Source organism: Barbus barbus, assembly GCF_936440315.1.
Source record: "Barbus barbus genome assembly, chromosome: 1".
Classification (NCBI taxonomy): Eukaryota; Metazoa; Chordata; class Actinopteri; order Cypriniformes; family Cyprinidae; genus Barbus; species Barbus barbus.
The window spans coordinates 46747026-46819114 of NC_136729.1; the positions used below are offsets into that span (position 1 = coordinate 46747026).

Genomic DNA, 72089 nt, shown 5'->3' on the forward strand with positions numbered 1-72089 from the left:
AATCTGGAACAATCTCTGTGCGTAAGGGTCAAGGCCGGAAAACCATACTGGATGCTCGTGATCTTCGGGCCCTTAGACGGCACTGCATCACATACAGGAATGCTACTGTAATGGAAATCACAACATGGGCTCAGGAATACTTCCAGAAAACATTGTCGGTGAACACAATCCACCGTGCCATTCGCCGTTGCCGGCTAAAACTCTATAGGTCAAAAAAGAAGCCATATCTAAACATGATCCAGAAGCGCAGGCGTTTTCTCTGGGCCAAGGCTTATTTAAAATGGACTGTGGCAAAGTGGAAAACTGTTCTGTGGTCAGACGTATCAAAATTTGAAGTTCTTTTTGGAAAATTGGGACGCCATGTCATCCAGACTAAAGAGGACAAGGACAACCCAAGTTGTTATCAGCGCTCAGTTCAGAAGCCTGCATCTCTGATGGTATGGGGTTACATGAGTGCGTGTGGCATGGGCAGCTTACACATCTGGAAAGGCACCATCAATGCTGAAAGGTATATCCAAGTTCTAGAACAACATATGCTCCCATCCAGACGTTGTCTCTTTCAGGGAAGACCTTGCATTTTCCAACATGACAATGCCAGACCACATAATGCATCAATTACAACATCCAGATACTGCATCCAGATCTTTCATCCATAGAAAACATTTGGCGCATCATAAAGAGGAAGATGCGACAAAGAAGACCTAGTTGAGCAACTAGAAGCCTGTATTGGACAAGAATGGGACAACATTCCTATTCCTAAACTTGAGCAACTTGTCTGCTCAGTCCCCAGACGTTTGCAGACTGTTATAAAAAGAAGAGGGGATGCCACACAGTGGTAAACATGGCCTTGTCCCAACTTTTTTGAGATGTGTTGATGCCATGAAATTTAAAATAAACGTATTTTTCCCTTAAAATGATACATTTTCTCAGTTTAAACATTTGATATGTCATCTATGTTGTATTCTGAATAAAATATTGAAATTTGAAACTTCCACATCATTGCATTCTGTTTTTATTCACAATTTGTACAGTGTTCCAACTTTTTTGGACGCTGAAATGGTGTGTGTGTGCATGTGAGGCACCTGCGTGATCACCAATCAGTTAAATAAGAAAAAATAATAGTCATAGAAAACAAATAAAATGCATTAAGAGTGTCAAAAACGAAAGTGGCCTATACTTGTCGCACTGTTTTTTTCTTTTGTTAATCTGTTAATTAAGATACATATATTTTGTGTAGCCATATTTATTTTATTCATTTTATAATTCATGTTTTTCTCCATTCACAGAAGCGCTGCAGGTGTGTGATACGACGATGTGTGATTCCTCACGGTCTGTTGTTTATGCTGCTATTTGTGCATAAAGCTAAAGCCCTGAAAGAAAAGACAAAAAAAAAAAAAAAGCTTTGTCGATTTGGGAAAATAATCTAAATGAACAAAATGATGTCATTATACAATTCTCCGAAATTCTTTATGCTGCACGCAAGTTCAGGCTAACTCAAAAGCTTGCGTACACGAGCTCAGACCTGACGTGAGATTTGATCGTAGCCACCGCTCACGTCCATATTGATAAATTCCAAGTTTTGCGTAGAAACGACCGTATGCCCAATTTTCGGTCATACGTTCATTTCGTAAATGAGGCCCAATAACTTTATACACGGTGCACTTTCAGTTTTAAAACTGATGTTTTCATTCACTTAGAGCTGTGTTGCACACTGCATGAAAGGTCATTTTCAACAATCCATAATAGGGGGACGTTAAAATACTTGAAGCTATTGGAACTTTCTACGAACAAATTTCGTAACTCTGATTGCATTAAGTCTCTCCTGTCAAACATGGAACAGTTCTTAAGACTGGGAAACTTAGAAAGACACATCATTGGATCCTTGATACAGAGTAGAGTAAAGACAAGTTAATCTTGTTATTGCTTCTCTAGCCATTCTCCAAACCGCTTCTCCTATGTAGGGTAACATGGCCAGTCAAACACAGGGATTGAGAGGGGGAAATGGAGCAAACTAAACACATAAATGCCTCTTGGCTTGTGGTCTTCGAATCAGGGACCCACTTGTTCTGAGGCTTTGACTTTGCGACCCATTGGCCCACTCTTTTCCCAGTTTCACACTTTTTGCTTTAAACTGTCAACTTCCTAGTAAGGTGTAAAAACAGCACTATCTAAAGGTGAAACACCTTTTGCTGACTCTAAAAAAATAACAAAAATATGACTTTTGAAGACCTTGTGTAAAGTGCCAACTATGGGTAATTAAGGTGGCTGTAAAAAATATGTAGGCCAGAGAATAATACATTTATTACCCATGGCACTCACACGTTGGAACGCTGACCTCATTAATCCATGTTATGACGTCCTTGCGCTAAAATGTTCCCCTCCGTCATCTCCCATCTGTGCATTTTTTTTCCTACTGATCCGAGGACAGAGTTTTGTTCCCTATATCAGTTACCTGTGTGATCCAAACAGGGGAAGTTGGTCCAAGATCAGTGTTGAAGGAAAACATCCTCCCAGTTTGTGTAGTTATCCCCAGAGGAGGTTTGTTTCCGTCTCTCTGTCCCCTGAGTCAGTCTGTTTGGCTTCACGGCTGATGAGTATAGACTTCAGCTTCATTAGCTGCTGTCTCTAGAGTGCAGGAGCCCATCAGCAGCCGCCTCGGGTCTCTGTGTAATCTCCCAAAAGTAGCACGTGGGAAGAAATAGAACACTACTGGGTAACAGTATGGAAACTGATGCGCAACACCTAGGAAGCTGGAGATAAACAGAGCAGTTACACTTCCCTGGACGCTGATAACTCTAAACAAAAGAAACTGGTGATTCTCCAGAATTAAATACACAATTCATTCAAAAACTAGGTTTAAACTCTTTGAAAACAGTCTTAAGTAGATATTGGTGGAGTGCAGCTTCAAAATGGAGTAGTCCACAAAAGGGAAAAACATTGATGAAAATGATGATGCAATAAAATGAGCCATGAGACCCCTCCAGATTTCCATTAAGGCTATCACACGGAAATGAACCATGCCGTAACACTGTATAACACTCTGCTCAGAAACATCCCCAGAGATCTCGTACATCGTGCACCAGTGGTGTGAAGAGACAGCACAGCGTCAACAGACTGAGACAAGCTGTTTGAAAGGTAAAATATGGTAAGTTTAGCACATCAATCTGTGGTGGAGAACTGCCCAGTGATCAGTGACAGTGAGAAAAATGGAAACAGACGTGAAAATTACCTCAATTTGGAATCAAGCTTTCATTATAAGGCCTGAAAACAGCTATCGGTTGGTATTTCCATTCATCTCTGGGTTTCCATCCATTGTTTCAAATTTAGCTTGTTCACAAAACATTTGCGAATAAGCACTGATTCCATCCAACGTTTCATTGCATTTCAGAATGACCATAACGTCATTCCAGATGATGCGCAAACAAAATCAGTCTGGTTAGTCAGGTTATGCCGTACCATTGCGCAAATCACACAACGTTTTTGTTGCTCATGGAGGAATTTATTTGGCAGATGGTTTACCATCTCCAGTTATTCACATTAAATGTTTTTTTTCACACAAGTCAAAAAACACCTCAAGTGAGCATATTAATTTTTTTTGCAAATTAAGGGATTTTCTTTCAAATAAACTTCTGTTTGCAAATTAAGGGATTTTTTTTTTTTAAATTTCTATCACTTGTTTCTTATGCGATACTTCAAAATGAGCATAACAACAGTGTGATGGAAACTTAGCTAATTGTAGTTGCTCAGCTTGTGGGTAACGTCTAGACAGATTTGGGTAGATTATTACAAAGTGTAGTCCATTTAGCTATTACAGACTACATGATGAAAACTGGACTAAATTACTTTTAGATGACTTTCTATCTCATTATTAACTTTTAATTATCTATAATTTTTTAAACATACCATATTGATATAAAAAAAGCAAAGAGAAAGAAAATATATTCAACATTATGAAGTGCATTAAACATTACATTAAACCAGGTTTTCCAAACTGGGCTTAATGTAAGAACTGCAGTGGGTTTTTGAGCTGATAAAAAGCTAATAATTAATTAAATCATGAATTTATTTGCGTGACATTTACATGACCATTCTATATTGTGAATGTAGACAAATCTAAATGGTATGACACGCAGTAGGATTTTAAGAAAGGAAAAAGAAGAATTAGGGAGAATAAATTAGGAATTATTTACTGCCATAGTGTAAATAATATGTAATCATGCAATCCATAAAAAAGTAACTGTAATCTGATTTATGAGCATTATAAAATGTAATATACTCTAATTACGAGTACTTGATTTTTGGAATCTGATCGCATGCAATCAGTTATTGCCCAGCTCTACCTGTGGATGTATGCGACCTGCTTTATGATTCTTGCACGATTTTGTTCATCATGATAATCTTCACAAATTAACACAATGTTGAAAGCCTCATATGTAAAAGGCTAAATGTAGTTCACTAGTAGAGTACATTTTCCCTTAAAAATGTATATATACGACATATTGTAAATCGGTTATGTTTTCTTGAGTCCTCATGAGGTTGGGCTGTCACTAAAGAAAGATGCTTTTTGTCCCCATAATGGTGTAGCCTAGTTAGGGCTAACTCGACCATGCTAACCAGCCAAACCTTGACCCAGAGTAACTGCAACGTGATGGCCAAGCATTTGTGCTTGCATAAGGTACGCAGCCCAGAACCTACACGTACTGTTACGGAGCGACTGAGAAAGGCGTGCAGATCCATATGCAAAGCTTTTATTAAACAGAGGTTAAACAAGGTTTAACAGGGATAGACAAAAGAGTATTCTTAACACAGGCATGGGTCAAAACATCGGCGAACGTTATACAAAGGGCTGAGCAAAGGAGTAATCCAAAAGAGTCTAGAGTCCAGTCGAGAAGCATACAGTATCCAAACAGGACGCGATGACGGGTAATCCAGAGCAAGCAAAATCCAGGGCAGGCAGAGAACACACAGAAACGAGATGCACAGGCTAGGATCTAAACATGGGAAATCAGCCAAAGAACAAGACTAGATTAGATTAGGAATTTAGACCGGGAGCTAAAACTGGGGAATCATGACTAGCTGTCATTAGTGGAGCGATAATCGCTAAACAGTACTCGGCCATCTGAGAAGGATCTGAGTGGGTGTTATATAGTGTGTGTGATTGGCTACAGGTGAGAGTGTAATCAGTGAAATGGAACATGGGAAATGTAGTCCGGGGTGACAGTCTGTGTAATGGGAGAGCCAAAGTAATGGAAGGGCGACCTCTGGTGGCAATCGGACAGAAGGCCACGGACAGGATTTGTGGCATTCACTTGATCTGGAAAGCATCTGCTTTGTACAAACATCTGACAGACGTCTTTATGATGTTAGTTTTACATACATTCTAAATCATACACATCTTAAAGATATAACGTCTATTTGAGATAGGAAATGTCCTATAGACGTATTGCAGATGAGCAAACACACAAAAAAATGTCTTGCAGATGTAAATGCAGACGTCAAATAGTCTAGCATATAGTCTATATGTGCTATCAGGGAGGCGAACTGATGGCCGATTCATGTGAATGCGTACAAATCATTACTGACTGTAATGTTTAGGGTTGTACTTTCATGTTTGTGTTTTTCTAAAAATCGCACTTTACGGATTCACATGAAATCACCACCTCGTGAAACAATTAGGTTTTCTCATAAGATTGGGCTGAAAAGAACCTGACTGAGCCTCGAGGTTTCGTAATAAATCAGAAGATAGATTTTTTTATTTTCCGTATTATGTTAGGAATCCCTCTTTCACCTGCAGGATTTCTGTACAGTTTGAAGCATGTTCTTTTCTGGGCTCATAGTGGGTGGGAGTGAAAAAAGAGAGAGGGGGGAGGAGAAATGAGGTGACATAATGGGTTGTGTGTAAGTGTACACCTAAAGAATACATCGACACAGGATCTGAGGGTAAGAAAATGTATGCGTGTGCATGATTGCAGCAGCGGCGTAAAGTGCTGTTACGCGGGGGTGGAGAGACAGAGGGAGAAAATAAGAGAGAGAACAGCTTCTAATAATAAACCTGAGAGGGAACACAATGATTGAGGCACTGAACACATGGACAGAAGAGAAAAAGACTGAGAGAAATGGAAAATGAAACATAGGCTGGAGTGGAACAGTGAGAAAGCCTTTAAGGTAAATGGAAATTGGAATAAAACATGGCTGAGGATCAGATGTGGAATTATGTTTATGAAACATCTGTCAGACATGTATTTCAGAGCTCTTCTGTTCATGTTCACCTCTTCACAGTATCATTCATGCCTAGCTGGGCTGTATTTGTCCATCAACACCGGTGAACACGTCTCAAAACTAACTCGGATGACTCCAGATGAGGATGTGTTTGAGCACTGGTCAGGTGTATGTGTGTAATGTCAGGGCACTAAAACATTTACAGGATTGCGGCAATGCTGTGACAGGAACAGAGAGATAGCAGAGTGCTGCCCTCCTCTGGTGTGATGAAGGTAAAAATCCTCCTCACCCTCAAGACTGTCTGGAACATCTGGGGAAAAACTACAGCAACAACTGGGGTTGTATCTGATATAGACTCAAAAATATATAAATAATAAGATACTTTCATCTCAGTAAATTTGTGTACAGTAAATGTATATGTGCAATGCTGTTCAGACGTTTGGGGTCAAGAAATAAGCACGTTTATTTTGTGACAGTAAAGACATTTATAATGTTACAAAAGATTTATATTTCAAATAAATTCATGCATCTGAGAATCCTGAAAATTTAATTGTATCACCGTTTCAACAAAAATATTGTGCAGCACAACTGTTTTCAACATTGATAATAATCAGAAATGTTTCTTGAGCAGAAAATCAGCATACTATAATTATTTCTGAAGATCATGTGACACTGAAGAGCTCACGTAAAAAAGAAAAGAAAAGTAAAATACACTTCTTTACACCAGTAAAATGCTGTAAAGTTTCCATAATATAATATACTATAAGTGCACTATTTTTTACTATTTGTACTTAATATACTAAGATTATGCTTTAGTACTTCTTATGTGTACTCAATTGTGCTATTTTGGGACACCATGAATATGAACAAAAAATTTGCTTTTGAAGCACAACTGAAACCATATTTCATACACTTTAAAATATATTCCTTAAAACATAGAACATACACTTATTAATTATTTAAAATATAAGATTAATATATAATAAATATATACAAAATATGTTTATGGTGTCTTTAAACAGTACATTCAAGTACACTATTACTATGTCATTAGTAGCATTTATTTTCCACATAAAAAAGCACTTCAAGAACTTTCTGCTAAATGTATACTTACTGTTAAAATGTGAATTTTGGCACACATCTAAACACATACGGATAATCCAAGCATGTGCTATTAGTGCATTTATAGTAGCCAAAGCACAGTAACCTACATGGTTTTACATCAGTAATATATTCTTTACTGTATTCTACATGAAAATCCAAATGAAACTTCATGATAGTATGCATAAAAATCCTCAAAAATTGTATGTAAAGCGATCATAGCATACTTTTAAGAAATGCAATTATAAAACACTTCTGGTATTTTATCTGACTACACTTTAAATCAAATTAAGTGTTAGTGCTAATTAGAGGATTTAGTGTATTAGTAATAAGTGTTCTTAAGTAGCACAGTTGGGAAAATCTACTTATAACTATTAATATATTTAAATAACATCAATTTAATTTAAACTTAGGATGACTATATAAAAGTGGATCCCATTTTATATTGTGTCCTTAATATCTGTGTACTTACATAGTAACTATATGTGTACGTAGTATGTAACCACAGTGCAAGTACACACTGGTACATAGTATTTACGGCTCTAATGTTTGTGTAACTACACACATGTAACAACCCACTGAATGGTATGTGTAAGTACAAATGTGTAACAACACGTTTTATTAATGATAGTACAAATGTGTAACAGGACTAACAGCACTTTTTGGTAAAGAAAGTGTTACACTTTATATTAAGTAGACAATTCCTATGGATTTACCATGTAATTACTTTGATGTTACACAGCAGCGGCCAACTCCTCCTTCTTTACATATCCCTAAACCTACCCGTCTCCACCCCCTGGATTAAACTGTTCCAATTACTCTTATACATACTGTTGTTACAAAATGTATTTATATAATTCCTGTTACACGAGTACTTAGTGAAGTGAAAAAAGTGTTGTTACCAATGTCCTGTTACACATATGCACTTACACAGACCATTTTGAGGGTTGTTACATGGGTGTAGTTACAGAAATATTACAGCTGTAGATATGTACCAATGTGTACCTACACTGTGGTTACATAATACGTACACATCTAGTTACTATGTAAGTGCACAGGTATTAGGGACACAATATAAAGTGGGACCAAAGTGTACTAACATTGAACACATTTTTAAATCATTCAAAGCACACTTTTTCAAGAAATGCACTATTAAAATCTGTATTTTTTGTCTTTTTTCAGTGCACTAAAAATCTATTTTAATATCAGTGGTATTTATTATACTTTTGCGATTGTACTGAAATACTACTGAAGTAGAAATATCATTTTAATTAGTATATTGTGCATAACTTACAATTTTATTTAGCACAAAAAATGAGAATGTACCACAAATGTACTTGGTTGTATTTTAGTATTTTTTAGTCCATTCAATTAACCTTTATTTTATAATGATGCTGAAAATTCAGCTTTGATCACAGCAATAAATTACATTTTACAATAGGTCCCACTTTATATTAGGTGGCCTTAACTACTATGTACTAACATTTAAATTAATAATTTGATACAATGCACTTATTGTGTACATACATGTTTTTACATTGTACTTATATTTGTTTTAAATACCTATATGTAGTTACATCTGTAGTTAATTTCTGTAATTACATTTATAATTATACTGTTGACCCATCCCTTACACCTTAACCCTCCCTTAAACCTACCCATACCACCAAACCTGTCCCTATCCTTACCCGTATCCCACCTCAATAGCAGCAAAAGTGTTTTGCAATGCAATATGAACATAATAAGTACATTGCACTTACTTTTTGATGCAAGTAGTTAAGGCCACCTAATATAAAGTGTGACCAATTACAATATATTCACATATAACAAACAGCTATTTTAAAGGGTACTAATATTTCACATTATTACTGTGATTTTACACAGTAAAATCAGCCTTGGTGTGCAGAAGAGACTTCTTTCTAAAACATTAAAAACAGATATCCATTACAATGTTTTATAGATACGACTGACCATATTAAACAGTGTTTATGGGGAGTGGCTCAAACAGTAAATGGGAATTTGTGAACACTGCTGTTATTGGTATTTCATACTGCATTGTGCTACAGCATTAACAAAGCCACATTTGCACTTGTACTCTGGAAGTAAGCCAAGCTGGTCAGCGGGGGACAGTTGTTACACTGTAAATCACAGTATGTATTCTGTAGGATTTCTAATTAGACATTGAAATATCTTTCAGCCAGCAGAGCAGCGTTTGGGGCCAAGTGGGATTCTGTGGAGTTCCACACACAGTAAGGCACGATTTAGGAGGAACATGTTGCTTGTGGTACTGATTTACGTCACTATGAGCAAATGTGCAAACCACTTATACTCTGCATGAACTTCAGCCTATAATAATAAAATAATATTGCATCATTAAACAACACATAATTTAATCACTATAACCATACAGTGGCAAGCAATAATCATATAGTGACTTTGACTAGAACAGTAACAAACTGTTCTGTGATTACAGAGTTCATCAAAGCTGACTTTTTAAAAAACAAAAGTATTTGAGTCACTGAAGCTCCGGTCACAGGAGAAAGAGCAGTTTTATTCTCACACACCCTTCACAGGCCAGGAAGACTTTCAAGGAAACTACGAGAAGACCCTTCATCATGCAGTGTAAGTCATCTGTTTATTCAACCTGCACAAAGTCTCTTCTCGGTTTATCATTCTATATATGACCAACTGAACCGGGGTGGTTTCTGACAAATATAAAGCAAATCAAAGCAGGTAGTTACTCTATGATTCTGCTGTTAGTGTTTGATACTTACTTGGATGAAGCCAAATGTACTGCCCTTTTGAAAAATGTATTGAATGTGCACTTGCAGTGTACTTATATATAAAAAAACATATTGGCAGATAATATTAATGAAATAAAAGGCCACTTAAGTCTGTTAGAGACATTTAGCTGAGAATGTATTTCAACAAACTTAAGTACACTTTAAAAAAATAATAATAATCTTCCCTTTGTCTTGTTTTAAAGAAGTACACTTATTTTAATGCATTGACTAAATCACAAGTACTTTATTATAACTGTAACTGTAGTGTTATGCAATATTAAGTTAATATTTTAAATGTACTCATTTGCAATATCATTGCACAACTTGCAATTACAAATATTTAAAAAAAAAATACATGACAAGATTCAATAGAAATTAATTTACATTTTAGTTTAAGTCCTGCTTAAGTATGTCAAAAGATCGAGTTTTTGTATTTATTTGGACGCAAGTAAAAGAGCAGTCAGGAACAGACGGTTGGTTAGATTTGAATGCTGTTGAAGTCAAATAAAAACCTGTTGTACAGCATTCCTGTGATGACTTGATGATGTCTGCGCTGTGCTGTTTGCACGTCCTTCACACGTCTGATAAGAAACTGTGACTCTGAGTTTATATAAGCTGTAAATCTGGTGTCTCACTTACTGCTGTTAGTGACCATGGCTGCTGAATCAGGACGCATCCATTGGGCTTGTCAACCTGTTGCAGTTTTGTTCATTGTCTTTAATTCTTTTTTGAAAACTTTAATATTTTTCACTAATTATGAACTTACAAATCTGTTGTGCGAAGGGAATGTTTGAAACATTTCAGCAGGCGTGTCTCATCAAAAGGCACTTTTGTCAGGCCGAGTGCTGGAAACAAGGGTTGAGTGCCTTGATTAATAGCACTTCATTAAACACATCAGTCTCAAAAAAAACAACAAAAAAAAACTTCAATGACTGTCTCTTAAATGTTGCATTTTCCCTTCCAGACTATAACTCTTCAGTGAACCTCCACTTTGATTCAGTCTTTATTCCAACACAGCAATTTACAAAAAAAAAAAAAAAAATTCTCACAATCTGGAAGCTGAAGTGATTTGCTCAAGGACACAAAAGCAGCTGAGAGCTCGGGTAACTCTTCAGATAATGGGCCACCTTCACCTGAAACTAAACATGTGACCTTTGTGTTAACAGCCCACATGCTTAACACCTATGCTAACACTCCTGATTTAATGCCAGGCCTTTCATTATGCTCTGATACCTTCATATTTGCCTAGAGAAATTGACTTTATTCACTATTCATTGTCATTCATGTTGTTGTTTGTTTTTGTGAATGTTATTAGGATGTGCTATTTTTTTCAGCATCTGTTATTGGTTTGTCTTGAATTCTTGTTCAGTGATGGGTGCTCCCGAAAGTCCTTTGAACAGCAGGAGGGACCTGAAAGTCTTTGCTTTTATAGCTATTTTTCCATTCACATATCATTTTAAGCAAATTTTGGGGTATTACGTTAAAAAAGGACTGGGTGAAAGCCCAGAGATGTGCATACAATCTTTATACTTTTATCATGGATACTTTGCACGAGTACATATTTTGTTCTCTTGGACACACTTGATGGAAACATTGCTTTATTCACAAATGTTTTATCCAATATTACAATTTTTCCCTCAAGTTGCATTTGGCTGGAAACATAAATATTGATTTGTAGAGATATTGGTACACACATGAAAAGTAGCCTGAATTTATTTTGTTGGTAACACTTTAGAATAGAGAACACTTATTCAATATTAACTATGACTTTTCCCTCAATAAATTCCTAATTTGCTGCTTATTAATAGTTAGTAAGGTAGTTGTTAAGTTTAGGTATTGGGTAGGATTAGGGATGTAGAATAAGGCATGAATATGTGCTTAATTACTACTAATACATGGCTAATATTCTATTATGAATGCTAATGATTAACTACTTAAGAGACCCTAAAATAAAGTGTTACCATTTTATTAGCAAGTTTCAAAATCCAACGCAAGGCCTGAATTTGCATATGTATGCAATCAACTAAAAGCATGCATTTCTAGTGATGGGAATACACATACAATTCCAATTGATCAAATTAATGAAAGGGATGAGATATAGACCTGCAATAATCCAATCAATAGGAAAAAATAAGCATGTATACACCTGAATCCAATTATCCTCTCAATTGCAATTACTGTACATGTGCAGTTCTGTGATGCATGTTTGCTTACATATTACATCTTAAAAAGATCTTCTGAAATCTCTAAAAAACAAAACTGACACGTATAAATTGGATTTTACAACCTCTAATCTAATCACATCTCTTTCTCTCAACCATTGGCAGGCCTGCAGTCTCCGGGCGAATCCTGTCTGGAGGTCTTCGTTGAGCCCGTCTCCACTCCCCGCGGTCACACTTTCTGTAAGGCCTGTCTGCAGGGCTTCTGGAATCACAGCAAGAAGTTCCTGTGCCCCATGTGCAAGAAAACCTTCTCCAGAAAACCAGAGCTCAGCATCAACTGCGTGCTGGCCGAGATCGCCGAACAGTTCCAGGGCCGATGTCCTCGGTCGACCGGGCCAACGTCGAGTTTGCCAATTCCCCACAGAAAGACGACGACTGGGGAGACTTTGCTAAAGCGGGAGATGTGCCCTGCGATGCCTGCATCGGCCGGAAGATGAAGGCCATGAAGTCGTGTCTGAGCTGCCCAGGTTCGTTCGTTTGAGCTCGCACAAGCTGCTGGAGCCCATACACAACCTGGAGGACAAGATGTGCAAGACACACAAACGCCTCCTGGACACCTACTACCGAAACGAACACGTGTGCGTGTGTAAGGAGTGCGCAGAGTCCTCGCATAAAGGCCATGATGTTGTCTTCACCGAACGAGAGTGGAAGAAAAAAGCGGTGAGTTTAAACGCTTATATATAAATTTCAAATATTAAATGGAACGATAAAATAACATTATTAACCGGTTAACAGTCATTTCAAATTTTTTATTCTGTTCAGAACTATAAAATTAGATTTTGTTTCTGTTTCCGGTTCTGTTCCAGTCGAAATTTCGTTCGTTTCCGGTTTCCGTTTCCGTTTCCGTTCCTTGAACCGGTTCAGAGCCCAAGTGGGTACAAACAGGCAGGTCCTTACAGTGTCCGTATATGGTAACTAATAATACACATTACTGTTCATACTAATGATATGTACATGGTAAATGTGTAGCACAAATGGAAAAATGTGGTATTATGTGGTAACAAACAAGACACATACTGTACTTGGTATACACGGTACGCTTGGTAAGTCCTAACCTTACCTAATAAAAAGAGGACTGTTTTTCAATTGCTTGTGCAGGACTGTTAATGCAAAATTGCTCTCCAAGAAGAACTGGCAATTCCTGTGTAATGTAATGGTGCACTTTATTTTACAGTTTTATAATACAGAAAAACTTTTTTCCCCCACAAAGTGTATATATTAATGCTGTCTTGTAGCTCAACTGTAGCGCATGGCACTAGCAATGCCAATGTTTTGGGTTCAATTCCATAAAAAAAAACAAATCATGCATTTCATGCAATATAAGTTTCTTAAGTTGCATGAATATGAATGATAAACATCCTCATAGCGTAGTTGAGAAACAGACATAGCAAAATAATAATCATTTTAATTTGTGTCTGGCAGCTGACTTTAAGCATGAAAGTATGTCAAATTGACCCGCAAATATTATAATCGTAATAAATTACGAATGCACATTCCACAACAGTGAAATATCCACACTTCACAGCGTTTTTCATGACTCTAAATGAGGACAAGTCACAACATGTGAAGTATAACATGATAGGTTGTTAACCAGTACTTCACACAACTCAAAAATCTAAATGGGTCAAACTGACCTGCCGCATAATCTCTGAAATGCATTTTGGGAGCTTCGGGAAATGTGATTTGTGGATCTTATTGTTTGGTTCACAGAGTCAGCTGAGGAAGAAAAGGTCAGAACTGAAACATCTGTTCAAGGAGCGAGAAAAGAAACTCGAGGAGATCAAGCAGTCCATCAAAGTCCTCAAAGTGAGTCCATTTATACTTTGTGATGGTTCTTTTCTCGGAAAGGCTGAGCGATCTTTGATATTTTTTTTCTTTGATCAGCTCTATTAGGAACGGCATGTTCTTGAATGTATATTGCATATTACTTTGTGGTCTAAATTTTTGCCATTTGGATTTTTGCTAAAAAGCCTTTTACTGGTCTTCAAACTTTAGAAAATCTTAGAACAACGCTAATCAAAAGTAACTAAATGGTTTTAATCTGTAAATCATAATGGATGATAAATTGCAAACTGTAATTGCTGCTTGGAGCTATATTTATTATGCTTGACAATACAACACATAAACAGTGGGTCACAAACAATTTAATAGTTATCAATAATCATAAATAATAATTGTCTGCCATCTAATTCTACATAACTAAGGCAGAATCAGGGACAGGTATTAAAGTGCTCTTTGTGATGTCAATAATGTTAAAATAATTAATATAAAAAAAATTTAGTAATTAAAAACAACTGGAAAAGTCCCAGTACAGACCCAGAATGAAAGCTGCCTCTGCCTTAGATTGCTTTGTTGAGAATATCTGTTTACCTTTTGTTTCATCTGACAAAACCAGTGAGAGCACTGCACATATTTGCCCATGCTGTCACACCCCTCTTTAACTGAGAATGCTTTCCATCAAATGCTGAACAACACAAGCAAAGCAGGATTAAAGGAAACAGAAAAGCCTTTTGTTTTGGACTGGGAATAAATATAAAACTTGAGTTACAGGAAGTATAATTTTTCTTAAAGTGGAAACAGGCAGAGCTGACATTTGGACAAATATGACATCAGTATTGACAAATACCTCCAAAAATGGAACATTTCCATCTGTGATATTTTATCCTTCCTGTGAGATCGGGTTCAGGTTTGTGTCAATGTCATGCAAAGTTAATGTGCCAGTGTTTTTACCTGTTCAATAACTGTAAATAGAGCGCAGGGCCATCGTGAGTCACATTTAAAAATACAAAGAGGATCCTATTACATAGAGGGTGGAGGGAAAGAAAGACAGAATACAGGCAAAAATAACTCATATTAGACTCATTAATGCTTCCCGATTACAGTAATTACTGTAGACAGAGATAAATATGTCGGAGCAGGTATAGATGTGTGGTGTGATGGCAGATGAGCTGAACGGCGGTGAAGTGTTTGAATCAACACAGTTCTTCAGCAAGTTTAAGCAGTTCAACCGGTCTGTCATGTCAAAACTCTCGGGCTGATATTCTGCATGCTCATGTTAACATGCGCTCCTGCATGTGTTTGTCATGACCTTCTCTGGTCTCTGTCCTGGAAATGTTTTGTGCATTTACACAAAAGAAAAAAATGAAAAAATCTGATCCACGATAGTCTCAAAATTGCCGTTTTTGGTCGCAAATATCACCTGTAGCATGATAGTGATGCTGTGTGGGATGTTTAGGGTCGGATTGAGGTTTGGTCAAAGGAAACATTTGTAAATAAAGTTATATTCCATAAAGTGCATTTGTATTTTTAAACACATTTAATTATTACAGGTTTGTAAAGAGTATAGGGTTTGTTTCCCAAGTGCATGTTACTTTATTTGAGGTCAAATCTGCGTTGAGAACACACAAGCAATGCAAATATTAACTCTATGCTTTGACAGTAAATGAGCATGAGATCTGATTGAAATACAAATGCAAAAGAATAATAATAATAATACATTTGATTTGTAGGAGGGCTAATGACATCCCATGGTGTTAATAGTTTTATAGGAATCCATTGTTTCTATACACCATAAAAGTGTCATAATAGTCAATACAACAATATACTGTACTGTTTTCCAGGTCAAACAATATCTTTATATGAGAAAGAGACCCACATTTTATGGTGTTATTCACCTCTGCTGGGACTTTCATATCTCATTCATGTTCACCAAGGAATATCTGTGTGTGAATGAGATTTGAGCCGTGTTGGGGAAAGTTATACATTACAATATTGCGTTACTCCCTAAAAAGTAACTAATTATGCTATTTAGTTACTTTTAATGGAGAGTACTGTTACGCTACTTTTGAGTTACTTTTTAAATCTGAGCAGGGCTTGCTTGTTTGTTTTTAATATATATAAAAAGTTCTTCTTTTACAAATGTAAAAGCCCTTTCACACCAAAAGTGAAATGAATGCGCCTCAGGCTGAAGGACATGTAAATTCACGTCTGTACAGTAAAGGCGCAGCTCAAACAAATTGCATGAAAAATATGATGCAGGAGAAGAAAGTTCAACACTGTTCTGCAATAACTAAAATGAAACTCAAATGTGTCATGCTTATAATGGTTGAATTGGATCACCGCATGCCAGCAGCAAACACATTGGGTAATAAAATGGGATTAAATACACAAATGATATTTGTTTTATTTACTATATTTAATTATTGCAGGTTTGAATAATATTCTGAGTTTGCATTTGACTGTTTTTATTCTTTTTGAGGAACACTGAATGTGTTTTAGTGCAGGTGAGATGAGTAAATACATGTAGATATTTAGTGTTGAACTACAGTAAGATCATGTTCACACACAACGCTCTGCACTTACTCCTGATTTCTCTCAACATGGCAACACAAGAGCTGTCAGTCAATACATGAGAAACAAAGTACTTATTTGAAAAAGTAACTCAGATATTTCCTTCTAAATTAAAAAGTAATGAATTACTTTACTAGTTACTTAAAAAGTAGTCTGATTACGTAACTCATGTTACTCGTAGTGCGATTTGGACTTGAGAGCAGCAGCATGTCAGTCGCAGGAGAGCTGTATTAGTTGCGGTATGATAAACAGGTGGAGTGTGTAAAGCCTGGTGTCCTCTCTGTATTCAGGACAGCAGTCAGAAGGAGATCGAGGAGAGCTGGGCGGTTTACGCGGAGCTGCAGCGGCTGCTGGAACAGTCTCAGGCCGAGCTGCTGGAGCTCATCACCAGGCCACAGAAACAAGCGGAGCAGCAGGCCAAAGATCTGGCCAGCGACCTGGAGCACGAGCTCAACACCCTGAGGAAGAGGAGCAGTGAGTTGGACGCACTCGCTCAGACACACGACAGGGTGCTCTTTCTACAGGTCAGCATTCAGTTTCCAGTGAACTAGTGTCTGCATCTGAGCTTTATTAAACCTAATGTTTCCCTTGCAGTTCCTGCCATCCCTTCCTCCTCCCCCGGAGCCGTCTGATTGGTCATCGGTGTACGTGAACACAGATCTGTATCTCTGCACCATCACATATTTCACAGGTTAGAAATCTCTTTAAATCTCTTAATAAAAATTATCGGTTTCCATTTTACTGAGTAAAAAGGACAAGTAAATCACACTATCACATATAGTTAAATCATTTTTATTTAAAACAGCCAATACAATTTTAGTAGGGGTGGTGCAATACATGTATTCGCACCGAACTGTTACGGTACGGGTATCTCAGTTCGGTGCATGAGGCCTTACAACGAATACAGGCAATTCACTCTCAATCCAGAAGGGGGCGCCTGCAGTAATGCAACGTTGTTTGATAACCGCCAGCAGAAGAACAGCGAATGCCATGAGTTGCGCACTTGAAAACAAAGCCCCCTAGACAGTGACCATGTGCTGATTCTGAACGCGTCTCTCACATAGACTGATAAAGGAGTATACTTTAAAGCAGTGGTTCCCAACCTGGGGGGCGCCAGGGTTCACAGCTATTAAAATACATTAAGTGCAATTAAAAGATAAAATTCGATGTATAGTTATTATTAAATGTTCTAAAAGGCAAGCAGACGGCCATGAACACAACACGCAAATTTGAACTTGTCCTCCCATACAGCAAAACGCTTAATGTGGCATAATGGACTAAATTTAATATAATAATAATAATAATAAGGGACTTAAGGATATCCTGTAGTCTTTGACGAAGATGATAAAGACAATTCATTAGCCTATTAATTGATTAGGATATTGCTTTCTGCCATTTTAGTTTCCTTTCTTTAAACAAATTAAGCCTGTCACAAAAATGAACTGAAACTCAGCATATATAGGCTGTTACGTGTCGCACTGTTTTTCCCCTTGTTTATCTGTTAAATAAATCAAATATATTTCAAGAATTTATTCCTTGTATGTATATATGTACTGCAGATATATAATGTAATATAATATTTAGTATTACTACTGTACTACTCTCTGTTTAAAATAAATGAAAATAAACCGAGCACAGTAGATTTGCTGTTTTTTTCCTGTTGTACCGAAATCTTATCGAACCGTGACATCTGTGTACGGTGCCACCCCTACATTTTAGTGTAAAAAGCAATTGGCCACTATTATAGTAATCCGCCCTTAAAAGGAAATCTCAATAGCCACAGAGGACTTGGGCATATGGACAAACTTGATTCAAAATTAAATACAGATTATTTTATGCCTATAAGGAATTATACTCAAAACCATAATAACATTGGCTGATGATGAATTAAGTAATATCTCAAGAGCAAAACAACTTTTTTTTAACCACAGTTCAGTAAAATGTTAATTTTGATTGACTTGCATTTCAGGCAGAGTGTTGTCTAATTTATTGTCTATTTTTGCTTTGTCAGTCATACAAATTATACAAATCTACATTATTAATTTTTGAAGTTGTAAATCAAACTAGTATTACTGGAGTACTTTAATACAGTGTGTTGCTTAGAAATTATTTGTGAGATTTACAAGCAATTTCTGTGTGAAAAACTGTTTCAAAATACATTTATTTTGATTGTACCATTGTGTCTCTGAGCAGCGCTGCAGCTGTGTTTTGTTTCTGATTGAATCAGGATTGTTGAACAATTGAATTGGTTAAAAGAATGATTCAATGACTCACTCATTTATATATATATATATTTTATGTTTACCAGTGAGGGACATAATTGATCTCTGTCTCCTCTCTAGGTGAGGTGATCTTGGATCCTGCCACAGTGATCTCTGTCTGTCTGAGGACGGCGGCAGGTGCGCTATGAAGAGCAGCGGAAGAGCTCCACGCATTCGGACACGCCGTGGCGCTTCAACCCAGCGCTGTTTGTCCTGGCGCGCAAGGGCCTTTCCTCTGGCAGACACTACTGGGAGGTGGACGTGGGACACAAAACCACTTGGACCATCGGAGTGTCCCGCGGGTCAGTGCATCGCAAAGGAGAGATCCGCCTCAGTCCAGAAGGAGGCTTCTGGTGTTTATGGCTGAAAAGTGGAGAAGTGAAAGCTCTTACTGGCAACAGAGTTCCTCTGCATCTCGCCACACTGCCTCAGAAGCTGGGTCTCTTTCTGGACTACGAAGCTGGCCAGGTGTACTTCTATGATGTGAAGACACGCTCTCATCTCTACACGTTCACTGATGCGTTCACTGAGAGCATCTACCCCATTTTCAGCCCTTGCATCACCCAGGATGGAAAGAACCCTTGAGCGCTGGTCATCACTGCTGTTAAACACAGCTGAGGCAGCAAACTCACTCCAATGCATTTTCCATGAGTTTCTAAAAGACTGTTACAACACTGAAGACTTTCCAAATGGATTCTGGACAAATACATTTTTTTTTTGTAAGAATTATCTCTGTAAATCTTAAAACACAGTAAGGAAACTGGGATGCATCTAATGTACAAAGACTATACAGCAGACAGTTTGGAAACACATATACACTACCGTTAAAATGTTTGGCGCCAATAAGAAAGAAATGGAGTCTTATTCAGAAAGGATGCATTAAACTGATCAAAGGTGACAGTAAAGACATTTATAATGTTACAAAAGATTTCTGTTTTAAATAAATGCTATTCTTTTTTAAAATTTATATTGTATCAACATTGATAATAATCAGAAATGTTTCTTAAGCAGAAAAGCAGCATACTAGAATGATTTCTGAAAGATCATGTGACACTGAAGACTGGAGTAATGATGCTGGAAATACAGCTTTGATCACAACTAAATTATATTTTACAGTATATGGACACAGAAAACAGATATTTTTTAAATTGTAAATTGTTTTCACTATATTACTGTTTTACTATATTTTTGATCAAATAAATGCAACCTTGGTCAGCATATAAACTTATTGACAACTATTTTTTGAACTGATTTGTCTGTTGATTTCCTTTCTCCTATTTGTTCCTATTAAATGCATCCTATATATTTGCATTTTACTTTTTTTCATGTTTGAAATGCAATGAAAAAGTCTTTGAATTTATTGACACCAAACTTTTGAACGGTTGTGCACTTTATTGGTTCATATTAACTCTGTCACTGTTAACATGAATGCTAAATTAAAGTTTCACCATTTTTTAACTTGTGAATCAATTGTAACAACTTGCTAAAATACACACTTAAACTAAATCATTCATACATTTAAATTTGTTTTACTCATTGATACAGTTTTATGATATGAGCTGAATGTGTATGTCTGATCTGATATGACAATAAGCTAAATGGGAATGAATGAACTGTATAGAGCAGAGATCACCTATATAACACTTGTGCTTTTACATCCAGGGTATCATAATGTTTGGATACAGGTTGTTAATGAGTTTCTTTTCGGAACTTTTGAATAAAATTCATAATATTAACTTGTCATCCCATGCCATGAATGAATATATAATAGTTAGGCATAACTTCTAAATAAAAGCAACTTGAGTGAGTGAATGGTTAATATTTCCTGAAACTAGAAGAGACTCTATGTAGTCAGGGGTGTAAAAGCGAAACTAGGCTTTGGGGGAGGGGTGAGGGGGATATTTCAGGGTAACGGGGCATCAGCTGTTCCACATGTCACTGCTGTCCAGACCAGGACGGTCATTGTGGTCAGTGGCATTCGACTTCAACAAACTGCTGGTGAGTCTCCTTTTAAAACACTGTAACTCAAGTCAAAAATGTTAGAGTCACTGAAGATGTTTTTAAGAAACTGCATGTTCTGCATGTCATTTCAGCAAATACATAGCCAAGATGTGTATAAAAGGACTTGTTTGCTAATGAAAGCATGCTCAAAACATCTTGAAGGTCTTCTGTTGCTAAATACTATTAATGAATAATTATTGCCAAGTCTGCAAAAATGTGTTTAATAATCAGCCTTTAAAATGTGTACACTAAATGGTGTTATGGATCCAAAAAGGAGCAGGAGTCTGGGAGGCCTAGTATTTTTGGCGTGATGTTAATCTTTGGTCCTATGAATAGCCAGGCTTTACATATTCCTAAAGTCTTTCTGTGTCAAAGACTGCTGCATGTTGCTAAGAGCACAGGGCCGTGAGCCAACAGGCAGATTGCTAATTAAATCCAAATGACTTTGTATATTTAGCACACTGCATAGTTGGCAATAATGCCACCAAGTATGTTTAAAAAAGGACTGGATAATTAATCTGGTCTTTTAGGATTTTGTTCTAGTTTTATGGGATAAAGTCAACATGATTCCAAAACTGATTACTTTCTTAGACACATTCCTGGTCTTATTGTGCATCATTCAACATCCACACTACTCCATTTTAATGCTCTGAAAAGACCCTGATTTATAGGGTACTATTATAGGTAATGCAGCCTTTATAAATTCTTAGCAAATTATGAAAAAGTAATGCACAAAAATAGTTTTCCTTTGAAGTATGTTGATCATTTATTCTAGAGCGTGCAACTGCATTTAAGCCCTGCTCCATTCTAACATAAAACATCATCATGATATAACCAATTCCTGATGTATAATCTCAAATACCACCCTACTTGATTCCATTTTTGTCATAACATCAATATGTTTTGCTCTTAGATACAACGCATTATGGAAGTAAAATTGGCTGTGAATGCAGGTTTGTGTTGACTTCAATAATCTATAAGTGAATATCATCACTGTTGTTTATAAACCACATCATATTTCATTTTGGTTTTTATTTAATCCGTTTTCATAACTCAAGACTGCTGGTCACCCTCTATGTCTGTCTGTGGGGTTTACAACTATGAAACCAATTAAATGTGTTTGAGTATACCACATAGTTTTATTGTATCCCCAAACTGCAAAAAGTCATAGCACCACCCCACATCAATCTTAAATTCAAAGCATGGGTAAAAAGATAACTTTTTTTTCCATCACTGAAGAAACACTTTGTCTATATAGGTTAATGCTTGATGTATATTGGCCCATGCTTGAGTAAGATACTCTTCTTTCTATAGGCATTGTTTTAAATAGCCTGTGCATAGCACTTAATCTTTTATAACATGAGATTATGGCCATTCAATGAAAGAAAATGCGTTCAACAAATATATGTATACGTTTTAAAGTTTGTTTTTGTTCAAAGTTGGAAGTCTACATCTGTTTGCAAGGCACATGATTCTCCCTCTGTCTGTACAGGAATGGCATCTCCCACCAGCATGTTAGCGGAGGAGCAGGTGCACTGTTCCATCTGTCTGGATGTGTTTACAAACCCTGTCTCTATCCCTTGTGGACACAACTTCTGCATGGCCTGCATCGGCAGCTACTGGAAGTCCAGTGCCCTCTTCATGTGTCCGATGTGCAAAAAGACTTTCTTCAAACAGCCCGACATAAGCATCAACACAGTGCTGAGGGAAATCGCTGAGAAGTTTAAGGAAATTAAAACCAACCCAGTAGCAAACCTTCAGAAGACAACACAATCGGACCCAGGACAGAGCCCTGTGAACCTCCCCACAGAAATGCCTGAACTGATTCCTCCTAATGGGCCGTGGGCCCAGGTGGTGTCCTGCGATGTGTGCACTGGCCCTCAGCGACAGGCAGTAAAATCTTGCTTGGTTTGTTTGACGTCTTACTGTGAGGAGCACTTAAAGACCCACACCTCCCGCTTCACCAAACACAAGCTGATCGAACCTGTGCAAAACCTGGAGGACCGTATGTGTAAGAAGCATGAGAGGTTACTGGAGCTGTTCTGTAAGAAGGATCAGACCATAGTATGTGTGCTGTGCACAGAGATGGACCACAGGGCACATTACACTGTTCCTGTAGAACGAGAGTGGACAGAGAAAAAGGTAAACACTCCACTTAATATGACAACAGCTGTTTTAATAATGGCCAGTTCTCTTATTTTGTCCACTACATAACAACCAAATGGATGACACTGAAGTGCTTTGCTTTATTATAAATCTCAGGGTGCACTGGAAAGACACTCACTCTGTATATCATTGATAACCATAACACACACAATATGCAATATCCATAATGTGCATATTAGGTCAAAACTACATATGCCCCTATTTCTCTCAATGTTATCAAGAGAGAGGCTTTAATGTAAATAATAATTAAGTTAACAAAAAGTAACACAGGATATTTATCTGAAAGAGTACATGTTGCATTACTCACTTCTCGTAACTGTCTGCATCACGTAACTGCACAGGTCACTCCCAAAAGCTCTCGATTATTACAAAGAAAAAACAAAAAACTGAACAAAAGCAACTTCCCCTCAATCAAGTATTATGCATCATACTGTAGAGCACAACAGTCAATTTCCAGATGGAAAAATGTCATTCAGAATCTCAGACAATATTAATTGAGAGTACATGTCTGTTGAATATTCCCACTTCATAAATAATTTTATGTACACCTAAATTCCTCGTGCAAAATCAGACCCAATCAGACATATAAGAAAATAAAGATTATGGTAAGATTCACTAGTTAGATTCAGGCTTGCAAAGGTTAGGTAACATTAACTTGATATGTGGCAATTTCAGCTAATATGCAATTTTGGAGCATTAGTGTATAATTGAGAAAATGTGGTTTTCTACAAATTTCCTACAAAGTAAATATATTCAGTAGTAAAAAAATTAAATAAAATTTATGCCAGATGACATTTTTAATGTTTAAAACAATACATTGTGATTGACAGGCTTTGTTGAGAAAAACTGAAGCTGAAGTTCAGCAGATGATCCAGGAGCGACTGAAGAAAGTTGATGATATCAAACACACTATAGAGTTGAACAAGGTAAGTTTCAGTGTTTATGTATGTCTCAACTGAAGTGATTCAGCTTAGTTAACATGTACAGATGTTAGCCTTTCCTTTCGTCAATGCAGTGATCCATGTGAATTAAGATACTTGAGGAGGAATAAAAGTATACAGTATCTGAATATAATGTCCTTTGAGCATGTAAATCATGTGCCTTCCACTGTTGCTTTGACTCATTGAAAGCATCTTGTAGAACCTTATTGAACCAAGACCAGACAATTATAGAATCTTGCATACCAAAGAGGAAACTTAGATGATTCCCTTCCCTTCGAGTCTGAAAGGGACCAAGCCTAGAAAGACATTTGAGAAGAACATCTGGATATCTTTAAAGAACAGAACCTTCAATGTTCCTGACCGGTTTACCATAAATAAAAGTCGCATAATCAACTGTACAAAGCATGTGGCATCTGGAAAGGGCTCCAGCACAGACCCTCCCTGATATCACCTGACCATCAACGCATAAATTCAATGATGTTATCAACCAGGAGAGACGGTTTTACAACCGACATCTGAGCTAAGAAAAACACCAGATCTCCACGAGAGTGACATTCCCACGATCTCCCATTTCCCTCCAGCAGAGAAACACGCCTTTTTTCTTTGGCAGAACAAAGAAAATCAGACCTTTATAAAGTATTTCAAAAAGGACAAATAATAATTGTTGCTGCTATTAAAAGCAATATATACAATATATATATATATATATATATATATATATATATATATATATATATATATTAAGTTTGTATTTCATGTCATTTATAAGCTTGCTGTGTTATTGGAATCTATGGTATTGTAGTAATCTCTTGATGTCTATTTTTTTCCGATCACTATTGTTTAGTTTCACATGCTTGGTGTGATTATTTAGAATTTAGGATCGTTTAATCTATGCCTTAACCGCGTAATAGATAAAATTGATATATGTACTTTGGGTATGCAAAATACTTGGTGTTTGATTTTGAATGAAAGCTAGTTGCGTCAACGATTATTTGGTGTGCATGAAAGTTGACTTTTCTCATCATAATGTATGATTAAAACACTGCTAGGATATGTTCTTAATTTTATGAAATAATTCAGCAAAGGATTTATGCACGGAAAATTGAGCCGTGCGGGGCGGGGCTCCGCCCTATAGGCACAATCTGATTGGAAGAAACCTCCCGTGGGTGGACACCAAATCGGGCCGTTTAAATGGTCACAGAAGCGTTGCTTGCTGCTTGCTCGCGTGCTGTTTGAAACTTCGGCTCCTCATCTGATCGCGCTGTTAAGCGCTCTCAGCCATACACCATCTGGCGAGGATCCACACATGCCTTCAAAGTTCTGACCAAAGAAACTTTAACACCTGAGGCCGAAAGAACTCTAAACAGACTTCCTAAGCGTGTCATCACGTCACAGAGAAACCAACCAATTGCAAGAGGGCATCCCCAGTGACGTCACGCAACGAGGACTGCAGCCAATCCGCATCCGGGGTTCCATCAATCCATGATCTCCTGAGGGCACTGAGGAGAGATGGGCACCGTATAATGAGGGCCGGCCCTCAAAAGTCCTGGGCCATAGGCATCAGGACGTTTTAGCCGAAGATTATCCAGCGAGAATGACGGTCCGCAGATCCGCCTCCTGCTAGAAGTCTTCGGCCCAGGAGTGCCACTCTGATTCCAAACTTCTGGGGAGTACAAGAAGTGACGCTCCTTAAATGAAGAGCTGGAACTCCCAGCACTCCCAGCAGCCCCTGCTGACCAACTCAAGACAGGCGGAGCGTCGAGCCCTCTCTCCGGGGGGAAGAAACCGCGGGGTGGGCTTCCCATCCCAGAGAGCGGGCGCTGGATCTGATGGGAGAGGAAGAATATAGGGGCTCGCCCGTCTTCATTTCCTCCATCCGATCCATCTGCGATTTCCATGAGCGCATTTCTCAAAGAGAGCTGTCTGAGAGCAAGCATACGCAGTGACAAAACACTTACAAAGCAGGCAGTCAGCTCCCTTGAGAACTGACTCTGCGTGCTCTGCTCCCGAGCAGACCACACGGACTGTGTGTATCCCCAGCAGTGAGGAACGCACAGCCTGTAATCCGATCTGCTCTCGCCCAAGTGCAGTTTCCTCTGCACTTAATTCATTGTGGAGCTTGTTTCAAATGATTGTGTAGGGACAAAGATACGCAATAAGACACACACAGAGTAGCGGTTGCTGAATGACAAAAAGCTGCCGCCGGTTCCACCGCATGTGCTTTTATGTTTCCTGGTCTCTATGTCACCCTGCCCATGACGTCTCGCCCATCCATTGGTCACGCTGAAGATGTTCCCCTAGCTTTTCGACACAGCTTGAGTTCCTGAAGAGGAACAAGTGGTTTAAATAAACATTGTCACAAAGGTTATGAAATTCAGACATTCAACGTAGCCAGCGCTAAATATCTTACCCATGGAGTGAGAAAAGGCCATCTCTGGGCTGTTTTTAAACCTTCTGAAGTCTCGGAGTTGTCGCTATCTCTGAAAAGCAGTCTGATGTTAACATAAGTTGTATTAGAGGCTCTGTCACTTCTTTTTTGCTCGTAAGCACTTCTCTTTGTTTTAATAGATTTCTTCTCAGATCATTACCATTTTGAACGATCAATTGTGTTGCGCATTAGTTATGGCCACAAGCTTTCAAAACTATATATACTGCACTGCACACAGACATTTTATTACTTACGGATGTAACCACGCAAAGAAGCATGACGTGAAATCTAACCAGACAGCAGTTATAAATCAAGCTATACATCATTATTATAAGGTATTTTATTTTATTTTATTATTTTTGGTCTGCATTGATAAGTGTACATCTCTTCCTAATCACAGAGCAGCGCTCAGAGAGAAATCGAGGACAGCATGCAGGTGTTTGCGGACCTGATCCGAGCGGTCCAGAAGGCCCAGGCTGAACTGGTGCTGGACATCGAGGAGAAACAGAGGAAGACAGAGAGTTGGGCCAACAGACAAATACAAGAACTAGAGCAGGAAATAGATGTTCTGAAACTGAGGAACATAGAGTTAGCATATCTCTCACACACTGAAGACCACATTCACTTCCTGCAGGTGGAGCATTTTTTACTAATGTAAAATACAGTTGTATAATATTAAATACAGGTCTAAAATGTTTTGAGATCAAAATTTGCAGGATGTTTAATTCAGAGTCTGCCAATCTGCTTCTTTAATGTCCATTGTCTTCTCCTCCAGAACTTTCTATCATTAATGTCTCACCCACACACTAAAGACTGGTCTGAGACCTGTTTATATGCGGATCCGTGTGTGGGCACCACCAGAAGAGCTGTGCTCAAACTAGAGGAAACACTTACTGAAGAAGTGGAAAAGCTTGCAGAAAAAGGTATACAAACTTGTGTGTGTGTATATATATATATATATATATATATATATATGTGTGTGTGTGTGTGTGTGTGTGTGTGTGTGTGTAAACTGTAATTATAGGATAATATAAGAATGTAATAAAAGGCCACTTACTGTAAATGGATAGATGACGTATCAATGTGTCATATGGTGTGATGGAAAAATGTTACCTCTAACATTGAAGATAAACCTCTCTCATGCTATTTGTGACTAAGAATGAAGATACCTTTTTCTCATGTTATTCTGTGAAGTGAAGTGGCATACGGCCAAGTATGGTGACACATACTCAAAATTCGTGCTCTGCATTTAACCCATCCAACGTGCACACACACACAGCAGTGAACACACACACACACACAGCAGTGAACACACACACACAGCAGTGAACACACACCCGGAGCAGTGGGCAGCATTTATGCTGCAGCGCCCGGGGAGCAGTTGGGGGTTCGGTGTCTTGCTCAAGGGCACCTCAGTCGTGGTATTGAGGGTGGAGAGAGCGCTGGACATTCACTCCCCCCACCTACAATCCCTGCCGGCCGGAGACTCGAACCCACAACCTTTGGATTACGAGTCCAACTCTCTAACCATTAGGCCACGACTTCCCTATTCTATGTCACACCACAGGACACAGACCAACTAGCCAAATGCACTTACAGAGAGACACTTTCATGACATCCTTAACACTTAAAGACACTTTTAAAAAGTGCTCTTTTTAATATAGAATTTAAAAGTTTTAATTGAAGTATCATGTTTTAATAATCTTTTGTTGTGCTTTAAAGAAGTGAACTTATTAATGCACGTTGACTAAGATACAAAAGTACAAACAGAACTAGAGTGTTATTCCATGTTACATTTAAAGTTTTAAATGTGTTTTAAATGTATTATATTGCAACTCCATTACAAATGTGTAATTATACAGATATATTTATAAATGTGCGACACACAAATTTTAATAGAAATGACACCTCTTCACAAACTACCATCAAAAATATTTATAAAAAGGCATAAAAACATAAATATTAATACAAAAAATTCCAAATTAAATTTCCTTTGTTGAATTAACTATAAAACATATAAAACTAAATTATGATTATTTATTGATTAATATATATATATATTTTTTTTTTCATCATAAACAGAGCTGAGGAGGGTTCAGAAGTACTCAGGTATGTTTGATCTGTCATTCATCTCTAGTCCATTTTGCAGTCAAGTGTGTTTATCTCGTCCTGGTCTGTTTGGTTTTTCGCTCACGTGTCTGCTGTATGTTCCCTATGAAGTGGACATAACCTTTGACCCGGACACGGCGAACCCCTGGCTGCAGCTGTCCGAGGACGGCCGTCAGATGCGTCACCTGGGTACGTGGCAGGACCTGGCCGACACACCGGAGCGCTTCGATACGGTGGTCATCGCTCTCAGCCGCGAGGGACTGTCCTCGGGACGCCATTACTGGGAGGTGCAGGTGGGCGAGAAGGACGACTGGTACATCGGTGTGGCCCGGGCGTCCGTCAACAGAAAAGGCCGGATTTCTGTGAGCACGGCTCACGGCTACTGGGCTCTAGCCATGAAGAAAGGCCAGGAATATCGCGTTTCTTCCTCTCCATCCCTCCTGCTCTCTATCGAGCCCAAGCTGAAGAGAGTGGGCGTCTATGTGGACTACGAAGAAGGACAGGTGTCGTTCTACGACGTACAAAACAAAAGTCACATCTACACATTTATGGACTCGTTTAAAGAGAAACTCTTGCCGTTTTTCTACCTCTACTGCAGCGACAAGGCCTCAGACACCATGATGATCTGCCCTGTGCAGGAGACGTCTCATACTAAACAGTGCTGAACACTGACTCTACTCTACAGTGCTGTTTCTATACGGTTGTGCTTGAGAACTGCTTTCTTTGGGTTTTTTCCTAATTATTATATGGATATTTCTATAAAGAAAATGTAGTCAGTTTTATTGCATGGCCACATAAGAATTATGACAAACAATCAAAGCATATCAAACTGAAAATTGAAATACACATGATATATATGCAGTGAAATAAAATTGAAATATACATGTAAATCAGTGCAAGTGTGTCAGTCCACTTCTCCTATAACTGAAAATTAAAATAAACATGTATATGAGTACATATGTATACAGATATTTCTACAATAAATGTATCTGTTGTATTGCATGCCCATGTGAGCAATTATGACAAGCAAACCAAGCATACAAAACAAATTAATTAGTATAATCCATGTTTACACATTTGAATAACTGTGACAATGTGAATAACCGAAAATGGAAATAAACATGTCAATCAGTGCTTATTAGACCCATTTCCAAATTAAACTATTAAACACCAATGCAAAAAGCATCAACATCATTTTTGTTGTTGTGTTACTGGAAATTGGTGTACAATATAAAAAAAGTATAACTTTTGGATGACATTTTGGGAAAACTGGTCAAATTTCAAAGAAGATCAGAATGAATGGTAAAGGATGTGCTTAAAAAAATGCAATTCAAAATAATGGACGGTCAGCATGGATGACCTTAGACATTGTACTCCATGTGTTAGAAAATAAGTAAATACACAAACACAGAGAGCATTTTAGATCAAGGATCTTGAGTATTTTCCCAAAACTTCTCATTGAACCTCAAAGAACTGAATCTTACACTTGACACTTACCATTTTTAGTTTCAATGCACCAAATATCGAAACAAAATACAGCACTATCATCAGACTTAGCTCATCTGTATATATATTTGATACATTTTCCATTTATGAAACTACTGTATGTGACATTTTGACCAGTAGATGGTGCTGTCATCAACATTATCAAGTTGTTGCAGTGATTGAGACTCATTTCTTGCTTGGCTTTGACAGCTGCACTGTTTGTTTATTTTTTACTAAAAACACAATGTTTCAGAAATACTTGACCGTTATACTTGAACACAAGCAGTAATTATTTTGCGTGTGAATGGAAATGAAAATGCATATGACCTTTTGCACTGACAAAAGGGAATCTATGCATCAGGCTTATACGTTCAGGTAATTTGCATTGTAATTAATGTTCAGCAACACAACATACTGCCAGTTTTTATCAGCAGAAATGATCAACAGTCTTTGTTCATCATAGATTGAACAGTTTCATTTTACTGGCTTTGAAAATAATGCTAAAATACATTTTGATCATTTGTATTTACGGCGTTTCAAATTACAATGACATGATTTACAGCATTTTATCAGTTTATAGTGTTATATTTATTAATTCTGAGTGATGTGATTTTAGTAATAGTTTATCATTATGAAAAATACTGTATATACAATTGTTTCTTTGATAACACTGTTGTTCCAGGATCAACAAAACACATTGGTCTGTGAACTTTCAACTGAACTGACAAAGTGCATGTGATGTTTTTATCTCTAATACCTGACCCTGACACAAGTTCTACCTGTAATCCATCATTCGAGTCCTGCGGCTGCAACAGAATAACTCTGAGAGGAATGTCAAGGACTGGCTGACTCATCGTTTCTCAGAGTAGTGAAGTCTTGAAGTCGTTAGAAACACCCAAATGTTGACATTTCAAATGCTTTCATCTTATGAACAGTTGTCAGTTTTGCTTTTGTTTCTTCTTCTCAGACTTTTTACAAACCTGACAGATCCCCCCCCCCATTCACATATTAAACTCAAGCCTGCATTTCAGAAAGTGACTAATGCAAGATTTTTCTGAGAACGCTCAGCACTCTTCTGCAGTCTCTGGAGCAAGCAAACACTTCCCTGTGGATTTGCATGTGTAATTCCCTCCTCTGTCCTGCTCTCAGGCCATCATTTACATGGACAACAATGAAAGCAATGTGAAAGATGAGACGAGCTTTGTCACGAGTGTGTGGACAGACACGCACTTCCTCTTATACCTACAATTACTGTTAATCATCAAAGATGAGGAGTAATGCTTTATTACATTTTAAAGTATTACAGATTTTAAATTGTAATACTATTTCACAATATCAGCTTTTTTTCAGTTTCTTATCAAATAAATCCCCTGTATTTTACTAAATAAATGCTGCATTTCACATACAAAATTGCCTCGTGTAATAGTTTTATTGCCGTTTCACAGTTACAAGTAGTCTGTTAACATTCATGAGTATTATATATAGATAGATAGATAGATAGATAGATAGATAGATAGATAGATAGATAGATAGATAGATAGATAGATAGATAGATAGATAGTGCATTGAACATGTTTAATAAAATAGAAACATTTTTATAAAGAATGAATAAAGACTTTTTAAACATGACTTTTTGTAGAAATATGTAGAAATTACATTTAGAAGGACAGCACCCTGCTCATTAAAATATTCTTATAAATATATCCGATTTCCAAATGCTATATAAATATCTCTATATGTACAATGTATAATTTTCACCTCAAAATTTCTTTGCTTTTTAATCCACTCAAAGTACAACAGAAAATATCACACTAAAGAAGAAAACAAAGGCACAAACAAAAGGGAATCATGTCAATCTCACTGAATATTAATATTCTCATACTTCATCGTTTCAGACTCATAAAATTAGCCCTTACTTTCAAACAGAGATGTTGGTTTGATTGACAGGACAAATGACCAACGGGCTTGAGTTGGTTCCGTCTTTGTTGGCATGAGGATTGAAGTACGGACGGATGGCTCCGTTAAAGCTGCACTGAGTGAACGTGTAAATATGTGACAGAGCCTCCATATCATAGAAGGAGACCAGAGCCTCCTCACAGTCCACGAACACTCCCAGCTTCCGGGGTTTGGAGGGGAGCAGAAGCTGGACTGGAGGGTCTGAAAAAGCTCCATACGTGTTTTGACCGCAGAGCACGATGGCCCAGTAACCGTCGCTGGGTTTGTAGGACACTTTGCCCTTCCGGTTTGCTCCATCTCTCACCACCCCCAGCTCCCAGCCCACCTTATTCCCCACCTCCACGACCCAGAAAGCTCTTCCCGAAGGGATGCAAGGTTTTCCCAGGACTCCTCCGACCAGGTCAAACTGTTGCGGGCCGCCCGGGATGACGTTACGCGCTCCGGTGTCACACACCTTTTTTCCGTCTTCAGACACTTCTAAGTGCGGATGCGCCGTTTCTTGATCCAGAGTCACGTTTACTGCGCAAAGACCAGATTCTCAGTTACTGCATGTTTGAAAGATTTGTAAAGTTAAGAAATTGTTCCTACACATACCTGAGAAGCTGTGAATCCTTCTAAGTTCTGTAATAAGAAAAGATAAAACGGTGAACAATTTTACAAATCAAATGTACAAGTATGAGACTGTCAGCACCATAATAATGATTTTTGATATACACATTGATATTGTTCAGGAACCATATTCATAAACAATGATATTTCAATGTTACTGTAAAGTATATTAAACAAAACAAAGGAGTCACCTCTCCTCATCAAAACACAAGATCTGAGGTGTCAACCTAATTAATGCACTTAATTGTGTTGGATGTGCTCTTTAAATCTTAAAAGTATATTTTAAACTGTTTTTGCAGATATTGTATTTGTCCTGGAAAAGAGAATTGAGTTTGGTTTTAAACGAGAGGGTGAAAGGAGCTCTGGTGAGGTCTCGTTTTCTGTCTCTGGCAGAGATGGATGCTCCAACTTCTTTTTTCTTTAATTTGGAAAGTAGAGTAGCTCAACAGAGACAAATGCCATGTCCGAAGCTTCCTGATGGGAGGGTGAACTCTAATGTTTTGGATGCGGTGGACGAACTCTAATGTTTTGCAAATGAGGAATCATGCGGTGGACTTGTACTCTAATCTTTATGCTGCAGGGAACTGTGACAATGACTGTCTGATATAACTTTTTCAAGGTCTTCCTCAGCTGGATTGTGACTCTAAATTTGCTTTGGATGCAAATATAACATTAAAGGAAGTTACTGCTGCTGTTGGAAATCTCAATATTGGACGGTTCCCTGGAATGAATGGACTGCCAGCAGATTTCTATTAGAGTTTCTGGAGTTGTTTAGGCAAGGACGTTTTTGATGTTTTTTTGTGAATTTATAAAGGATGGTGTTTTGCCTAATTCATGTCAATATGCAGTTTTATCACTGTTACCAAAGAAAGGGGATCTAGCTCTTTTAAAGAACTGGCGTCCTGTTGCACTTCTTTCAACTGAAGACAAAATATTTTCAAAATGCTTGTCAAACTGACTAAAAAATTATTTAGAGCTGATTGTACACAAGGATCAGTCACATTGTGTCTATTATGGACAATTTATTTTTAGTACGAGATGTTTTGGATATATGTAAAGCTTTTAATATGAATGTTGGTTTGGTCTCTTTGGACCAAGAGAAAGCTTTTGACCATGTTGACCATGATTATCTGTTTAATGTCTTAAAGGTCTTTGGTTTTGGTGATAAATTTGTAAAGTTGCTACAGTTATTATATACTGATGCTGCTTGTGTGGTTAAGGCGGCGGGTGATTTGAGCTGACCTTTTCCTATACTAAGAGGAATTAGTCAAGGCTGTCCATTATCCGGTCAGCTGTATTGAACCCCTGCTTTTTAAACTTTGAGAGAAACTGTCTGGTCTTTAGGTTGAAGAAATACAACAAGGCCATGGGAGGGGTGGACAAGCTGGATCAACTAATTAGCCTTTAAAGGATTGATATCAGATCCCGCAAATGGCCACTGCGCATGATTTCTCATGCCTTTGATGTTGCTGTAGTGAACAGCAGGCTTGAGTATCATAGAGACAATGAAAGTAAGGGAACTCAGCCACAGAAAATCATGGATCTCCTTGAATTCAAAATGAATGTGGCTGAAGTGCTTGTGTGTGCTGGGAAGCCACAAGGTTAAAAAAACAAGGGAGGCCAAGCAAGTCTAATATAGCCAGTGCCAGTCCAACTCCACATGATGTAGCTGGACAAAAGAGAGTGGCAATGGAACGGCGGCCAGTTCTTGAAGTCCAAACAGATATGGTTGACCACATGCCAAATTATGATGGGAAAAAAGAAGCAACAAGATGCAAATTGCCAGGTTTTCTGTGATAAGTGCAAGGTGCACTACTGCTTTGTGTTACAGATAAATTAATATAATTATAAAATTACACATGAAGATGTACTTAAGTCCTACTTAAGTGGGTTAAAAAACTATACAATTCTGCTAATTGTATTTAATATAATTGCTTTTAACATGCAGTTAAGTTTATGAAAATATTGCATTTAGTTCACACTTAAGTACTGTTTTTTTTAAGTACTGTGTTTTATTTCCAGTAATAAGTACTCTATCTAAATGTATGCTGAAGTGTAAGTATTTTTCATAAGGGCAAACAAACAGTGTAGTATGTGTTCAAATAGGCTTATCCAAGCGCCTAACTCTGTGTATGAGCATTTATATCACAACTCTCAGATATAATCACTCACCGACAGCGCAGAGTTTACCCAGCTGTGTCTCAATCTCAGCCATTAAGGCTGCCTTTGCGTTTCTCATCGTGCCAAACTTTAACTCAGTGTCAATGGAAACCGTCCAGTCATCTGTGAACTCAGGTGGCACAGCTGGACTGCACTGAGAAAGGGCAAAACACACACTAAATATTTAGCACATATATTATAATTTTTACTTCTTAAAATGTTAGTGAAGTTTGACTAACCTGGAGGAAGAGGATGTCATCTTGCTCATTCTTAATGCGATTCAAAGACTCGATGACCTCCTTGTGCTCGATGATGTCTTTTTGTATTTGTTGCGTCTTTTCATCCCTTTCTTTCTCCAAACACCTCCTCCCGTCCTCCAGAGGAGCGAGCAGCACCTCCTCTGTTTTCCTCAGCTCCTCCGTCAGTGCAGCAAACACCTCCTGTATCTCCTGCTCCTCCTTCTCCAGCAGAGCCTGTGAGGAGTGGACGCATGTTGAACAAAAATTAAATGCATATTCTTGATCTGGCAAACTTTAATCGGATTGGCTTGCTTTACATCATTTATTTGAGTCTGGGTCAGAGTTGTTATTAAATCTAAGTCTAAAGCAAAATTTATTTTTGATAAATTAGATCAAGCAAAAATAAAATATAATATGAAAAAATATAATCATAATCATAATTTAATATATTATCGATTTAAATGCTAAAATGCCTAAAAGTGAAAAAAAAAAAATAGAGATATTTAAAAATAAATATAAATAATGAAAATAAAAGCACAATAAAATCAAAAACTTTAAAATTACAATGGAAACTGAAAAATATTCTAAATATAAATGTATAAATGTATAAATACTGCAATAATCACTAGTATTATATATATATATATATATACATATATATAGATATATATATATATATATATATAAAATAAGAAAATAAAAGGATGAATTTAAAATGTAAAATAAAATGCAAACAGTAAATTTCAAAATCAATTACAAAGAAATAACAAGTAACACATTTAATTAAATGTGACATTTTGAAGTAGAAAGACTAAAATAGTATATTATTGTAAAACATATTTGGCCAGCCCAAACTCAAAGGTCCTTCTATGTGAGACGTGTTTGCATAATCGTTGTGCATTCTTCCTCACAAGCACCTGCTGATGTATAGATCTCTCAAAGACTAAAATGCCCTTTGTTCCCTACCCTGCTATGATTATACAAGCGTGTCATGTGTCATGCTGTGTTTGCCTTTTGGCTTTATCTAGTGTTGTTTGATGAATGAGGCAGAGTTTGCTTTGTAAATCAGATCCTTATCTTTTAGTGGAAAACTAGATTTTTGTTATCGCTTCATAATCATCCATTTTCCAAACTGCTTGTCAATTTCACTTATGCATGTCTTTGGATTGCGGAGGAAACCCAACTGAAAACACAGAATGGCCTCTTGGTTCAAAATAATATGTGAAATAATATGCATTATGCAACACTGAGGACACTTGATTTAGAAAGTGTTGTCAATTAATCTTGGTTGAAGCTTGTTATGATTTTAATACTTATTTGCACATTTTGTATTGTACATGCCTGGTATTCTGCAGCTGATTCCTTAAGCTCCTCAAGTTTGACTTCCCTCTGATTGATCCTCCTTTCCATCACTTCAATAGTGTTCTGCTGCACGAGCTGTACAAACACACACAGACACACACCAAGCTTTCTGAGTACTTTAAATTCATACAAAATCTGTCAATTCATATAAAATCTCAGTGTCAGAAATTAACCAAGCAGAAATTGCATAAAAAATAAATAAATAAATAAATAAAATAAAAAGCTGAACCAGAGAGTTATAGAGGATTACAGAAAATTGTGTTATTGTCCATTTACTCAAATTCAACCCTGAAATGTCTGGTCCCACACACTGGTATATTTCAGACTATGAAAATCGTCCCAAAACCAGTCAATTTTCCTTATCTGAAATATTTACATAAATTAAATCAGGAAAATTACATTCCTGCAGCCTTTTATAAGCATGAGGACGCATGGTTTAAAGGGAATGCATAAATTGATGGAATTTATATGTTGAATCGGTGTTATTATAGTATTATGGGAATAGCATTATAGTTTTTGTCAAAAAAAAAAAAGTACAATTACGTTGTCTTTTTTTATTATTATTTTTATTTTATTTTATGCTTTGGATAAAAGCATCTGCCAAATTTAAATGCATTGATTCTATTTTGCATTTTTCGCACTTTTTTTGGGAAACATTTCAAACACCAGCTCAGGGGAGAAGATTGATCTGTGTTGTTTCCCGACAGGTTTATGTTCTCACCTCTCTCCTCTCTCTCTCGATCTCCACAGGTATCACGTCTCCACCTATCTCCACACACAAGGTGCAGATGCAGCGCTGGTCACGTCTGCAGAAGAGCTCCAGAGCTCTGCCGTGCGTGTTGCACGCTCTCTGCTCCAGCTCCACCACAGGACTCACCAGCTTATGGCCCTTGAATCTCGGCATAGACTGGTGAGGCTTCAGGTGCTCATCGCAGAAGGAGAGCAGACAGATCAGGCAGGACTTCACGGCTTTAAACGTGGGTTCGTCACAGACATCGCACGGAATTGCGTCTCTTTCTTCACAAAAGAGCTCCAGGTTGAGTAAATTATACTGGAGAAACTCTCGCAGAAGGGCTTCGATGGCTCTGTTGATGGAAGGTTTGATGGTCACGGGCTCCTGGCAGAGAGGGCACTGCGGCTCGGACATGCTGATGTCCAGACAGCCGTTGCAGAAGGTGTGTCCACAGGGAGTGGAGACCGGGTCTGTCAGCAGGTTCTTGCAGATGGGGCAGTGAAGGTGGCGAGAGATATTCACAGCTGTAGCCATTGTGATTGTTTCGGCTGGTAAACGAGAGGGTGGACCGAAGAGCTGCAACAACATCAACAACAATAACAATAGCTGAAACAGCAGTTATGGGCCCAAGCACAGAAGAGGCAACGTGAGGAGTGGAAGAGAGCATGAGAACATGGTCGTGATTTGATATATCACGTTTCAGTGCAATAGGCAGAAGTGTTACCAAGATATTGCATAAAATACTGCGCAGCTGTAGGATGTGGCTGCTTAGGTGTTGCTAAGCAGTTCCTAGGGTGTTCTTTCTGGCTCTTATGGCATTGCTAGGGCGTTGAGGGTGGTTGAAACAAACAATCAGCAGTGTTGGGGTTTACAAGTAATGTGAGTTACATAATCAGATTACTTTTTTCAACTAATAAAGTAACTCTTTTTGTTTTTTAATTTACAAGAAAATAAATTAGTTATTTTTTCAAATAAGTAGCGCCAGTTACTTTGTTTTCCCATTCATAAACTGACAGCTCTGCTGTTCCCATGTTGAGAGAAATCGGGAGTAAATCGTGTGCGATGTGTGAACATAGTAGTCTAGACTAAATGTCAACATGCATTTATTCATCTTACTTGCACAAAAACAGATTCAGCGCTCCTCAAAATGATTAAAAACAGTGAAAAGCAAACTCAGAATATGACACAAACCTGCAATAATAAACATATGTTAAATATCACAAATTTCTTATATGAATTGAATCCCATTTTAGTCTTTGCTGCGGACCTTTGATGGTCAAATTCAACCATACTAATAAGCAAAAATGACTTTAAATAAACAAAATATTTGTATATATATCTTTCTTATTTAATTTTATTTATCTTTTTTGCTGAAGAGTGATTAACTTTCTTCTCCTGCATCCTATGTTTCATGCAATCCAGAATGGCAACGCAGTAGAAAGGTTTGTTTTGCTTCAGCCTGAAGGAATTATATAAATATGTTGGTATTCTGGTCTCTAGATCCGGTCTTTCAAGTGGTTTATGTGGGTTATTGTTTGCCAGGTAGGGTACATGACATTTCTGTGGACTTTAAAAAAAGAGTGCAGAGGTTTCGTTTCTTTTAGAGCTTCTTGTTCTTTACATGACATCTTACCGCAACACCCATGGTGTGAGAGGCTGAAAACACAGCCAGACGGATCATAAAGATGCATCGAAAAGACATCTTATCTGGCACTCTTAAAACTCTGCTGCCATTAATGCTGCATTTTGACAATGAAATGAAACACAGTCAGAATACGATTTCCTTTTCATGTTGTTCATCCAACAATCGTATCTTGCAGTTTGCTCGTGTGATGGATTAGAAAACTATACATGATCAGACAAATCATTATCAGGTAACAAACCAAAGTTTGATACTTTTTAATACAAACAGCATGAGCGATAATAAGAGTGACCCTTGCCTTTGCAAACACCAGTAATGATCAGGAGAGCTAAGCAGAAACCAGACTTACCTTGATGGAGGTATCAGCTGTGGATCCTTCTCTTCAGAGTTTCATTTCTGCTTCTCTCTCCTCCTATTTATGTACAGTAGACTTTCGTTTTCTCACAATCTCCATCCATTGACATTGACTTTCATTCCCGGAAAAAAAAACCCTCCCAGAAGTTACACACTCCAGTTTTACATACATTTAAATCATTTGCACAGGGTGCGTGCATCTCAGCTTTGGACACACATGCATTTAGTAAATCAAAATATAACCAGCGTCCATCGATGACTTCTCTCTCTTTACATCCTTTGTCTATTACTGTATTTTATTGTGAGTTCACTAAGCGTTTGTCTCATAGACACAACTTGTATTATGCTTTTTTGTCATATTATAACTTGACTCTCCACGTCCTCATTCACTTTTATTAAACGAAAAGAGCAGCCAGGATATTATTCAGCATTTCTCCTTTTGCTTTGAACAGAATCATACGAACAACAAAAGTGTCACGGCTGTGGAGTCAAACTAAACACGTTGTGACCTTTTTTACAATCCATGATATTTCAAAGCAGCCTTCCAGAACATTGTGCCTTAACAATTTAATGCATGAAGGGAAACCAAATGAGCATTTCACCACGAAAAGAAAGCTTCTGGGGAAATAAAACTAATGTGAAAATGAAAGAGAAGAAAATACGTTTGTCAAAGTAACACTGCTGTAATTCTGTTTTTTGAAATGACAGTAATAAATAAAACTAAGAAGGCAATGACCAACAGCCCTGATGCTATGAGACCTTGCAGTATAAATATGAATTTAGAAATGGATCTAAGGAGTCTAAGCAAGCTCTTTTAAAGCAGGACCTGGACAACTGGACAGTTAATATGAGCCAGAACAATGCCATCAATCATACTACTGGTCCTACTAGATAGGTCAACATAGGAATAATCATATCTAGCACCTCTTTGAGGAGGTGTTGAGTGACCCCATTACTAGGGGAAGAAGCAGTTCTTTCAGATTAGATAGCTGCCTCGATCGTTCTTTTAATTAAGGCAGCGGCTATTTGCACCAAGTGTAAATAGCGATAGACACTATTTACACTAAGTGCAAAAAGCAATAGATGCTATTTACACCAAGTGCAAATAGCATATTTTTTTAGAGACAGATGCTATTTACACTAAGTGCAAATAGCGATGGATTCTATTTACACTGTTAAAATAGCAAGATTTTCTGCTATTTATACTACTTATTGCAAATAGTGGTAATTATCTGCACCTCAGTATTGTAGTACATTATAAAACAGTGCGCAATAATAACATACTGAGTGTAAATTATAATTTTAATTCAAATTATTAAATGGATGCCACCTTATTGGGACAATAAAGCCCTCCCTACACCTAACCCTACCCGATACTTTATTTTCAACTTTTTGATTATTTCCTTCATTTTTATTGAAAATAAATGCCTTTCTGATACGATATGAGATTTGAAAAGGGAGAAAATTGTTTGGCAAAAGGTGAGCTCGAACTCGGGTCGATCGCGTCAAAAAGCATGTGCCTTACCATCTACGCCACTGAAACTGATGTTGAACTGGCTGCTTTGTTTATTGCTGACTTAGTTGTGTTAGTGTAAATAGCCTTTGCCAACAAGATGGGCTATTTGCACTTAGTGTAAATAGACACTCCGTTTAAAATTAAATGCATTTAAAAGGCAAGAAGAAGAAACGCCTGTGAAAGTTTGAGAAGAGAAAAGAAATGAATGCAAGTGAATCAACAAATATATATATATACACACACGCACACATATATAAATTTGTTGATTCACTTGCATTCATTTCTTTTCTTTTTATGTTAATCTTAGGTTAGGGTTAGGGATAATTATGAAACATAAGATAATTATGAAAGCTTTATATTTTCTAAAGTTTTTATTTAAATGTACATGTTTGTATTCATTTAAATTAAAAGTTTCATATTATTTGTCAAAACAAATGTGCTAAGAATATAACATAAATAAAAATGTTATCCATAATGCAAAAATATAATCCAAATGGCTTCATGCAACAGACCACCACAGGTGTAGACTCAATATTTTTGAATATTGTGTTTCAAATGGCCACAATTATACATGTGTTACACTGTGTACAGTTGCCTTCATATACCGCTGAGGCCGTGAGAGACAGTATGATTTTAGGACAAAATAAAGCAGAGAGAGTAAGTGCTTTTGTTGACATCCCCAGCAGATTATAATCACATCAAGAAATTAAGTATCAAATAAAAAAAATCATAATAATAAAAAAATCATAATAATATATATGTGTGTGTATGTGTATTTCAGAAATCTAACACCTTATCTTATATATATATATATATATAAACATTTTTTTTTTTTTTGTTAAGAAATCTAACACCTTATGTTTTAGTGCTGTCAGAATATTCTGTCTCTGTACCATTCAGGAATGCATAATCCCATGGGAAGAGTCATAAACATGGAGTCAAATCTCTGTCCACAAACTTCTTCAACCTTACTGTCTCATACAATAGTATATTATAGACATATCATGAGGGGTGGTGTACCCCTTCCGTCCAATAGGAATATGCATTACATTTGTGCGTCATATAAGACACAAACATGTTTTTATATAAAATAGAAAATCAGCAGAATGTTTGTGAGTAGAATGATCTCCTCCCAGATGCATCCTGTTATTCTAGCTGATTAACCATTAAAAACCTTGAACTAGCAGATAAAAACTAGAGATACAGTGATGGAGAACTCAGACGGACGGAGGGAGAAAGAACACAAAGAGGCAAACTCACAGAGATATTTGGCAGAGAGCATGGTATTTTCTAGAAATGTTCATCACACTTAAGTTCTGGTGTATGAATAATCTACAGGAAAGTACAGTAGTAGATTTCAAAACAAATATAATTGATCAAATCCACCCCAAAACGTGTTATATACCACTCTCCAGTCTCCTGAATACTGTATACTATCTTCTGTACACTGAACTGTAAGGAAAATATGAAACACCTCATTGACATGAATGTTTCTTAACTCAGTAAAGGTGAATAGGGTAAACAATAAATAAATTAATAATAATAATAATAACTAATAGTTATCGCCTTACCCAGCTGATTGATTACATTGATAATTGCAACCATTTTTTTTTTTTTTTTTGTATTACAAGTTTCCTAAAATGTTAGGTTTAAATATGCAAATGAGTAATTATTTAATGAAATATGCGCTAATTTCCATAACTTTATAGTACAAAAATCTAAACACTGGATGATGTCAGTTTCAAAATTCTTGTTTATTTATTTATTTTTTGACAGATTAGAGTCAAAAGTTTTTACAGAGGGAATTTTGAGTATCTCATCTTTGTCACAATTCAGAAAAACACTGTATTTTCACATTTGTGGTGGGATTAAAATGTTGTGTATAATCAAGCAAATGATATATGAACAAATCCCATGAATGTAAAATCCTTCAGGACATAGATAGGAATACAAATGTAAAGTTTGGTTTGCTGAAGTGGAGATTTATGGCTCAGTGTAGTAGAAAAAAACTCATTTTGAGAAACGGCCTTTAAAAATATATACATATTAATTGAAATCTATTGACACTGATAGATAAAGTGCTATAAAAGAATCACTTGACAGTGTCTTTTGGATGTTTTGGATGTCTCGCCTAGAACTTAATTTATTTCGGCATGCAACACAGATATTAAACAAAACTTTAGGACTATGGAAGTTGTGTGAGATAACCCTGAATAAAGCTGCCTTAACTGTTCTTTGTTATTTAAATAAACAAAATCTCATAAGACCACGTTCAGCTCACATGTGCTCCTAAATTCAAAATCTAAGTCTTGTAAATATAACGGAGGCCAGCTGCTAACACCGTGTCCTAACTACACGCAATAGTGTTTGACCTATTTTACGGTGCCTGGGAGGGGCCGGCTTCGGTTCACTTAGTTTTGTCGTGGGAACATGATATTAACTCGTGGGAACGTGATATGACTACTTTGTGTAGTCATTGAGCAGTTTTATTGTGAAAAGTGCAATAATATCTGACTTCATGTAACGTGCTAAAGCGTAGGACTATATCATGCCACCAATACAGAATTTGTTCCCCAGACTTAATTCGTGAGCCGCTCATATTACACAGCTCTGTTCTGCCGAAGTACTCGGAGATGGCGTCACCAAGCGTTTGACAGGAACTTAATATTAATTCATCATAAAAAAAAAACAAAAAACAAACAAACAAAAAAACACATTTGCTAATTGATTCTAACTGAAATCACTGTTGTTAGCACTTAATATTTCTGTAGTACAGCCAAACGTATATAAAAGAATGCTCATGCGCAAACGTCTACACCAATAAACTCTACTGTATTATAAACCAATTAAATTAGGGGTGGGCGGAGCAACACGTGTCGCCCCACATTAATATGTCTCCCCGCCCCATCGTCCAGGGTGCACTCTGGGGCTACTCAAAAAATAGCAATAAAGCAGTTAGGACTTCTCTTTAATAATCCACTTTAACATTTCTGCTCAGAGAAATAGCTGGAAACGCATTAAGGCGTTAACATTAATTTAAAAAATATATACATATGGCCAGAGGTGGAAAGAGTAGGAACATATTTTACTCAAGTAAAAGTACCAATACCTTAATGAAATTTTACTTAAGTACAAGTAAAAGTACCAGTCTAAAAATCTACTCAAGTAAAAGTAGCTCATTTAAGATTTACTAATAGTAAAAGTGACTTGTGGGAGGGACACAAAAATGGGATAGACCAAGGGTGTTAAAACGGCACTCTTCATGCGATATTGATTTACTATATGAGATTATATAAATATACATTTTCTGCCCCTATATCTTGAATTTTGTGATCATTTAAAATGCATTTTAACAGACTGAATCACGCAGTGAAAGTCCCGTCTAATCTAGACTTCACACACGGTAGGAGTGTTTTGTTTGGTTTTGGGCTAAATACTGATAATGTCAAATCGTACATTGTTAAAATAACAATTATGATATTATCGCAGACGATATCGCACACCCTGCAACACTGTCTTTTTGGCTAATTTGTGCAAAACCTTTTGCTAAAACTGTCAAAGCTTCATTTTAACCACCAATGTAACGATGCAAGTATTTACCTCTACATGCTTGAGAAGGGGTGGTGTCGAGATTTTATAAGCTGCTAGTTTGGTCTCCCTAGTCAAACACAGCCTACACTGAATAATAGAGCATAAATATGGCCAGGGGTTCACTTCATTTCCTTCGAGTTCAACTTCAGCAGAATACGACGGGGTTTTGTTTTCAGCTGGGTCTGCTCCATAACGCCTGTCTGTCCGTCTGCATCTTTCTTCTGATTTTAGCACCAGTTTGTTCTCCTGCCCATTATTTACTGCAGTAGTTTCAGGGAGCGATTTACTTTATTTTTTTACTCAGTAATTAATGTATTTTAAAATGTAGCGAAGTACAATACTTCAAACAAAATATACTTAAGTAAAAGTAAAATTACAGATTTTAAAAATTACTTTAAAAAGTAGAAGTATGCAAAAAAGCTACTCAATTACAGTAACGAGAGTAAATGTAATTCCTTACTTTCCACCTCTGCTTATGGCAGAAATGTACGGTAAACATCAGTTAATGGCGTAATCAAACAGACGATGAACACTATTAACAGCAATGATTATATGTTGCAATCAAATTTATAGCAAAATGTGGTTGGTCTGTATGTTATTTGAGGTTTGGCATCATCTGAGGTCCTCTGAGGGGTTGGCATCGTCTCTTCTCAGGTGTTCTGGATCCAGTGATCAATGAACCCTACTCAGTTACAGATGTTAAAGCAAACAAATCTTGAGTATATCGAGCTTTGAGGAAAATATGAATGAAAACACATTATTTAAATTAATGTTTCTTAACTGATTAAAGGCGTTGTATCATATACTGTTGATGATCCTGAAATCTGTTCTGTTAGTCTCTGTCTCCGTCTGCTGGTGTGAAATCAGGTAATCAAGCAAAGACAACCATCCAATTGGAAATGTTGCCTAGTTTTGACATTTCTAGGATGTTTCACTGGAGTTTCAATCATACATTGTAAAAGGAAATATGAGAGAAGAACGAAGTTACACAAGAGGAGCATATACTGTAATCTGCTACATGAACTGTAACACAGCTAGGGTTTATTCTACCTTAGTTGCTTGTTTTCATGTTCTGGATTTTTTCTGTGGTGGTTGATAACTTTGGTTTAGGAAAATTAAAATGGCATGGTTAACATTGTAAAAGACTCATGTTCTCTATTGTTAAATTCCTTATTTCGCCACTGTCGTCCAGTCCATAGTAGCCTTCCCCTACTGATCGCCCTTCTGACAGCAGGTGTCACACTGACACAGTGACTCTGTTTTTCAGTTTGGGGGTTTGTAAGTCAGGAACTACACCAGTCATAGCCTTCTTACAGGATTTCAAGTCTTCAACTACAGCTTTCTCATGCGTCAGCCATTTGTTCCGATTGAAAGTTGAATTCTGTGGAGCCGCGTTGGTCAGTGTGGATGTGGTCAGCATAGACAGATGACTGTAGGTGTGGAGCACAGGATAGAGGTGACCTTTGTCATAATACTATCCTCATAGTCTTTATTCAGAGCCTGATTAGTGCCAATATTTTTTTATCACGGCCTTGAGACCCCATACTGTACATGCCTCAGGAACTCCATCCAGCTAAAGGGAATGAGATGATAGATAGATAGATAGATAGATAGATGGATAGATGGATGGATGGATGGATGGATGGATGGATGGATGGATGGATGGATGGATGGACGGACGGACGGACGGACGGACGGACTGACAGACAGACAGACAGACAGACAGACAGATAGATAGATAGATAGATAGATGAATGGCTCACTAATAGCTGTCCCTGCACATTCAACACTGAAATATTTTAACATCCAAAAATTACACACTCAACCCTCAAATCTATCATAATATGAATATAAACAATATTTACCTGAGGTTCAATGTACCAGGCGTCATATCTCCCAATATTTGGGCTGTGAAACACATACGCAGAGTAGACGGGGATCTTCCATGTCATGCTGTACAAAGTTGCATAAAGATAATGTTGCTGATCTTTCTCGTCCCAAAGACACTGACAGATGGGCTTGACTGAAACGCCCGCTGGTGGTGTGAAGACAGGAGGTGCGTCGTTCAAAAATAACTCCTTGCATTTACTAAAATTATTATCTGCAACTTCACTCAAAGTGAAGAAACATAGAGAAGAAAGTGACAGAAGAAAAGCAAGCTGTCTCATGATGATCTCTGATGGCAATGCCAGAACGTGAATCTCTGGAGTTCCCTGTTTGCCTTCGAACAGAAGAGAGTCTGCAGACAGGAGTTTAACACTGTATATAGTCTACGGGAAGAGACGGGGATCACATGATTGTAATTTGCATTACTAATTTTTATTTTGAGTAAACTTATCATAAGGTCTCAAGATCCCTTTTCTGTTAAATTCAAATATTTAATGTTCAGCCAAAACAAGCACAACCCAGAACCCTTTGCTTGATATGTACATGTTTGTAAAAATGTATCAGGTTGTTATATTATGTATCTCCTATTCTTCTGTATGTACGTGACAGACTGCAAGTACTGAACGTTAGCAGTGCACGTGGCCAAAGACTCTCTCTCAGCATTCGATCTGTCTATCAGTATCCCTAGACTAACGGGTGAGCGGGATTGGCTGAGAGCAAATCTCAAAGAGATGCTGTTCAACGTAAACCTTATGAGTGCTGTGGGTCTCTCTTTGTCTGTCAGTTTATATATATACAGTTTTAATGTGTTGCATAGTACATCATTTCTGTATGTGTTTTTTAAATATTTTTTATGTATACTGTTGTGTAATATGCATAAGAATACAATTACCCTGCCTCACTGTTTTATGTATTTAGTTAATATAATATATCTAATAGTGTATTATTTAGTTTATTTCCTGGAAAAGCCTCATGTGGGCAATTATGTAACTGCTACATGCTAATAAGAACGTGGTTTATTAACAAAGACACCACACATGTTGTTGTAATTGTTTTATTGAGAATAGTTTATTAAGGAAGACACCAGACGTTATTGTTTTAAGCATTTATTGAGAAAATGTTTATACCATGTATTAGCAAGAGTATAGCTAGAGATGAAACATGTATTTACAAGAGCGTTGAGGAAAGAAGGAGGACAGTACCTCAGGTGTGTTTCAGATGAAGAGTAGAAGACAGCAGAGCAAAGAATCCCGAAGAAGAACAATGAGACGATGCCAGGCCTTTCATAAATAACTTCGGGGATTTCCAGTATGATGTCATAAGACATTGGGATCCACCTGCTGTCTATAAGAGACTGAAGTGTGATGATGAAATCAGATGCTGCTTCGAGACCTGAAGAGCTCTCCGGCACCAGAACCATCGCTGATATTGCCAGAACCTTTTCAGACTTATACTTTATTTCATACTTATATACAGTAGTTGTAGAATATTTGTACTGCTTACTTGTATTTATATAGCACAAGTCTGCCTCCCTGGCATTGATTTATAGCTAAGAACAGACCACAGAGAAGTCTTCTCTGACCTGTTTTTAAGTATGAACTTAGATGCTTATGAGGTAGGACAGATTTGACTCTCTTTATCTAACCTGAGGATACATCAAATAAGGTAGAAGGTGTAGGAAATGTAGCACCATAAAACAATACATACACAGTAAATTCCCCAACACTGCTCGGTGTACATATGGGAAGCAGTGTTGATTTAACACCAGGACATTTACTGGGTAAAATGTCCACATATATTAGCAGAAGGATGGATTTAGATATGCACATAAAATATATGCAAAATAAGCACACAGTGCATACATCTCAAATGAAGGTAATTATGTCTGAACAGGGTTTGGGAACCCATACCGATATAAATCATTATCATTATATTTGAGCTAATTTGCACCTTTTTTAATGAAAGAGTGTCCTTTTATAAGGTGACAAATTATTATCGCATACAAACATCCTTTGGATCTGAAGATCTAAGCTTATATAATTTATTAAATACCCATAGTAAAATGTGCAATATATTGTATGTCCTTATTTGGTCATTTTCCTGTCCTTAGTTTGATTATGATTCCTTGCACCTATGTTACTAGCTATCCTCGTTTGGTCACTACTTAAAACTTGTTTTCCTGTGGTCAGCGTCTGCTGTTATATGTCTATATGTCTGCTGAATGTCTTCCTTGGTTGCATTCCCTGTGGATTATGTCATTTAAAGATATTGTATTCTGAAGAACTCCTCGTTCCCTTGCTCCAGCGAAACATGACAATAATAAACTGAAAAACTGAATTTTTGGGGATTTCAGCTATTGCTCAGATATTCAAGTTCAAGTTTATTTGTATAGCGCTTTTTATGATACAAATCGTTGCAAAGCAGCTCTACAGGAAATTAAGTTTCCACAATATATTTATATAATCTAGTTGTGGTTTCTTAATAAGAGTCTTAATAACCGCCAGCTTGAATGGTTTTGGGACGTGACCTAAAGATAACGATGAGTTAATAATATTGAGAAGCGGTTCTTCTGCTACGGGTAACAACTCTTTCAGTAATTTAGTGGGTACAGGATCTAATAAACACGTTGGTTTAGATGCACTGATAAGTTTATTTAGCTCTTCCTGTCCTATAGTTGTAAAGCACTGCAGTTTTTCTTTGGCTGCGATGAATGAAGCTGAAATACTAGACGCAGTAGAATATACATTTGATATTGTATTTCTGATTTTATCCATTTTATCAGTAAAGAAATTCATGAAGTCATTACTATTAAACTGTGAGGGGATATTTAGCAACAAGCTATGTTACTAAATAAAGCTATATTTAGCTATGTTGAAAAAACAAAACAAAAAAAGGAAAGTTTTTTAATTGTTTTTTTTATTTTGTTTAAGACCTTCCAATGAGCATTTTTTTCTGATCTAAAGTCAATAAAAAAAATATCAAAACAATTGATATTACAAGACTTTGCTATTGTTTAACGGACCCTTCACCCATTCTCACTGGATGTGTTTCACTGGCAGATAAACAGGTGCAGTGATCTGCAAATACAATGTTTATTTTCCAGAAAAATGAGTGGAGTTAAACAACAAGACAAGACACAGTGTTTCTCCTCCAGACGGCAATGACGGAACAGCTCAGTTTGTGGGGATGTGAACATGGACAGACTGAGTTCTCAAACACGAGTGTATGTCTGAGGTCATTTATTCATCATCATCCTCATCATCGTTGTTGTCTTCATCCTCATCATCATCATCATCCTCATCATCGTTGTTGTCTTCATCCTCATCATCATCGTTCTCCTCCTCTTCATCATGGTTGTAGTCAGTTTCATCACCAGGGTTGATTCTTCCAGACATCACGTCTTCGATCCAGGCGTCGAGCTCGTCAGCGGTGGGCATGTTCTCTTCATCATCCATCTCCATCCACACGCTGTCAGCCTGAGAATCACACACAAGACCAATCACAGACAGAATAAGACTTCACTAATTCATATGAATTAGCCACCACACTGCCATGAGATTGTGTTGGACAAACACGCTCAGAATAATCACAAACATCAATAAACTCCATCCAGCAGAAAAGAAGTAGTGCTTACGAAGTACATGAAGAGACTGTCAGACACGGGAGACTCGAGTTACAAGACTGAGTGAAGGAAATGCCTTGGACTTGAACTGCATGACAATTACTTTATAACAACTGTAATTAATATTATTAAATCAATCACTGATCAGAGTCTCGTGACTTTTTTATATATTTTATAACATATATTTAAACAATATTTCAAGAATCAACATGATTGCAAATGTCTGTACTGAAATTATACAATAATTAACAAAAAAGTGACATCTTAGACATTAATTTAGTCAGTTTTTGCTGTATTTCTCCAGCAAACGTAGTTCCAGACAAAGCAACAAGTTTTGCATCTTGGAGCAACACAGCGGTGTAATGTTACTGAACGAATCCGGAGTAGTGAATGAATCAGTTCAGAGATTCAGTCTCCCGTTCATGAACATAGTATTGCTTTGTTCCTTTGAACAAATCAGCTGAATGAATGAATCCATGACTCACTCATTAAGACACTCATATGCCAACAAGTATTTAACCTTATGCTAAAGATAATTTGTTTTAAGAACTGTTCTTGGATCTTTGGGGAACCAGAAACAGTTCTTCTATGACATTGCTGTGAAACCCCCTGGAGCTGGAGCTGCACATGTGTGATCACTGGCATTAAAGATAAATGATATGCTCACGTCCTCAACGTCCACCACGCCGATCTGAGGAGACGAGAGGTCGATGCCGAAGGTCTTCTCCCAGTACGGCACCATCTGAGGACACACAGAGGGGTCAAAGGTCAAACATCGGTTTACATACGTGTAAGTGATGCATTGTGAGAAGTTATATTTGTAAATGAGCATCCACTCAAACTAAAAAAAGTAAGAAAAAAATCCTTTAGAGCTGATTTGCCCTGCATACGCATTAAACTCATTCAGTTGTCAACTGTCTCCTGCAGAGGGCAGCAGAGTCAAACAGACATGATCCTTATGTTGTGAAGCACCTGCTGAGCATATAATGTTGCATATGTGATGTCATGTATTGTTTATGTCAATAAATTGATTTTAGGTATTATGGAAATATATATCTACTATATTAACCACAGAAAAAAAAAAACATGTTCTTGGAGTAATCAAAGGTATGATTAATGGATACAGTATTATAGAGGTTTGTCATACCAGGGGAAAGTCGTCAGGATCGATCCAGATGATGCTTAAGTCTGGGTTCTCTGTGTTTTCTTGAGCCACTTCCTTCAGGATCTCCAGGAATTCATAACCGTCTGGTAAAAGTCAACATTCAGTCATTTGGAGTCACAAACATGAAATCGCTCAAATACTCTCAAAGCAGTGTTTACCAGGGTCAGACTCCTCAGCAAAGGCCACAATGTGCTGGCCGTTAAAATCATCGTCCTCAAACAGAAACAAATCATAGAGTTAGTAACTATACTAAGTATATATATAGTTTTAGCTTTAGTTTTAGGTAATGTTTGTTTGTACCCAGATCTCATACATGCTGTGAGGCTCCAGCTTTCTTAGAGTCGGCCTAAAATAAGAAGAAGCAGAACTGATTTTATTCAAGCATCCTTCTGAGAGGATGAGGAAACGTTGAGATGATTGTAATTTGATTTTTCTGGTTCAGCACTGTTCAGAGTTCACCTGTCGTGCTCCTTGATGAAGCTGACAATGTCGTCCTCCATGTAGGGCTTGCCGGGGATGGTGACGGGTTTGTTCATGAAGGGCTCGTAAAAATCCACTTCGTTCATATTCAGATTTAATTTCTTAGCAATCTGGAAACATTCAGAAATATGTTCAAGAAGGATTAGATAATAAACAGGCGATACACCAGCTGTAATAGCATTTTTTACTTTACTCAATTATTTTTTTTTTTTTCTATGCACACTTCTTACATTAATTGAGCTTGTGATACCACCTAGTGGATACGAGTATAGCAACAGCACAATAGTAAGAGAACACAACAATAACATAGGCCAGACACAATAAATACAAAGATCATTAAAGGATTCTAGCTAACTGTAAGTTGTATGCTTATAGAGTCGGGCAGTCTTGTGGGCGCTCTAACATGTCGAGTAAAACATATAAACATAAGAGCTTATGACAGGTACTGCCTTAAAAAGGGACATCAACTGAGAAACCCAAATTCCCTTGATCTTTTGACAAATACTGTACTATACAAATATCCTGTAAGTTTCAGATTGGTTGATATGTATTGAGTTCTCTATGCGTTTTTGACCTAAATCACAGCAGCGTCCATCTGCGAAGGATGCTGGCTGTCAATCATATACAATTATTAGCAAATCACAGCTGTGGGCGTTTACTTCTGAGTCTACAATCTGCCGCAGCTATTCAAACAGACTGTTCTGATGAGCAGGATAGAAAATTGTGTATTACCTCTAAATTATGATGATTTTTGATGTAAAAATCTTGATAACATCATAAGTGGTCCTCAGAGAACAGTGCAAAATAAAACAAATAAAAATAAAAAACAAGAGGGAGTCCATGACCCATTTAAAGTTATAAGCTGTATAGTTCAAAATATGCTGTAATTATAAGTTTAAAATCAACTCAAATCTCCATCACCATTTAATAGTCACATGTCCTTTTGTGAATGAATGAACAAATGAACGTATGAAAAAACTAATGAATTAATGAATGAATTAAATAAATGTGTGAAAGCACTTGCCTTTGGCTCAAATGTGGCAAAGAACTTGATGAAGGGATGAAACTCTTCAGCTGCATCATCGTACTCAATGAAGTCTGAGAAATAACAGCATTGGCATGACGGAAGCTGCTTGTTACACGTGTATGAGTGATCAGAATTATATAAAGAAATTCAGCATACTAACGTGAAGATTTCACGCTCTTGAAGTAGCCCATCAGTTTAATGTCCTCTTCGATGTTATGGAAGCCTTTGAGCTCTCGGTCATTGCTGATGATCTCCACAGGCTCCTCGATCACCTGACAGAAGAAGCGCTCGGTCAGTTATCAGTGATGATTAGGTGTGTGAGCGGTTATGATGATTATCACTCACATCGTAGAGGAACTCCAGCAGCGTGTCGGCCGCCAGCTCTCCATCGTACTCAATGACCTCGTCATCTGCAAAGATGTAGATGCTGTCCACCTCCAGCAGACCTGCCAAAACAAGCATCTGAAGGTTTCAGAGGTGTTTGATGGACTGGCATATTATACATATAAACATTTGCACTTGATTTATCCAGGAAGGATTTTACTGGAAAAACACTTTTATCAACCAATCATAATCCCAACTCTACTCTTAACACCAGAAGACAATGTTTTAATAATAATTATGTTGTTCTAGATTAAAAATAATACAGATCTAGAACACGTCCTACTTATGAAAAATGCATAAAGCAATAGATCACTCCACAATCATTTGCTTATTCATGTTTTCAACATCTTAAATTTCAGTCTGTTCCTCAAACAAAGCTACATTGTAAAAAAAAAATACTTTTTGAAGCTATACATAAAGATGATTGGAATATTTTATTACTGTGTTTCTTGCTGTCTCTTTGTTATCATTTGTGAAGTTTACTGTAAATTTCTAAGTGAAAATCAGCAAATCCTTATCCCATTTTTTTTCAGTGTATTGCAAGGTTTCAGAAAACCGCACAAGTTGTATTAACTAGTGTTACGGTAGTGGCAACACTTTACAATACTGTCACATTAATTAACATTAGTTCATTAATTAACTAACACTGAGCATGTGTTAAAATATTTAGTAATCTTTGTTAGTTAATAAAATTACAGCTGTTCATAGCTAATTCATAGTAAAAGTTTATATTGAACTTTTTGTCCTTTTTTTAGAGCTGGTATGCTTTCGTTATATGGAAAAGAGCAACATGAATGTTCTACTAAATATGACTTTTTTTTGTCCCATGGAAGAAAGAAAAGCATCCAGGTTTGGAACAACTGAACATATGAGCGAATAAATGGTGACCAAATTTTCGTATTTGAGTGGATTATTGTTGTAAGCATGATGCTAATACATTATAAGTGGACTCTCTGTGTTCATCTTTTTTTGCAAATTGTGATAATAACCAAAGATAATTGCTGTTTTACAAGAAAATACTATTTCAGGCTTTCTACTTTCACATTTTCTCATTTAATTCAATGTGTTAGTTGTTTTTTTGTGAATGTTTATGATTTACTAGCAGTTTCTAAGTGACATTATTTCAAAGTTAATCAGACACCAAATGTTTTTCAGTGTATAGGCTATGACGAAACACAAGACAGTGTAAGGAAATACAATAACAGCTAATCCTTTAGCTACAGAGAAATATTCCGTTTTCTGTTGTACAAAGCATTCATTCTCATTTGCTGTTTACCAGCAGCGTATACTTCAACAGACTGATGGCTATCGGAAAGTGAAGGTAATAATTGTATTACAGGCAGAGAATGGAAGATAATGGATCTTAGATGCATTCATATTACCCAGCTTCTTAGCAACAGCTCGGTCTTTCTTTGAATCCACCAAGCCGAATCCAATGTCCTCGTCGTCAAGATCATCAAGCACCTGGGCAGCAAGCTGCAGGAATAAGAAAGACTTTATTGTACTGTATGCAAGTCTAATTCAGAGTGTGTCAGAGCTAAACAAACAGCGCATCAATGCAGATCGTTCAGTCGTTTAATAGCTGTGTCGGGCCATTCAGTAAAACAGCCATAATGCAGCCATAAAACACACGGACTCAATGAGGCAAAGACACCCCTCTCTCATACTGTATACTCAAAGCCAAACGAGACACAAGGCCGTCAAAGCAAATGCCAGAAGTGCTGCCTTCGCACCTTCTAAATCTGTGTGAAATAGGAGCTGAAGATAGACAAGAGATCTGACCAATGCAGGGTCTGATCGGGCACGTCAAAGACTGGACACAGGTGCAAATGTATGGTTACTGTATGTATGCTGTCGCTTGGGTCAGCTGCACACATACACATACAGACACGCCAATGCACACGACATCAACAAAACATACATGTGACTATACACATGCCTTCATACATTCATTTTCCTCATATACACGCATGCTTGAAATAAAAGCATAAACCTAGCAGCAACATTCAACACATTAAATACATGTAGAAGAATATCATACATAGTCATTTAACTTCAAGTTTCAAATGTACTAAAACTTCCTTTAGATTCCACCTTAACAAAGCGCCAAGTCATTTGACCCTTTATAGGCCTTTTTTTTACTTCACATATTGCAAAACCATTGCAAACCATTTCATATCGCAACTGAATTGCTCACGCCTTCACATTTGTAGATAAATGAAGAGTTCACAAAATCAATATCGATTTATAACCCATATTATATTTGAGTGAAATAAAAGAATAATAGAGTGAAAATGAAGTGTGCTTAATTGTATTTTATATGCACTTTTTAGTGCGCATCAATTTTTTAAATATATATATTTTTTAAAAACTGTACTTGCAGATAATATAATATTAAGTAGATAATAGGCCACTTAAGTGACTTTCATCAGTGAACACTTAACACACTTGAGTGCACTTCGGAATAGTCAAATTAAAAGTTTTACTTTAAAGTACTATTTTAATTTCACATCTTTTGCCATGTTTTAAAGAACTACACTAATTTTGATGTGTTGACTAACATACTACAGCACATGCAAAGTTCTTGACTATTATTTTAACTCGTGTGTTATTCAATATTACATTAATATATGCAGTTAAAATATTTTAAATGCACTAAATTGCAACTTCATTACAAATGATTTATTTATATACATGATATATATCAAAGATGATATATGCAATTATGAAATGACAAAGATGTACTTAAGTCCTACTTAAGTGGGTCAAAAACATTCTAAAGTTCACGTAATTGCATTTATTATCAATTTAAATAATATTCATGCATTTTCATTTAATTGCAATAAACATGCAGTTAAGAGTGTGAAAACATTACGTTCAGTTCACATTATATAGTATAAACAATAATATTCAAGTAATAAGTACTCTTTTCAAAATGTGTACTTCTTTTTGACAAAAGGGACCCAGGCTCTCAAAATTCAGAAAAGTACACTGTAACTGATTTTTGTAAAATTTACAGTAACATACTGTAAAATGTATAAACAGTATTTTACTGTAAACTGCAAAGGATTGTGGGGAAATATGTATTTTACAGTAAACTACTGTACATTTACAGTAGTGAACTTGCCCGCGAAAAACTGACCAAATGCAAGGGAGATTTATTTTATTTACTGTTTGGTGGAAGCAACGGTAAAAGGACAAAGGAGAAACGTTGCACTGTTAACTGGACAAAACGGTTAGTATATTATTTCTGTTTTATTCAAAACTGAGATATTTTAATAGGTTTTAACTTGTTAACAGCAAACTAACATTATTCATCGTGTCGTTTTTCATGTTGGGAGTTGGGGCCTTTGTTTCTGACTGACGGCCGGATTAACGCCACCATAACTGTGATAACATAGACTGGTGAGTAAACTAATGTCACCTATACTAGTCGAAATAAACCTTAGTTAAACCGAGAAACACGTTTGTAGGTTCTGCTGCCCTTTAATGCAAGTTAGTTAATCTGGCAAGTCCTTACTTAACAACGAACTAACATGAAATAACGTTACTGCGGTAAAGAGTGTAGCCAACACCACTGTTTCAGTCGAGATTTTAAACAGTATTTTCAAGTAACGTTACTTCTTTTGTTTGTTCTTTTCAAGTTTCTAGTCTAGATTTCGTCTGCAACGTCAGAGGTGTATTTTGGAGCCTCTTCTTGTGAATGCCATCGATGATAACATCAACTGGTAAGTTAATAATGTCAGTTATCCAAAGTTAACGAACACAGAGAAGCATAATATCTTTTGTACACTGCCTCTTTATCGCAAGTGTAATTATCTTCAAATGCTGTTTAAGTTAGAAACGCATGTACCAATGTTGTATGTAACTTTAGAGACGGTCCCTAAATGTAAAATAAAACCGCGAGCTAACATGAAATACTGAGGAAAACTGAGTTAAGAACTACCACTGTAAAGTACATCTTTTGTATTTTATTTTCAAGTTTGCATCGGAGGAGTACTGGAGTCTTTTACTATGATTGCCCTTGTAACAACAGGTGAGCTTTCATCAACTTAACTAATGTTACTAAAGTAGCCAAATTAGCCACTAACTCCAGAACCAGTTTACTTTTTAAAGAGAGGAACGGGCTAGCAATATATTAATATAGTAAGTTTTGCTTATAACTATTAAAAATGTGGTAACACTTTACATTAAGGTTCATTAGTTAACATTAACGTTAGTTAAAAACATTAGTAAACATGAACTAATAATGAACAATACTTCTACAGCATTTATTAATCTTAGTTACTGTTAATTTCAGCATTTACTAATGCATTATTAAAATCACAAGTTGTGTTTGTTAACATTAGTTAATGCATTGTGAACTAACATGACTAAACAACAACTGTATTTTCATTAACATTAACCAAGATTAATAAATAGCGTAATAAATGCATTTTTCATTGTTTGTTCATGTTGTTTAATACATTAATGTTAACAAATGACACTTTATTGTAAAGTGTTACCAAAAATGTCTATTTTATAAAAAAATTTTTGTATTACTATATGGTAGTTTTTTTTCTGATCATAAACTATAGTAACACTAAAAGGGTGCTGTGACTCAGTCTGTTACAGGAGATTTCTCCAAGCAAAAACAGGATCCTGAATATGAGGGCAGAATCATCATACAGCCAGCTGTACATTTTACAGAAATGCAGAATTAGGTAACCCAAAATACATTTTGTTTTACATTGCATTACATTCATGCATTTGCCAGATGCTTTTATCCAAAGCAAGTCATATTGTATTTAAAGTAGGGGAGCACGGGCACAACCTAACACTGTTTGACTGTCTTAGTTTACATTTTTAATCATGGTATTATAAGCACTGATTTTCTAGGACACACACATTTAGAATGACTGATTGGTTAGCATTTAGCATGGTCTGTGGCAGACTTTACTATGTGTCAGGGCAACACATTTCAATAAACAAGAAGTTAATATTAAGTGATTTAAATCGTGAGGAAAATATTGTCTTTTTGCTCTATTTCGCAAAAATGACTGGAGTCTTCTTTAGTCATACAATAACAATTTGTTATTCTCAGAAATTCTCACATCATGCACACATTTAAACTTGATGCATGAAAGGAATGTTGTCAATGTTGACAGATGCCACTGGTTTCGACTAACATGAGGGTGAGTAAATGATGGTGGCATTTTCATGTTCAGGTGAAACAGTTGTTGAACATCCCTGACTGTAACAAATCAGCATAAGTCAAAGTCACATCAGTCACATCAAAACACTTCAGCTTTATTCCACCATTCCTCTACGTCAGAGTTTGTCCCCATCTTTCTCTAAGCGTTAACACAGCTTGCTCATGATGTAGACGCCAGGACAAACTCTGCTTCTCTAGCGGGTGAGCGTCGCATTCAAGAACAGGCCAATAAGCGGACAGACGGGTTAATGACAGCGGTTGGACACTCGTTGTCTCGGCCTCACAGGAAGTGCTATCCTGTAGAAACTCACTGCGACAGCTCTCACCGGCCACATCCAACACGTCTGAAGGAGCATCATTCATTCTCTCCATGGGTCTTACAAACCGCTCATAAGTCATAAAAGGGCTTTAGAGTGGACAGTGAGCAGCCCTAGTGAGGGGGGAAGGATGCTGTTCAGATATTTTGGATAAAGCTTTAGTGATAAGCCAGACTTGAGAAACACAGAGGAAGAAAGAGAGAACAGAACAAAACAAGTCATTTGAGGACCTGAACATACCTGGTACGTCAGGGCAGCAGGGCTTGTTAGCAACTGCAGAGAAAGATCAGGTGACTTTAGAGTTGAGCATGAAATAACCAACACAGCATAAAATATAACTCTACTTGGTAAATTGCAAATGGTAATGCACAGTAATACTAAAAATGCTGGTGATTTGAAACTAATTTATTTTGAATTTTGGTGAAATTGCTTTGTGCAAGCTCCTGTGGACTTTATTTTGACACTTTCCCAGTGCTATTGTACTGTTATAATATTTGTCTCATCGTGCCATGTGTTTGCTTTTTATGTTAGCAACAAATATTGAGAAATGTGTGATTGAAAAAAAGCACACATAGGCCTACATTTCACTGCAGTTTCCAGTTGAAACAAACAATAGACGGGGAAAAAAAAAAAAGCTGGTGAAAGGTGCAGGAGTTACTTTGAAACAGTTGCTTGTGAATAAATAATTACACTCAAAAAAGGGTAAGAAGCAATTAATTAACTATGAAATTTTTAAGCAGAAAGACTGAAGTAGTATTTTCTTGTAAAATATATTCATTCATCTTTAATTGCAACTTCCAAAAGTAATTTATATACAGCAGGGGTGCCACTAGACAGGCCCCCTGGACAGCATATCCACTCGGGCCCCCGCTTTCTGGGGGAGGGAGTCCCCCTCGGTAGAAATTGGTATTGTGTTTCGGGGGGGTTGTTCCCCTCCGAACAGATCCTCTCTGTAAATCGTATTCCGGGGGGTCCCCCCTCGGTAGAAATCACGTTTCCCCCTCAGGGGGCCCCCCTCCATTGTCAGGCCCTTAGAATCATCCTAACTTTCCGCCCCCTTACGGCACCCCCTGGTTTACAGTGTAATATCATTAACTTTTTTCATGTTTCACACAAAATACCATGTTATATGCACAATAGTATTCACGATACTATGTTATGGTGTGATTATGTTATGCATGATTTGTAAACTAATACATTTAGAGGTTTACACCACATAAGCAGCTCTATATGTTTGGCTTGTCCGACATAGCAAACTTGCTCAGGAGCGCACCCGGTATAGCATTGCACCTGTGATGTGAAGTGCTTTAGAATGAGTCCCGTCAAACACAATTCTAGTAAATGACATGGTGCTTCAGCATTTATCTCATGTGTTTTTATCTCATGTTTGCTATCAGTCAGGTTTGGGTTTAGTGTGGGTGGGACATTATTTTAAAATTTTTAAAGTGTCATTTCCAAACTGCCATGATATATGCAACAAGTAGTGTAATCAAACGTTGTCAGATTCACATTCATCTGTTTTAGATAAAACTGGGAAAAATACCAAACTGTTCACCATTCACAATTAACATAACCCCCACCACCCCCAATCCTTCAAAGGTATCTAAAGGCAATTAAATAATAAAACCATTAAACATTTTTGTTAGATCCAGATTCCTTTTTTGGTAAAATAATTATTGCTCTGTATTTGTAGCACCAGACTGTTGATTTGAAGTATGTTTAGCTGTGAGAAGGTGACAGCTGAAATGACTCAGCTATGATTCATATTTGACAGCATGTGTTCAGACAGAGACAGAAGCTTAGAAAAAAAGGCTTTGCTTTAAACACCAGAATAATTTTTGACACAATCATGGATGTTTTGTGTGAAAGGACTGAAAGGTCAAATTCAAATGACTGTGCTTTAGATGGTAAAGAGAAACTGAATTGCCCAAAGGACTAATTTTCCCATCAAAATGTTTTATTCCTTTTTTTTTTTTCGTGATGTTGAACATGAAGGTCTGACCTTCACTTTCGAAGCTAATGGCTTCAGGAAATAATAATAATAATAATAAAAAAAGAACAAAATGTTTCTTTAATTATCTAAATCTGTACCAGAGAAGGTCAATTCCGTCTTTGACCTTCAGGTTCAAAGGTGATTTCATAAAAGCTACTTTAATTTTAAGTAACTTTTTTTTTTTTTTTTTTTTTTTTCTTCTTTTATCACACAGGTTGGGAAAGTCATTAAGATTAGTAAATGACAAAATTGAGAAGTGCTACTCAACTAGTTATGTTCCCATTCAAGAATTCACGCTGCGTCAGCTTCTGTGTGACCACTCTCCTGAAATGTGTGTAATCCTTCTAATGGAATCATGTGATGTCACCGGATGGGATGATGTAGCGATCAGGAAGCATAAAAGCATGTGTAGTGGAGACAGTGGCAGCTTCTGGAGAGTGAAGGAAGCGTTATATTAACGCTTCCTTCTGTGTGCATTATATTATTTACTGTTGTATGTTTTTGAATCAAAGTATTCTGACAAGCAAAGATAAGAAGGTGGACAAGCAGGCATTCATACTTTGTGTTCCTCCCTGCCTGCACTACATTACGGGTGGGGATACACACAGTTTGTGTGTCGCTTGTTTGGGAGTGGTCCATCCAGTTTGAGGAGCTGTTGGAGGTAGTGACTCGAGCAGTGGACAAGCTAAACATTGATTGGCCACTAGAGGAGCAGGAAGAGCATCCTAAGAGCAAGTTATATGAATGCTTCCTGCGCTTGAAGCCACTGACTCCACGCCGGGGCCTGCCATTCTTTCCCAATCTGCACACTGAAGTAGTCCAGATCCTGGAATAAGCCATTCTCGGCCCACCTCTTCAGTCCAAATCTTACTCACTACTCTAATGTGGTAGTGCTGAAAGAGTGCATTTATGGGGTGATCCCCAGGGTTGAAGAGATGCTTGCGGTCTATCTTTTTCCTGGGTGTGCATCGTCCCTCAAGGCCCCCCATTACCAACCAAGCCGCTTTGGACTTCTTTGGCATTGGTGGGTAAGGCGTACATGGCAGTGGTCAGGCTGGCACTTGCTTGTTCACCATGGTGGTGCTGCAGGCATACCAGGCTGACCTGCTTAAAGAGATGGATGAGAGAGAAGAAATTAAAAACGGCGACAGAACTGCGTCGGTCCACAGATTTGTCACTCCGGTCCACCAAGGAGACAGCCAGAGCAATTGGACAGTCTATGGCAGCCCTGGTGGTGTCGCACATTGGTGAAACAAAACGCCCGATGACGATGGAGATCAGAAAAATCTAAGTTTCTAAATGATACTTAGTCTCTAAAAGTCTCTAAATGATACATCCAACAGATAAGGCAAATAAACCAACTTAACACAGATGTAGAACGGACCAAGATTAAGGGATCCCATTTACCTTCGTCAGGTTCTACAACCTTGACCTTGACGCCACTCCCGGCTCCTCGGTTCTCTTTGCCTCGCTGTGCCCATCCATACTAGGCAGGGATTTGTAAGTCTGGCGGCATGGGCATACTTGCTCCCAAAGTGTTCTTAGATGCAGCGTGAGTTCCTGAAGGGGAATGTCTCTAGGTTACGCATGTAACCCTAGTTCCCTGAGGGAACAATACGCTGTGTCTCATTGCCATACTTCCTGCCTCCTTTTCTTTTAATTTCTTTGAATTCCATTTGAATTGCAGTTTTGAATCCTGTTTGCATCCTTGATTTAAATTCAGTTAAATTTAAATTTAAAGAACTGCACTAGAGCAATCGCACATTTTAATTGAACCAAAACTGCCATTAATTGGCTGCTGAGAGCTAAAGTGAGCAGCCACTGTCTGTCCTTTCTTCTGTTGCGGTATATTTACAGTGCTTCTTTCTCCCTGAGGAGGAGTCTGAAGACCCAGTGAACGCGTTCTTGGGGTTTTATGAGTGTCATGGATTGGGTTGGTGGTTCAGTGAGTGATTGAGTTCGCTCTGATGACTCATGTGAAGCAGCACATCACCTCACCTCTGACTCAACACCGCTGAGCTCACTAAACGGCAGCATCTGTTTCTGTCCCCTCCACACATAAAATCATCCAGAGAGAGGATGGCGGGTTCAGCGCTTCCAAAGCGGCACAACCCAATTGCAGCTTGCTGGTTAACAGCAATAAAAAAGAGTGATGATAGATGCCAAAAGGCCAACAAAAAAGAATGATACTTTTAATCTCATGGACCCAAAATTTAGGATCAACATTTCAGTGAACATTTGCCGTTTGAATCCACTTGGGAAATATGAAATGGCTATGATTACAGAGCAAGACATATTACAATCGTAACTACAATCCTAAAGACCAAGACAATATCTAATGAAACTCGAAACATTCAGTTCTCAATAATTTTCACATTCAGTTTATTCTCCTCTGAGTTTATTCTATTCTTTATGCCCTTGTTTTACATGATCATCACATTATCATACCAGATGGTTCTATTCATACATTTCCTACCAGTGATTAATTGTTTTGAAATTCAAAATAGTTTCAGGTATGAAGAAGGCAAGGAAAGGCAAGGTTATTTAGCAAATTTCATACACATTGGAAATTCATTAAGCTTAAATATATAAATGCATAAAACATTTCATAGTTATCATTAACAAATACAAATGCAAGAAGTAAAAACTGTAAAAAGGGACATTTTATTATGAAAATAAGATTAAAATTAAATTCTTAAATTAAATAAGATTCTACAACAAATTGAATATGAAGGATACAAAAGGGAAAAAAAGACAAATACTCAAAAGGTCAATTCTGAAATGTTCTCTCATGATTCTGAATTTATATTTCACAATTTGGACTTTGTTTTCCAAAAATTGTGAGCTTATGCCTTCAATTCAGACTTTTTTTTTTTGCAAAAATCTTTTCTCATAGTTTATATATTGAAATAAATAACTCAACATTGCAAAATACAAACTCACAATTGTGAGAAAAAAAAGATTTAGTTTGAGACACTTTGTAAATGAGATTCTCTGAGCATGTGACACTTTTGTTTAGTTTCAGACAGTTATTGTTTTATTAAACTACATTTGCTTCCTCATATACTGTGCATCCAGCTGCCTTTGTTACAAATTGATGTGGTCATTCAGATGACATGTCAGTTCCTCACCAGAATGAGCTGCATTGGACTTTAATGCTATGATAGCAGCTGTGGATGGCAGTGGATCTCAGATTTTATGTGTGGTCCTGATTGGAGAGCAGGATTGGAGTCTATGTTTGAGAGATGTAAGTGCTCTTAAGAGTGTGATTCAGCTGGAATATGAACTCATAAAGAACACGGAGTGCTCAGACTTCTCATTTCACTGAGCAAGCCTCGCTCTCCACAGCAATGATGGGAAACACACAGAGAAAGATAATGAAGCAACTGAAGAGGCACTTCATAAGTGATTACTCATTCATAAAGCCTCGATGGAGTCGAGATGAATCCAGTTCATTCGGTTTACAGCTATATGAATATGAAGACTCACATGCAGATGTGAACAGGAATTATACCGCCGGGTAAGAGCGTGAGGTTAAAAGAAAATCTGTGACATAATTGACAGGGGAATTATGTAATAAAAATACACTCTTAAAGATACTGCATCATCTCACAAGTACTGCATACTTCTGGCATTAAACAATTTAAATTTAACTAGCTTCATGACTGCATCTGACTGAAAAAAAAAGAAAAGAAAAAAAAATCCATCCCTTAAAGCCGTTTCAGAGCCCTTCATAAATATCAAGATGAAGGCCTATATTAAATATCCTTAAAAGGCTGCACAATATTAAGACAATGTTGTTTATCTACCCATGAATCCCCTTGTGCCAAAACCAGAACAAATGAGGAACAAAACAGCCATGATTGTCTGATATGAGATATAGTTGTGAAAGGCTGCATTTGTGTCTGGAAACAGCCTGTGGCATGAGCCTGTATTTTCCGCATTAATAAGTCATATGTGCCATGAAGCACACAAAGATTATTATGTAAGACTCCACCGGGCGGCCATGAAAAATGCACACGGCTAGTCTATATATGCGAAGTACAAGAGAACAACACGACGAGTTCAGACCATGAATGATAGATAATTTATCAAGTTCAAGGAAAAAGTATAGCACGACCTTACCTGGATTTCTGCAAAAGTTAGTTTTGATCTAAACCAACTGCCTCACTACAACAGATAAACATAGTCTGCTTCAACAAATAGGCCTAACATAGAAAGGATTCGATGTTCTCTTGTCTTTATTGGACTGGAGTTCCATGGCCCACCTTACGAAGATGCTGATGATGTCATTTCGCCCCTGCCCCCTGAAAGAAAGCATGGGAGCTCGGCAGGATCGAAGAACATAGAAACAAATAAACCTACTTTTTCGTTTTTTTAATATATAAGAAACAAGTAGATAGAATATAAACAAAGAAAGCTAGTGTTAGTTTTTCAAGACAAGCTAGCAGTTAGAGAATAAATATGCATTTACATTGCAATTACATTGCTGGAGCTTTATGACTTACTTTTACACTACCTTTATGATGTTCCCCTGGGGTTTTACAACTCTTAGACCCCATTTACTATTACTAAGACAATATATATTTATAATTTTGATTAACATCTTCTTTTCTTTAAATCAATCAATCAATTTTGAAGGTCAGTCTGTTTCTTCAAAGACAATTAAGCTTTGTGAAGGAAATACTGGAGGAAGAAAGCAGGTCTGATAACTTTCGATTACAAAAACTGAGGTTCTTTTCCAAAATTAACAGTGAGAATTTACATTTTCTATCGGAACGAATAGTTGTTTTATAAGCATCCTCTGCCTTATTCTGGACCTTGAACTCATACTGCTGAAGCTAATAATGTCCAAAAAGCCTTTGTGTATCAGAAGGAATAATAGGTTTATCTGATGCATTTAACAGATGCTTAGTGACTTAGAAAAGAGGAACAAAGAGCAAAGAACCAACTCTTACATGTCCAGAATTCTTGCTGATTTATGGCAGAACTGGCGATGAAATGACTGAAATAATGATTTCAACTGTGTGATTTCAACTCAGTGAACCAAACCAGTCACTGAATGTTTCACAAGGCACTTTGCTCTGCTAAATTTAAAAGTCATTTTCTTACATGACTAAGAGATATGAATACATCCCACCATTATTCATAGAGCAGGTTAATCATTAATAATAATCACACACTGGGGAAGAGTCCTCATCTAAAACCTCACCAGATCATTTCAACTCAGTTGAGATTCACTCATCGTAATGACAACTGCAGGTACAATCACGACAACAAGAAATAAAACTGTATTAATTATCATTAATACAGTTTATTGTTTTTCATCCATTTTACCTCATAAATATGGTTGTTTTTTGTGTTGTTACTCCATGATATGCAAGTGTTGCCATGCTGTGCTGAATATTTCAAAGGCTCTAAATGTGCCGCACCATTTTGTTGATTATGTAACAAGAGCAACGAGTTTTCTTACTGGCAGACTCAAATAAAGTCTGTCTAACATGATAAATAATGCATTTGTGAATCTGAACACAGTGCCGTTCTGGGCTACAAATAAAAAGAAACCATAACACACGTACAACTCTCTTCCACAGCTCGATTTGAGAAATGGACACTTGAGTTTTTGACAAGGTGTTTGTTTATTGTCTCTTGCAGCACTATCAATGGCCAGATCCACTAGATGGCACACTTTCAGCTTAAACTCCAATTGATAGCATATGGGCAAACACAATGAAAATAAAGCGACAACTTGGTAAGTGAGGACAAGAAGAAAGAATCCAAAACTTGCAAGGACAGAACGAGCAACAGAAGGACAGAGCAACTGAATGTGAGGACATTGGTCATACTGGCTAAAATTAGCCAATAACAGACCGACCCCAAGAGCAGATATTCTAGCAGTGAAGGTCTGGATATTGCTGATGCATAGCTGTCCCTGGACCATGGGGTTGTAATTGTCATGATCAAGAAGACACAGAGGAAGGTAAAATGCATCAAGCAATATTTCAGTGTTTATGAATGAATGAGTTTTGAGGGATGAAGTTAAAAATTATAAACTTAATTAATTAAGAAAACTAAGATGGTAGGAATCCTAGTGTGGCAGCTCATAAGAAACATCCAGAAATCAGGACATGAATGCCTTTTCAGTGATGGAGCATTAGCAGGGAGTTTGTGTGGGGACTCAGATGGCATGCTGGTAACCATGAGAGAGCTGCGATTAAGAGATTAAACATGCAGCGTTTTCAGATGACGCATTCTGATGAAGAGGAACATCAGGAATAACACACAATGAATCATAGACATTACTCAGTTACTTTGAATCTGAGTCATGTCACATTTTCACTCACAGTATGTTAAATTGTCTCATAAAATGTAGTATCTACTCAAGCTAAAATCAATGACTGATGATTATGGCACATAAGCAAGCAGCATATTTGTTTATTGCAAATTGAAGTCCAAATTTTCACCATATCTTCAAGAAAGTTTCTCCCAGCAAAATCTGTAGCTAATTTAATCTCAGCTTGCTGTTATCTTTGTGGAAAACTAGCAACTATTGCTAGCATTTGCGCTGAAAAAAATATAAAAAATATTTGTAACAGTTTATCCATTTTAAGTTAAGTTTGCTGCTACTGCTCTGTACAATTTACTTCCATAATTATATTTAATTTCACATATAGAATTAATCTACTCAACTACACTAAATTAAGTAAATTTAACAAAGAAAATAAGTAACATTAGCTTGACCGGTTAAAGTTTGAGCAATTTTTACTCAGTCAAAGCTTACTTGGCAATCATTTTATTTTACTTAATATAGCACTTAATTAAACCAGGCTTTTAAAGAGTATGTTACTTAGAAACATCTAAGTAAATAATACAATAAATACCATGTAGACATCATATCTACATAATTAGTAATGTGGCTCTCATCTGAACACAGAGACTTGAAAATGAACTCCAGATGTAATAAAAAAATAAAAACAAAAGTTACTGGGGGGTCAACCTTATTAATTATACATGCCCCAATACATGATGAGAACACCAGCATCAGAAAAGGTTTACTTAATTTTAGAAAATTTTAATTTATGCTTTAACTTCTACAATGGCTGAAATAACCAATGCTGCATATTGGCTTTACCTTCTATGGGGCTTAAACTTTTATAAGTTTTGTTAGTTTTGTAACATGAACCATTGTAAGTTTGTAAGTTAACTTTTGCAAGTCTCTTTGGATTAAATAAACAAATAAATAAAAAAAATCTGCTAAATGCTAAAATGTCATGTTAAAACCCATGAGATAGATCAGAGAGATAATAGGGGGTAGGGGGGAGTCGTGGCCTAATGGTTAGAGAGTCGGACTCGTAATCGAAAGGTTGTGGGTTCGAGTCCCCGGCCGGCAGGGATTGTAGGTGGGGGGAGTGAATGTCCAGCGCTCTCTCCACCCTCAATACCACGACTGAGGTGCCCTTGAGCAAGACACCGAACCCCCAACTGCTCCCCGGGCGCTGCAGCATGGCTGCCCACTGCTCCGGGTGTGTGTTCACGGTGTGTGTGTGTGTGTGTGCATTTGTTCACTACTCACTGCTGTGTGTGTGCACTTGGATGGGTTAAACGCAGAGCACCAATTTCGAGTATGGGTCACCATACTTGACAATACGTCACGACTTTTTGCATTAAAAAATTTGCATTAACAGCCAGCTTCTGATAACATAATGTTTGACCTCTTTCATAATTTTAAAAGGACATGTCAAAGCTAATATAAGAGAGCCTTCAAATATTGACAGTGCAAGTGGGATGAGAGACCTTGAAGCTACACAGACTGAAAACTGCTGATGCAAATGAAATAACAGACAGAAAGAGGATCAGAAAACCACTCAAGCCTTGGTAGATTTTTGCATTAGAGTTCCTGGTTACTCACAGACGGACTAACAGCAGCTCAGCTGAACTGTAAGAGGACACTGCAGCGCGCTAAACACATCAGCACCTGCACGCTTAAAAATAAAGGATCTTTACTGACCTCTGTAGTTCCACGAAGAACCTTTAACATGCATGGAGACGTTGCATAAAAGGTTCTTTGTAGCTGAAAAGCATTATTAAAATGTTCTGCACACTAAGAAAAAATGCTTCTTTGGGGAACCAATGGCTCTTCAGTAGAATCACAGCAAAACCCCTCTTTGGGAACCTTAATTTTTTTGTTTAATATTTATTGTTGGTATAATTATAATTCATAGATCACCCTAGTGAAAAAAGTCATATTTATTTATTTCATACTAAGTATTGTTACACAACACATCCACTAGTGCACCACACTACACATCCGTGACTAAAGCAATAATTATCTAGGATTACTCATTTATCAGTATTATACAGACCTACGGTTTAAATAAACAATCATCAACATGTACTCCACCAATTAACTTTAAATTGTATAACAGTGGAAAATTCAATAATTAGTATTGTTCAAATCTATTAATATATTTACTCGGACGTACTGATATAAAAGTGACAATTAAACTTTATTTGGAGTACTACTTGTGCACAATGCACATTTCTTAATATTAAGCCTAAAATGTGTTTTAATGCCACTGTTGATGAGGTTTATATGATCTTTGAATAATATCGATCTTTAAATGCAAGATATATAAAGTGCACCTGAAATAGTTCCACTTCAGCAAAATCAAATATAATTCAGTGTATATTTAGTTGCACTACTTTCATATAATTCAAGTGCATTCCAGTTTAGCAGACTTTAAGTTTACCAATAGTTCAATGGCAGGGTATTTTTATTTAGCACATAAATATGTAAATGTATTTGCAGTATACTTAGCATGAAATACATTCATTTCAAATATATTTTAGTATATTAATTTTTCACTAGGGTAGAGTTTTGTACATATCAAGACTGGACTGAAGTCCAAAACCCCACCTGCTTTCTTCAAATGCAAGCCCATTTCCCTCGAAACCCAGTGGTCCTCTAAAGCCCAGTTCATACATTCCCTTCCCACTCATTCCTCCCTCATCGTTTTCCACGCACCTCCAAAGCAAGTTCCTCCACTTCAAGCTGCTTTCTGGACATGCGGTCCTCGCCAACAGCCTTGTGGTAGTAGATGACCATGACGTCATATTTCTTCATCAGAGACTTGTAGTTCTTGATGGTCAGCTGATGGACACGGTCCTTGCCGTCATATTCGGGGAAATCCAGGCCCTTCTCGCTCCAGCACAGATATGCAAACGTTAGCAGAACCCACAACAGCAGCCAACCCCACTTCATGTCACTGTTATGCTTTACTTGAAAGGTTTAAAATATCTTTGATTTTTACTTTGTTCCTAACTAAAGCCAAACTATTAGGAACAAGGTCCAATTCGTGCGCCCACCACCCTTCTCTTGCTCCCTTTCAAAAATACACATGCACAAGTTGACTACTGTAGTTGATGCCTCTTGGGGGTCGGAGGATTGGGATGACGGCTCTGTTACAAGTCGACGAAGCTAGTATGACACTTGGCCAGTGTCCACAGCAGTCGAGCAATAGAAATGCTGTAAATAGGTGGAGCCAGATTTGACCGTTTTTACCTGCTGGAAGCAACAGGGTCAAACTGACCAACATGTGCATTGGGTGCTTTCACTGAAAGACAGGTATTGGGCTGGGTGACAGGATTCCATTGCCATATTAAGTTTTGCAGGGCTTTGACCCTTGCTAAAAATAAGTTCTTGTTTGGACGCTGAGAACAAGATGGTGGCCCTGCGGACTGTATGTTGTGCCGCTGCGTGGTCGAGCTGGCACAGATGAAGTGTCCAGTTTCACTCCCAAAGCCTTGTGCTCTACATGGTGATGGGTTTAATAGAGCGAGGAATGGTCTAACAATGCCAATCATTACTAATAACGATTTCAGAGCAATACATTCTCAATTCAAGGCCATATGTTGGATTTCCTGGGAATAATGCACTGCTGTGTCTGCCAGTTGAACGAGTATAAAAGTAATGATAAATCCAAAAGCCTAAATCATGCAGGTTTGTGATTTGTGTATAGATTGTTTTGAATGCATAATTCATGCATTCATGAGAAACAGCTGCAGAGAAAGCAGTGAAATAGTCCATCAAATATTAGTTTACAAAGTCAAAGCATTGAGTTGGGATATTAATAAATTTTGACACCTGACCTCAGCTCTTTACATTTCTTGTGCTGCCAGCTAAAACACTTTGAGGCATTTGAAGGGAGGTTTGTGTGGGCAGCTGAAGTGGATGCATGGACTGTAAATATATTGTTTTTATTTTTTTGCTTTCTGCTCTTTGGCAAATGTTAACAGAAATTCAAAATCTGTGCCAGTGATGATGTCATAAATAATTGATAGTTTTACAATAGCAAGAGATGTGTGTGTGTGTGTGTGTGTGTGTGTGTGAGAGTAGTAGTAGAAAGCACAATGATACCCCATACATCCAAACGTTATGACAGTGCCCTCTTGTGGCAGGGTCTTTAATAAGCATCAGTGGATTAATTTACATTTATACATCATTTTACATTAATGCATGTGTCAGTAAAAGCCACTTGGATTGCATTCACATACTTTGAATCACTGCAAACACAAAAAGGGGCCATTTTTTATTTGATTGGACCTCAATAATTGCATTGTGTATTATAATATATTATAATGTTATATTGGGAAACTGATTGTGCGCCACCAAAAATAAAGAGCCAGAACCAGCAGTGTGGATGTTAATATAGAATATGTTTAATATATACTACAGATTTTGCATGTGTGCATATGCTCTCAGAGGGGCACTCATCCACATGAGAAAGTGTTTATCACGTAATGCGATCACATGCAAACACAATATTTTCCCAAGACTAAACTATTGGCACAGTGTCAGGAAAATATGTGGACAGAGCAACAGAGGAAGAAATTATTGCACTTATAAACATGTAAACATAAGAAAACCTGACACATGTTTACTTACGGTTAGACGGTAGATGGTTTATTCAAATCTGACTTATAAAGACACAGATTTTCATCTGCTGTAGATCAGCCACAGTAAGTAACACCAGTCACAAATGTGCATAAAGATACAAAAGGCCTGCGACGCCTCTGTTCATATTCTGTCAAAAATCTTTTTGAGGTGAATCTTGTTGCTTGGCAACTACAAACCTGACAGACTGTTCGCTGAAGTTGGTGTTTGCTGTTGGTTATTGGTTTGAATCTCTCTGGTCCAAAGTACCATCCAAAATACCAGAAGTAGTAGTTTAAGAACTGACCGCCAAAAGATCCGGTTGACCCCTATGCATTTATAGAAAAGTGTAAAAAGCAAAGCAAGGAAACACAACCAATGCTAGGCCTACATCTTATCTGTTTTACACTGGAGCACATGACATCTGGCCTCACAATAGCAGCCTTCTTTGCTCCCGGAGTCGTAGTTAAACTGTGGCTCGGCTCTGGGCCTAATTGGGTCGGTAATTATGGTTTGACACAAGCAGAGAGCAGAATTAATTAACCACAGCCAGGCAAATGATATTGATAAGCACACCGGGAATAACACCACCTTCAATCATGTTGGAATGATTGCATTTATAAGAGACCATGAACATCATTTCAAGTGGGAAACTCTGGATTTTGAGCTTGGTATTGACCATAATAAATAAAGTTGTCATTTTGAATGTGGACTATATTTTATTTTATTTTATTTTATTTTAAATTATTTTTTTTATGGTTGGCCAATTACATGAGAGATGACACATCAGTAAGCTCTTCTAGAGATGTGCAAAACAGTTTTACATACATTTCATTTCATTCCAGAATATTTATTAAAC

General features: G+C 37.2%; 3 protein-coding genes and 1 pseudogene across 4 annotated transcripts; 2 read left to right on the forward strand and 2 right to left on the reverse strand.

The window, feature by feature from the left end:
- The first annotated feature begins 4916 nt into the window (after positions 1–4916).
- LOC306870492 (E3 ubiquitin-protein ligase TRIM39-like) lies at positions 4917–19554 on the forward strand (annotated as a pseudogene). Its single transcript has 6 exons — positions 4917–4923; positions 12431–12985; positions 14036–14131; positions 16966–17199; positions 17270–17366; positions 19018–19554. The product of its transcript is annotated as an E3 ubiquitin-protein ligase TRIM39-like (transcript).
- Positions 19555–22431: 2877 nt separating this feature from the next.
- On the forward strand, positions 22432–29758 carry LOC306870446 (E3 ubiquitin-protein ligase TRIM39; the record flags this gene model as incomplete). Its single annotated transcript, XM_079417737.1, has 6 exons — positions 22432–23079; positions 23934–24029; positions 26873–27106; positions 27248–27395; positions 28555–28581; positions 28693–29758. 6 exons carry the CDS (start codon positions 22432–22434, stop codon positions 29244–29246), a joined length of 1707 nt encoding a protein of 568 aa, XP_079273863.1. The 3' UTR covers positions 29247–29758.
- A 1720-nt stretch (positions 29759–31478) lies between these two features.
- LOC306866029 (E3 ubiquitin-protein ligase TRIM21-like) lies at positions 31479–39191 on the reverse strand. Its single transcript, XM_079410984.1, has 7 exons — positions 39117–39191; positions 37114–37701; positions 36372–36467; positions 35031–35264; positions 34804–34945; positions 32617–32643; positions 31479–32541 (listed from the first exon to the last, which is right to left on the reverse strand). Exons 2-7 carry the CDS (start codon positions 37657–37659, stop codon positions 31985–31987), a joined length of 1602 nt encoding a protein of 533 aa, XP_079267110.1. The 5' UTR covers positions 37660–37701; positions 39117–39191; the 3' UTR covers positions 31479–31984.
- Positions 39192–49042: 9851 nt separating this feature from the next.
- On the reverse strand, positions 49043–69691 carry LOC306882137 (calsequestrin-1-like). Its single transcript, XM_079436620.1, has 11 exons — positions 69323–69691; positions 54176–54269; positions 52755–52855; positions 52570–52681; positions 52407–52480; positions 51362–51492; positions 51203–51248; positions 51061–51115; positions 50885–50985; positions 50405–50479; positions 49043–49591 (listed from the first exon to the last, which is right to left on the reverse strand). Exons 1-11 carry the CDS (start codon positions 69557–69559, stop codon positions 49355–49357), a joined length of 1263 nt encoding a protein of 420 aa, XP_079292746.1. The 5' UTR covers positions 69560–69691; the 3' UTR covers positions 49043–49354.
- Positions 69692–72089: the final 2398 nt, after the last annotated feature.

Bases quoted from the DNA above. Each gene is read 5' to 3' on its own strand.
- LOC306882137 (XM_079436620.1), bottom strand. From the start codon at position 69,559: ATGAAGTGGGGTTGGCTGCTGTTGTGGGTTCTGCTAACGTTTGCATAT. The intron at 52,856-54,175 runs GTAATATGAATG...TTGTTTTGGCAG, and splicing joins AGCTGTTGCTAAGAAGCTGG to GTCTGCTGGAGGTGGACAGC. The intron at 52,682-52,754 runs GTGAGTGATAAT...TTCTTCTGTCAG, and splicing joins TGCTGGAGTTCCTCTACGAT to GTGATCGAGGAGCCTGTGGA.
- LOC306866029 (XM_079410984.1), bottom strand. From the start codon at position 37,659: ATGGCTACAGCTGTGAATATCTCTCGCCACCTTCACTGCCCCATCTGC. The intron at 35,265-36,371 runs GCATGTACAATA...CACTCCTCACAG, and splicing joins AATCAGCTGCAGAATACCAG to GCTCTGCTGGAGAAGGAGGA. The intron at 32,542-32,616 runs GTATGTGTAGGA...GTCTTTGCGCAG, and splicing joins AAGGATTCACAGCTTCTCAG to TAAACGTGACTCTGGATCAA.